The sequence below is a fragment of the Ananas comosus genome, linkage group 6 (assembly GCF_001540865.1).
Source record: "Ananas comosus cultivar F153 linkage group 6, ASM154086v1, whole genome shotgun sequence".
Lineage (NCBI taxonomy): Eukaryota > Viridiplantae > Streptophyta > Magnoliopsida > Poales > Bromeliaceae > Ananas > Ananas comosus.
The window spans coordinates 8,466,983-8,537,129 of record NC_033626.1 but is presented as its reverse complement, the minus strand read 5'-3'; the positions used below and the strand labels follow the sequence as shown (position 1 = coordinate 8,537,129).

The 70,147-nt window shown below is 37.9% G+C and overlaps 1 protein-coding gene and 1 long non-coding RNA gene across 2 annotated transcripts; one reads left to right on the top strand and one right to left on the bottom strand.

Annotated features, from left to right (window-relative positions):
* Nucleotides 9,945–27,321, bottom strand: LOC109712106 (probable nucleoredoxin 1). Its single transcript, XM_020235536.1, has 5 exons — nt 27,070–27,321; nt 12,345–12,827; nt 11,751–12,230; nt 10,660–11,058; nt 9,945–10,376 (listed from the first exon to the last, which is right to left on the bottom strand). The coding sequence occupies exons 1-5, from the start codon at nt 27,319–27,321 to the stop codon at nt 10,146–10,148; spliced, it is 1,845 nt and encodes a 614-aa protein (XP_020091125.1). The 3' UTR covers nt 9,945–10,145.
* Nucleotides 50,720–52,762, top strand: LOC109711174. Its single transcript, XR_002216527.1, has 6 exons — nt 50,720–50,897; nt 50,972–51,068; nt 51,155–51,222; nt 51,320–51,387; nt 51,507–51,568; nt 52,577–52,762. It is a non-coding gene; the product is annotated as an uncharacterized LOC109711174 (long non-coding RNA).

Here is a 70,147-nt window from a genome sequence, read left to right as displayed (position 1 = left end):
CAGCGGGATCGCCATGCTGACCATCCCCGCCACCAGGATCGCCGCCATCGTCGCCAACTTCAGCCGCAGCGCTGCCGCGTCGTCGCGGCACCCCTCCTCCTCCTCCGCCGCCGCCAGCGGGATCGCCATGCTGACCATCCCCGCCACCAGGATCGCCGCCATCGCCACCAGCTTCAGCCGCAGCGCCGCCGCGTCGTCGTGGCATCCCTCCTCCTCCTCCGTCGTGCCGCCGCAGCTCCCCACCCGTGGTCTGGGAGGCGGCGGGCGTCATCCTCGCCCGTGGTCTGGGAGGAGATGAGGCGAGGTGGAGGCAGAAGAGCCGGCGAGGTGGAGGCGGAGGAGCCGGCGATCAAGTTGGGAGAGAAAGAGGATAACTTAAGACATTAGCATAATAAGGTAGGGGTAAAATAGGTATTTTATATAGATTTTAACTCTAGTATACATTTAACCCATGTTTAACCTGCGTTAAGCTAACAGGGGATAACTGCGGGGGTATTTTGGAATAACGGTGGAACATATGAGGGGCATTTTAGAAAGAAAAAAAAATAGGGGTAGATCGAATATTTTCAGACGCATGAGGGGTATATAGGCAATTATCCCTATATCTTATATATAGGACTATCTGGGGTCTCACACAAGCTTTAATTTAATGTCAGTAAATCCTTATATATTGTTCATTATCTATACGATGTTGTGGCTACTCCTAAACATAATGAAAATACAAATAACATTATTTGACATTGAATGACTATTAAAATCAAACTAGGAATCCATATGAATTTTCGGGTTAATCATAGTTCAATATTATTTTATAAAAATACCATAAGTGATCATATACTATAACTAGGATGTTGTAGCTACTCCTAAATATAGTTAATCTCATGGATCTTTATATGATATTAAAGAGTAAATTGCACTGTTGCCCCCTGAACTTTTAGCGGAGTTTCACTTTACCCCCCCAAACTCTTAAAATTGATATTTAGCCCCCTAAACTTTAATATTGTAGTCTTGTTGCCCCTTCCGTCAGTTCCAGTTAACGAAGCTGAACGGGAGTTGATGGAAGGGTTAGGTTTTGGCAGGAAATCAATCGCCAAAACTGTCCCTTGTTCCAACCAACTCTCTTTTATTCCTTAAAAACTCCTTTTTCTCCATTTCTATCCCCTCCAACTCTTCTCCTCCAACTCTTTCCTCCAAAGCTCTCTCTTCCAAAGCTCATCTCTTTAAAATCTCTTCTTCTCCTCCAACTCCTTCAAAACTCTCATTTTCTTATAAACTACGCCATGGATGCCTCACAATTCGTGATCCCGAGATGTTTTTGCGGTGAATCTGCACAAATTAAGACATCTTGGACTGATTCAATTCCAGGGAGGTGGTTTTTGGGGTGCAACAACTATGGGATAGGCTGTTGTATTACTCTAATATGTTTTTATTTTAAATTTTTCAATTTGCTTATTTTGTTTTTTTTCTTGTATAGGATGTGTTGAATTTTTTCTATCTATTTTCTTGTAGGTAGTGGGTGCATGTAGATTTTTTCAGTGGTTTAACCCTCCAGTTGGTGATCAAGCTAAAGTAATTATTATTGGATTGCTTAAGAAAAGCAGCAGGATGGAAGATGAGTTAAAGCAAGTTAAAAAGAGAAGGATTTGTCTTTGGTTTTTTCTTGTATTATCCTGGATCCTAATATGGGTCCTATTTTGTAATTTGATGTCTAAAGAAGGTTGTAAAGGCAATTAAAAATATGGATCCTATTTTGATGTCTAAAGAAGGTTGTGAAGGCCATTAAATATATGGATCCTGTTTTGTTGTGTCTTTTTTTATCCCTCTCTCCAGGCCTAGCTGTGCCAGATTGTAGCCAAGTGTATCTCGTAAATGAATGAAGCGGTAGTATGCTACTTTGTTCTCTGAAAAAAATTTGTGTGCATAATGTCCAAACACAGTATGCTACTTTGTACAAAGGATTGCAAAATTGCTTCTACATAATCGCACATGTAATGTAATTTATACATACACACAATAACTCAGAAAACATACAGTCAAAAATTGTTCCTTTAGAATCAGTTTTCTTATCAGTAATCCATGAAGCATAAATAAGCCATGGACATCCCTTCTTACAAACTGCTCTAACTTTGTTTTCATTCTTCACCATCTTAATATTGTATCTATTCTTGATGCTATACTCTCTTATAGACTGCCTGAATTCTTTCATGAAAGCAAAGAGCATCCCAATCCCCAATTGTGGATTTTGCATATCAGTTTCAGCTCTAAACTCTGGATACCTTCTTTGCATCACAAGATCATCTTCAGAACTATCATCCACACTATGTAATTCATCTGACAGTTCATAATCAGTTTCAGAGTTGCTATGTTTAGGAACATCATCAATTGTTGTTGATGTTTAAGTTCCTACACCCACTTCTGCATGAGTATCAACATTTTTGTCAAACAATTCATCATCATCTATTAAGTCGTAGTCACTTTCATCATCAGACCTATTAGCATGGTCCTTTTCACAACCATCCATCTCTTCATCTCTATTGTCCAACTCCTCTGCAATAACATGATCATCTGGATGTTGTCGATTGCTATTATTATTCATCTCATCCAAAATAGTTTTTGTATCACAGTTTGTTGTTCGCTGCTACCAACATCTAGCTCCTTACAAATCATATTAGAAAGGGTTTGTTGTTCACCTTGTCTCCCACCATCATTCAACTCCTTGGGTAGTGTTTGTTCGGTATCATCAAACATTCTAAACATGTCATTTAATATTGTTTGACTCATTTCTGTTGTTACAATCATGGGTTCCATGTACAATGCAACTCTCTTAGTCTTGGAAGCATGTAAAGCCATCTCACACACATCTTTATCATTATTTAGCTTTTCGATTCCAAGATTAAGAGAGCTCCCAGGTTTGCACCAATAATAGTTAACTTGTTCTTCATCAGGGTATCCTAAGTCATCTTTTGCTTTATCTTTAATGTCTAACAATGACAGAAGATCAGGATCACAGAAATCATAGTAATCAATTTTACCACCCATGTAGAACCTATCCGGTATAAAAGCAAAGAATCCTCCATGATGTATTTCCATAGTAAAATATCCAGACCCATTAACTACATTGCCAAAAAAAAAAACAAAAAAAAAAACACTATGATAGGTAAAGATTGGGGCCCAGTAAAGACCCATTAAAGTTCTATATAATATTATATTTCTTAAGGGTAATAAAATAAACCAATTACAAATCTCAAGATGAAAATAACCAATATTACAATAAGATAAGATAAAATTAGGAGAAAACATACCATATTTTGGTTTTTGGTCCTCTGAAACTCTTCGAATCATTGTTCTACCCATCCTTCTATGGGAGACGAAATAAAAAGAATCAAACCCTAACCTTCCAACAATGAGGATTGTTAAGAAACCCTAATCTTATCACTGGATGTTGAAGAAGAGGAGGGATAATGGAGAAGACGAAGATGTTGAAGAACCCTAATCTTCCGACGAAAACCCTAAGTGATCCATTGTATCTTTGGTGGAGAAGAAGTTTGGTTTCCTCCGCAGCTTCGGACAAAACCGCATTTAACCCTTCCATCAACTCCCGTCCAGCTTCGTTAACTGGAACTGACGGAACGGGCAACAAGAATGCAATATTAAAGTTTAGGCGGCTAAATGTCTATTTTAAGAGTTTGGGGGGTAAAGTGAAACTCCGCCAAAAGTTTAGGGGGCAACAGTGCAATTTACCCTGATATTAAATGACCGAAAATTTCATGTTATGCGTTTAATTTCATGTTATCCCAAAACGCAGCAGAAAAAATAGAAGTCCAAAATAATTTTCTTAATAACCTTATGTGACTCAAATTTATAAATTGTATGAAGTCTATATACCCTACTTTAATTTTCATAATGACCTTATGTATGTTTAGAATAATAACACAAAAAATCATACTGTAAAATATTAAACTAAACATACTACTTTATAATCATAAATAAACTAATGAGTCATATATCTATAAACTCCTATGCAAACCCATGCCCTTTTGTCCACGTGGCGATATTAGCTTAATTCTGTGCTTTTGTGGGACCTACCTGTCATACTAAATTACCTCATTAGATGCAACTCACCCCCTAGATGCCTCTCTAATTTCTTATGCATCCTCCCTAGACAGAAAATTGGGCCAAGTTCATTGTCGGTGCTTCTTCCCGTCGTGCCTTTTTTGTTAGCAATGCTTTATTCCTGCCGATTAATCCCCTTTTGGTTGCAAAAATGGTTCGGATTCATTCTCTAGCTGCGCTCTCTTTGAGTCCTCAGATATTTGTATTTGTTGAATCGAAGGGTCATTTTACATTGAATGCGATTTTTTTTTCGTTCCTGCCGATTAATCCCCCTTTGGTTGCAAAAATGGTTCGGATTCATTCTCTGCGCTCTCTTTGACTCCTCAGATATTTGTATTTGTTGAATCGAAGGGTCATTTTACATTGAATGCGATTTTTTTTTTGCCTATATAATATGCCTCTATAAAATTTTTATTTGCGACAAAAAGTCTCTATTTCTCTGCTGGTGCTATTTTCTTCATTTGTTTGTTGAATATTTTATTTTTTCAATTGATGCGATGGTATTATTTTACTATTTCTATTTCAAATTATTTTTTTGACTATAAGTTCTGCAACTTATATATTCTAATCAATTTTGTAAGTTACTGCTTTACTTTATCTGTTGTTGCTACTATTTCTTCTACCGCATATCTAGGTTGCAAGAGGATATTGTGTTTTTGCTTCACTACTATTAATTTTTGTACTATTGCAGTCGTATATTTTTGGGACAGTCGATTAGTAACATTTTTTTAAACTTTTCCTATTAGTTCTATTTCATTCTTTCCTTCATTCTTTACTGACTATTGGTTTTTTTTTAGCCAACTTTTGCAGGTTTTTTTCAACTTCTACAATTCTAAATTTCATTATATCTATAGCTGCTCCTACTACTACTGTTGTTTCAATGATGGAGCTTTTGCATCGACGATCCACTCCGTTAAATATGATCTAGAGTATTTGAAACTTCTAGAAAATAAATATCATAATTTTTTGAAATCATAAGAAGTTCATCAAGCTGGTAAAAAATGAACGGTCAAAATTGAATGACATTTTAGAAAAGGATGATCAGATCCTTCAATTTAAAATCAGAGTTATTGATTTTTATCTATGTAGTGAATAGAATTTTCTATAAAAAATTCAACTGATTTCGATTCTTTTGCACCGTTAAACTAGTAAATATCCTATACCGGCCGTTAAAAATTGTCAATTTTGTGACATTTTAATCGTAAGGTAAATGATGTCAAAAAATTATAAAATTTGATTTCTAGACGTTTTAAATATTCTAGATAATATTTAACGGTGTGGACAGTCAATTCGGAAGCTCTATCATCAAAAATAAATTATGAGTACGAGAACGATCGTACTCATAAGGTATCGTTTGGTTCGAAGATAAGCAAAAAGTGAGTATTCCAGGGATAGATATAAATTGAGGTATAAGCGGGGATTAGATGAATTTTGCGTTTGGATGAAAATTGAGTATTTTTGAGAATAAGAAAAATAGCGTTTGGTTAGGTAAGATGGGATAAAATTAAAGTGAGTATTTATAAATAAAAAATAATGATATTATTTTTTTCTTTATATTAGAATTTAAATTTTTATATTTTATATTTATATTTTAAAATTTAAAATATAAACTTTTAAAGTTTAANCTTTTGCACTGTTAAACTAGCAAATATTCAATACCCGCCGTTAAAAATTGTCAATTTTGTGACATTTTGATCGTAAGGTAAATGATGTCGAAAAATTATAAAATTTGATTTCTAGATGTTTTAAATGCTCTAGATAATATTTAACAGTGTGGATCGTCAATTCAGAAGTTCTATCATCGAAAACAACTTATGAGTATACAAGGGCGATCGTACTCATAAAAGTCTAGTAGTCGAACTCTATATATGTCACGCCCCGAGCCCGCCTATTTGGTCGGTTTCGGGCAACGCCGACAGACCGCCGAACGGACAGGGTTTCCCCTGTATCGCGGACAAAGTCTCCCCTGTACATTCAAGGCGTCGCAATCAATACAATGTGCGAAGTTCCAACCAGGAACACATTTCAATCAAGATTGCATAATGGAAGGTATCAAATAACATAACACATCCTATATTATTACATACATTCACATTCATACATTTTACATCCCAATACTTATTACATATAACTTCCAAATATAATCCGATTTAACATGATTATTACAATCTTATTCCTTTCATTTCCTTACATCCCTAAGTAAAGCCGACTCAGGGTACCGCTATCTCTGGTCTCGGTGGTAGGGCGCTAACTATGATGCTACGCCCTCGCCTCGCGCCGCCGCGCCGCTCACGTGTGAACCTGTAACACCCCAAAACCACGTGGGGTGAGAACCAACTCCATGGTTCCCAGTGGGTACGGCTACCCAAGGGAAAAGCTCGACCAATAGGTCCAAGGGAGGCAACTGCAAGTTAGTTCAATAAACAGATAGATATATATCTTGATTATGCAACGAATAAAATCATGCATTGCCTCACGAATGCAATATGAAGATCATGCAATGATGTGACTATACAATCAACTAGTAATTCAATCGGTTACTATTTTCATCCAATTGATATTTAAGGTTTTCTGTCATTTACCATTTTAATCATAAAGTTTCATCTATCTTTACAAAGCTAACCGCCCGACTCGGTCTTGAGTCAATCATCTGCGGAGTACCGCACAAAGCCAGGCCCGAGGCGAAGGACGTCTCACTTGCACCTCGGCCTTAAATCCCCTCAACTAGGACATCACTATAGCTCATAAGTTTATTACCCAATCACTTGGCTAACCCGAAGGTTTCGCCCTCAACAAACTCACCAACCCAAAATCCCATTAATCAGGGAGATACCCGCTACAACCCGGTGGGACCGTCCTCTGGGGAGATAACCGCTACAACCCAGTGATGTCGACTCCGGAGCACATCGCCCGAGGGAGAGCTACCACAACCTCGAGTAAGGACTAAAGGTGAGTATGATCAATGATCAAATCCAAAATCTTGAGGATGTCAAGTTCAATCCATTCCTTAACTTTAGGAAGACTATGCTCAAATGACCCTAACTCTAGGGTTGAAATGTCATAATATTTTCATCATTCTTTTCTTCGCATTCTTTACTATCACTTGTGTCATATACACTACTATATTCTTGGACTCATGCCACACTTATTTTCTAAGTGTTCAACATGCCATAAGTGTTTCCACTATACTAATCATATGCCACTCGATCTAATATATATAGATTGTCCACGTCACATATCATAGTTCATATGTCATTGTTTTCCAATGTCGAGTTCTCTAATTCACCTAGAGTTTATCGACCCAAGTTCAACATGTATGTGTCATTTAACATAATCCACAATATGTCAATATACATTCATCTAGTATATTCTACAATAAATCAACATGCACTCATTCATTATATTCCACAATATGTCTACATATATATGCCAACCATTCATATGTTATCCAACATGTTCCATAATTTATCAACATGCATATTACCTCTAACATATTACTATAACATTATTTTCATGCATTCGTGACAATTAACTCATGCATTCATCTAATATTTAACACATTATATGTCATTATACATTTTATCTCAACAGTAAGTAACATCAACTATATGCATCAATTAGAAAATCATTACTCTTAGACATATAGGCGACTTAGTCACTTCGGTGAGCACAACCCACCTCATTTCGCATTCCGATTGCTTGTCGACACTTGCAATCGGCCTCCCGCGGCACCCGGCACCCGGTTTGGCCCGATCTCTCGCGCGACCATCCGAACGGTCTCCAATCCACGATCCGAAAATTAAAGGTCTTCGGTTATGTGCCACGATACTTCAAATCCATTTTCATGAATTTACGATATCGCCTCGGCCCTCCAGGCGGAAACGAAGTCTAAACGTCCATTTCTTTAATAACTTCGCAACGGCTCGACGAATCGCCGAACCGACTTCGCCAACGCGTTCGTTTACCTAGCAATTAGGTTTACAGAGGGTCAAATGAGATCAAACCCTCATATTTACAAAACTAGCATTTTTGAGCCCTAACATGCATTAACCAGCAAATAATCCAAATTAATTGGAGCAACATGCTAACAATGCTCATTAAAGACTATTAGAATACTTAAAGCTAAGGATTAAGCCAAATCTCCAAAAGCTTACCACCATGTGAACGTCGCGACGACAACACACCTTTCCAACGGCCGCACGAAAGTCCGATCCGTCGCCTCCAATACGTTCGCAAGCATCTTCTCCACCAACCCTCCAATTTTTAGAGAGAGATTTAGAGAGATAAGAGAGATATCTAGAGAGAGGTAGAGGTGTTTCTCTCTCTATCTCCATGAGTGTGCATGTGTGTGTTCGGGCTGAAGGAGAGGAAGAAGAAGCACATTGCTTCTTATATACATTAACATCCAAAACACTATTCACTCCAGGGCAGTTTAGCAATTCGGAACAATTGGGGCCTTTCTGAATGTCCGTTTGAGCTCAAATTTGACAAGCAGACTCAGTTTAACGTACTGAGTAAGAATATATTTTAAGTTTTCAGTTTTAACCCCATTTGGTCACCGAAAAATGTACCGAACTGTAATCTTTATCAGATAACTCTCGGATTTTATTTCTCACTCTACGGGTGTCAGAAAAATATGAAACTTCAAATCTACCGTCATAAAAATATTTCTGAGTTATCCTCCAATTTTCATAATTTTCTGAGACTGTGCATTTTCTGCTAATTTATCTGTCCCGTTTCCAACAGAAAATTCTAAATCTTCTGTTTCCAGTCCGATTTCAGCACAAGTCATTTCTGATTTATGTTTTACTCCTATAAATTCAATAAAAATAGTTTCTCACACTATTTTTATTTATTTTTATTTTTTTATACCAAAATCTGGTATGTTACAATATATATATATAGAGAGAGAGAGAGAGAGAGAGAGAGAGAGAGAGTAGGGCTACTATGCTCTTATGAGTATAGAGCCCATCGTACTCATAAGTTGTTTTCAATGATTGAGCTTTCGAATCGACGATCCACTCCGTTAAATATGATCTACAGTATTTGGAACTTCTAAAAATAAATTTCGTAATTTTTGAAATCATAATAAAGTTCATCAAACGGGCATAAAATGAATGGCCAAAATCGAACGATGTCCTAAAATGGATGATCGGATCCTTCACTTTAAGATCGGAGTTATTGATCTTTATCTAGGCAGTGAATAGAATTTTCTATCAAAAATTCAACCTATTCCAATTCTTTTACACCGTTAAACTAGCAAGTATCCCATACCGGCTGTTAAAAATTATCAATTTTGTGAGCTTTTGATCGTAAAGTAAATGATGTCAAAAAATTATGAAATTTGATTTCTAGAAATTTTAAATACTCTAGATAACGTTTAACGGCATGGATCGTCGATTCGAAAGCTCTATCATCGAAAACAACTTTTGAGTACGAGGGTCCACATCATCCTAACCACACATCCCTTAATCCAATGGCTCAAAACTTACAAGTACTAATGACTTGGTACTTTTAAAAGCATAGGAGCTCAATTCTTTATATATATATATATATATATATATATATATATATATATATATATATATTGAGCCGAACACGGGTGAGCCAATCCCAACTTGTGTTCGGCTCATTAAGATTTCGAACTGAAAAATTCAACTTATTTTCGACTAGTTTATTAAATAAGTGATCAATCTGGAGCTCGAACAAAGCTGGATAGCGAGTAGCCAGCGCTACTCTACACGCAGAGTTATACTCTACATAAAGAGTTACAAGAAAGATAAAGCTCATTTAACATTGGGAGCAAGTATTAATTAAATTATATTTCATGATAAAGATTGCAATATATAATCATATTTTCCTTCACATTGACGTCACCATTAATAATAATACATCCAACAATATTATTAGATCTGCAAGGTTGTTTCTCATGACTCTTCCATGGAAAACAAAGTACATATATATTTTTTACATTAAAGACCACTTATAATTCATGCAAATTCAAACCTGAAAGGAAACCAAAAAATAAGCCTTCAAGGTTTATAGCAAACATCTCCATCACAAACATAACCCTCCTTAGCTCCATCCTCGTTTAGCGCACACTTCGGATGAAGATCAAAGTCGCACTTATCACAATAAAAAGACCACCAGTTCCCTTGCTCTTCGCAAGCATCGCACACATATGCGGCCCGACGTGTCACTACGAGCTCGTGTTCCTCATGGAGGCTGTGATTCAGCTTTTCCGGCCACCCCTTTGCCATCTCCTGTATCCGTAGGCACAACTTTCAGCATTCAAGACAAATTTGGTAGGATTGAGAAGTTAGGTGTTCGACAGAACGTTCAGAAAACATCAGAGATTTCACTAACAGAAAGATAATTTTACAACGTAAGTACATCCGAAAATAAAGCTTCTTATATAAGTAACATATACCCTGCATAATCGCATTTAAATCATAGTTTCTAGTAACTTGTAGCCTGCCAACCAAAAATTCATAAATAATTTTTGATTTTTTCAGAAAAAACAATCAAAGAATATGGTTACTATACCTGTATCTGCTCCTCTAGCTCCTCAATCCGCTCCTTCGTGAAAGGGTAGGCGCCCGCCCCATGGATGCTAACGAGTTCTTTGGCTTCTTTGGTGATGGTCTTTCCTGTCGGGCCAATGGCCACGAGGGAGGGGATGCCGTAGATCTTAAAAGTGCGGCTCAACGATTTCTTCCTTTCGTCTCCAAAGGGAAGAGCTAACCACGGCATCTTTGAAAAGAAGTCGTCGAAAGAGCTCTGGTCCTGGTCGCTCGAGATGAAAATCACTTCGAATGCAGCATCCTTTTCCTTGATTTTATGGTATGCTTCGATGAGTTTTGGTAGAAAGGCTCGGCATGGAGGACACCACTGTGCGGAGAAGTAGAGTAAGATGTTCTTGCCTACGAGCTCCGAGATAGGCACCTGACTCATCATATCAAAATCAATATATTTGCAAGTTACGGTATTAGCCACTGGATGATTAAGGCAAAAGAAGTTCATGAGCTCTTTTGGGAATTGTAATCAGGACAGGCCAAGGACTGGGTACAAACTCACATTTACAGATTGAAGTAAACTATTCCCACAATTACAAAGCAGTGAAGCATTAATATGTGAATTATCTAAGATGCCACGGGCACAGACCAGCTACCGAGTTTGATACTTTGTTTGTGCATCTGTAGCTCATTCTGCTGACTGAAAATAACTTCACTAATAATTTTTCTCTGTTCCATATCAATCTGGTACTTGTGTGTGCGCGAGTGCTTGTGCTTGTGTCCATTTGTGTAGAGAAAAACATCACTTCACTATAAAATTGAAATGAAAAACTTATGCCGCTCGGTTCAGACATAACGTTATATATAGTATCAGCTCTTTGATTCATCCTCAACATATTTAGCAGCAATTGACAAATTAACATGCCAATGCCATACTCTGTTTTATACTGCACTACTAACATTACAGCTATTGTGATCTTATACTTGCGTAGAAACTCATTGACCTAAAATACACACAAATGTAGAAATAATAGCATCACCTTAGAACTACCAAGCTATCAAACTTGTGAAATCACAATGGAAATTTAATAAGCTATACAAAAAGGAGAGTAACTCGTATACCTTGATACCGTCCTTCCCAATGACATAATCTTTCTCCCCAGAAACAAGTAGTGACTCCAGAGTTTGTGCTTCCATCTTTGCCTTCTCTTTTTGCTCAATCTCCCCCAACTTCTCAGGACTAAAAGGGTATGCGTCAATCCCATACTCTTCCACAAGCTCCGCAGCATTGGCATGAAGGGTCTTCCCATCAGAGCCGATTATAACAAGAGTCGGGACTGTCTCAAGCTCGAAATATCGGACAAGCCTATCGATAATCCTGTCCTTGAAGGGTACGGCAAGCCATGGCATGGCTGAAAATCCTTGATCATAAGATGACTTGTCATCATCCAGTGAAATCAGAACAACCTCAAAGCTCTCTCCTTTTTCCTGCAGTTTCTTATACATCTCAGCGAGCTGTAGGGTGAATTCGCGGCGCGATCCAAAAGAGCTAATTGAGAAGTACAAGCCGACGATTTTCCCTTCTAGTTCAGCAACCGGCACCTGTTGTAAAGTAGGAATTTAAGCGTAAAAGGCAAGTCGAAGAATATCAAAAGACCGTGGGAACAAATGTTCAGTATTCTAAAATAGAAATAAAAAAAAAAAGGGGCTAAATACCTTGTTCCCATTATTTGAGATCACAAAGTCACGGGAGGAAGAAACCAACACACGTTGAAGAGTTTGGTTCTCCCTGGCATATTCTTCCTCTTCTTTCATTTTCTCCATTCTCTCAGGTGTGAAAGGATATGCCTCTGATCCGTAGTCCTTCACAGTACTTACACCTTTATTTGTAAGAATCCTGCCATTCTCATCAAGGATCACAAGGCAAGGTATACCAACCACATCAAATAGATCACTAAGGTTGTCTCGAGTCTGAGAGTCAGAAAAGGGGATGGCAAGCCATGGCATGTTCGAAAAATACGTGGAAAATGAGTCCTCATCCTCATCAGAGGAGATAAAGACAACCTCAAACTTGCCACCCTTAGAGGACAGCTCGTTGTAAACCTCGACCAGCTTTGGGGTGAAACGGTGGCACGGTCCACACCACGAGGCTGAAAAGTAGAGACCGACAATCTTGCCATCTAGACTACTAATGTTTACCTGTGAATTACAATAATTGAGAGTTTGGTTGTCGGCAAAAATATATTGTTTCGGTAAAATCAACAAGTGACTGAAATTAATATCTACAAATATCAGGAAAACTATATCTTTTCAGTAAAGAAGATGCCATTTAATTGCCATTAGTATATGAGAGAATCAGACAAGATGAAGTAAGCTTACACTCTCAAGAATTTTCCAAAAAATGTGTAAATAGTGACATAAAGATTTACTACATAGCATTTACAAGTAGGTTTTTCAAATATGTATGCAAATGTTAAATAAAGGAACAAGCAAATTCGGGCCTTCATTGGTAGTAATTCACAAAAACTCCTAGTATCAAGCATCCAATATACCATCTCATCGTACATAATCTCATAATAATAATATAATTTCATACTAAAAGGCTTTTTATCTAAAACTTTAAAATGTTTATATAACAACTGTCCCTAAGATAAGAGATGGACAAAATTTGTGTTGCTCACAGTTATACTCCATAAAATATATAATCCAGTAGCAAGGGATCCAACAAGCACAGGTAAGCTCATTCTCGCAAATTTTGAAATGGTTCATCAAATTCACAAGAAACCGCATTGTTCTCTTCAAGCAATTTTAGATACCTAAGACTCCTACTGATGCAGAACTGTTAGAAAGATAATCAGAATGATGATTTATCCAAGGTTTAAAGTATCCACCGTGCCGATCGGCACGGAGCGATATGTATCGTGTCACCAATTAAGGGGCACGATACAAGGAGGGTCTCTCTTAGACCCCCTATGCCTGAAGGGTTCGTGCGAGACAGCATGATACCCAAAGGATATCACGGCACAATGCCATTGCGTGCCTATATGGGCACACAACATTTGACGTTTTAACCTTTATTTCTTTTGCTTCGTGCTTCGTGCCTAGCTACTTTTGGATTTTTTTTTATTTTTTGTCCTGCATACATCCCTCTCTGTCATTCAGTTCTACCTTTTCTTTTCTCAACTTGCTCTTTTAGTCTTTTCTTTTCTTCTCACCATCTCTTCCTCTTTTGTTTCTTTCTATTTTTCCTCCTTTTTCTTATTGTTGGAGCCGAAATTCCCCGACCCTGGACCTAGTCAACGATCCTCCTCTGGGAGCGCGTCGGGATGCGAAACGGCTGCGAAGAGTGACCCTCGAAGTTTGCGCCCTTCGACAGATCAAGCGATTCGGCTGACGAGGGATCAGGTCAGCCGGGTTCGAAAACTCTTTTCACTCTCCGGTTCGGCTAGATGAGCCGAATGTGCGGGGAAAATCGGAAATTAAGCCGGGAGATGAGCCGAACGGCTAGCACAACACAAGATTTGGTCGGCCCGAATAGCCGAGCGTGACTTTCTATTGAATAGAAATGGAAAAGTACAAGAACAGGGGAGTGACGCCCGTGGGGCAGACAGACTCCAAGTATATTCTACAAGGGAGTGATGCCCATAGGGCAGACAGACTCCAAATATCTAAGTTACAAGAACTACTCCTAGGAAAAACAGTAAATGCGAGGAAGAAAGATGCAGGAAAATAAAAATGGTCTTTTGTACGCAGGGGCGAAGACCACTTTTCAAAGTATCATTGACATATTTATAGAATCGCCCCTGATTCAGTTATTACATGATCGGCCACTACCTCCTAAAATCTCGGACCACCTTCAGCCGATCGAACCGCTCACAACTGCTTGCGGTTGCTGTAACTTCCTATTGGCGCGACGGTTTTCTTCTTTAGAACTTTTTCGGTGCTCCTGGTGCACGGTCAAATTAATGCCTTTGAAAGAAATTTCGGCCTACCACCTATCCGCGCCTAATTGGCTCAACACTTATTATAATTTTTCTCTAATTTCTTCTTTCAATTCCTTCTATTTCTAATTATTTCTACTTTGATCACTTCGATCTTAAGAGAAAAGGCAAAGAAATAGCAAGTCGAAGATGTACTTATTACATAAATAAAAAATTTACAATTTTAAAATTTGTTCACATGTTTTGAATATTTCTAACTTGTAAAGTTCCTGTTTTGGAGAAATTTAAAATTATGCAAATCCTTATTTATAGTTTACAAAATTTTAAAAATAGATACTTGATTAAGTTATTATGTAGTCAGATTTTTAATTATTTTGGATAATCTAGCATTGGGTACGAGATTTATGACAATTTTTTTTTTACTTTGAGAATTCTGTTTTGGGGTTTAGAAGATGGAAAATACTAATAAAATAAAAAAAATAAATTAAACCAATTGATATTTGAATTTGCTTAATTATTATCATATAATTTATTATTAAATTTTTATGGATAGATCTCAAAACTTTTCTTAAAAATTTTAAGAAAAAAATAATTTTCTCTAATTTTGTATTTTATAATTTTTAAATTTCTGAAAAAAATGTAAAATCAAAAAATTTTCAAAGTTTATNATTGATATTTGAATTTGCTTAATTATTATCATATAATTTATTATTAAATTTTTATGGATAGATCTCAAAACTTTTCTTAAAAATTTTAATAAAAAATAAATTTTTCTTCAAAATTTTAATAAATATTTTTAATAGATTTAAAATTAAAGAAAATTATTGGAGCAATTGTAGCGCTATTCTAGTTAATCTAGTCATCATGCAGTCTCTCATCGAATCAATATTATTGAATCTTACAAATTCCATAAAAACTATTAAGAAAAAAATAATTTTCTCTAATTTTGTATTTTATAATTTTTAAATTTCTGAAAAAAATGTAAAATCAAAAAATTTTCAAAGTTTATCAATTTTTTAGTTTTATTCTCTATGAGCTACAGTTATATTTTTTATATTTTACTATCCATACATAAAATATCTACTACTATATTAATTGTTGGGTGTAATAAACTATACATAACCAATATTTATAATTATTTTTTTCTAAATCTTTCAAAATAGTATTATAAGAGCTTATCAGAAACAAGAAAAAACTAAAAAAAATCGTACCAAAGCATGCCACTAGAAGGTTATGCGTATCCATCGGCACACAACCGTATCACATGTAGGCACGGAGGCATGCCTGTGTCGTACCGTGCCAAGCGACAATCGGCACGCATCCTTGCCACAACACTTTAATCCTGCGGATATAAAAATATTTTTATAATAAATTTTAGTTTTTTTAATATTTTTATATAGTTTTATAAATCTAATTATTAATTAAATAAAAGTTATATAAAAATAATTAAATAGTTAAATCTATTTAAATAAAAGTAATTAAAATTGGTATATGCGCAAAGTAAATTTATACAATAATTTATTTTATAAAAATTTATATAAAAAGGATTTGAGATAAATCTATCAAAATNGTTGTGTTACTTGAGATAATCATGAGTACAAGAAATAACGGTGGGGTCGAGCCCTATCATTACAGGAGAGGGACTTTGTGATGCTTGATCCGGTGTGTGTTGAAACGTCTAGGGCATAGACGAATTAAGTCAGTGATATACTATGTTAGTTGGGTGGTGACTTAATATAGTACTCCTGCATGTGATTCTTTCGTCAGGTCGCACACTCCATTACCCGTATGAAGAGATGAATGAATGAGAGAGAATTGGCCAATGAGGCCAAGTGGGAGATGTTGCCATGTGGTGTGTCCACATTGGTGGGTCTTAATTTAACCCGATCCGCTTAAGTTGTGGATTGAGATTTATCCTAACAAGTTAAGAATAAGAATATAATTATATATTTCTTATCAGTTAAGAAACGTATCTACTAGTGGATATCTATTATATGTTAATAGATATCCCAATCCTTATCCTAATCTGTATGAGATTTAGGATATTTAGGGGTTCCATTATTCTATAAATAAGCCCCATTTTTCTCCCGTAAAGAGACGATCGAATACGATCAAATTCGTAAGAACCCACGAAATATCTCCCTTATTCTCTCTCTTCTTCCTCTCTGGGATTTCCACCTACGTTCCCGGGATTTTGGAGTGCGGACATAGAAGAGGACTCTGGTAGCCCTCTTCGATTAACATCCGTCGCATTAGATCCGCATCCGATCCGTGGCGTAAGGCGTACGCATGGAGATCCAGAAGCATCGAGACAAGGACGATACAAGAAGGCTTGTAAAACAGGCAATCCGATCCGATTCGAGTTCCCGGATACGTTGGCTATCCTGTTTGTACGTTTCCGCTGCCCTATTATTTTCAACAATTGGTATCAAAGCCTGCATGCTTGTTTTCGCTTTATATGATCATGCTTGTGATGCGTGTGTTTTAGATCGCATGTTTTTCGTTGATCAATCCTTGATGTAGATCGATTCTGCAATTTTTTTTGGTTTCTTTGTGAAATTGAAAAGAGGAAAGAGAAAAACTAAATTAGTTTTAGTTCTCTCATATTGATCATAAAATATGCATTTTTTTTAAGTTAGTATTTTTTTTTCTCTGCTTTGTGCATTGAAATAATTTTTTTTAAAAATTGCTGCGAGCGGCACGACGCGGCCCGCTGCGGGCGCGGGGCGCACCCGCCCGCACAGCGCGGGCCCGGCCCGCTGCGGGAGCGGGGCGCACCCGCACGCACAGCGCGGGCCAGGCCCGCTGCGGGAGCGAGCGGCACCCGCACGCATCATGCGGGCCCGACCCGCTGCGGGTCGTATTCGCAAGCAGTGCGGGGGGCTTGCGGGCCTGGCCCAGCCCGCCGCGGGCTGCGGGCAGGTTTGCAGGCCCGGCCCGGCCTGCTGCGCGCAAGAAAGCGACCCTGCGTGCCCGGCCCGGCTCGCAGCGCAAATTTTTTTTTTATAAAAAAAAAAAAAATCTTTTTTTCCTGTGTAGTTAAATTTCCTGCGTAGTAATATTTTTGGGATACATATATATTTTATGCCAGTTTTAAAACATGCATGTGTTGTTTGTTTAATCTATCTTATGTGGATGTTTTTTTTATGCTTATGTAGCATATTATACTTGTGTAATTGTATAAAATCTTTTGGCATATAAGTACTTATGTTATTTCGGTGATTTTTCAACAAAATTTAATTTTGGAAAAACGGGTTCGACATGTGCAGCATTCCTGTAGAATATTATTTTTCTGATGTACATCTTGTAGTGATGTAGTAAGTTTTAATTATGCAAAAGTGATGTAATAATTAAGGCCATGTAAAGAAATGTGTTTTGCGCAGCGTCAACATTTTTCAAATTAAATTTTGGCATAAGTAATTATTTTTTGTCTGTGTGATGATATTATGAGATAAATTCTCCTTATATAAATATTTTTCAAGAAAATGATGTGTTCTTCAAAATGGATCAGTTCCAATTTTTGGATAAGTTTCAAAATTAATAAAAAATTAATAAGATTGTAATATTTTGAACCAACACGGTGATGATTACGAGCATAGCGAAGTTTTCGATCCCGTTGTATCGAGAATAATGTTTCAATCTTGTTAATTTTTTGGGAATATGTGCCTAATGTCCAAACCTATTTTTGAATGTAGTGAAATGACTTCCAAAAATATCATAGCTGATCTCACCAGGGATGATAAGCTAGATGGAAAGAATTATGATATCTGGCATCGGAAAATACAATACCTGCTTAATGAATAAGGGGTTCTTGAAACCCTTTCTGTCAAAAGAGTCATGCCTACAAAGAGTAAAAGCAAATTATATTGCTCAATTATGCCCCGAGAGTGTAAATTTCGAACGAATCGATGTCAACGTTCACAAGAACCAAAACCGGAATGATATTAGACTACTCAGTTGCGCCCTAACAGTATAACTTTGCAACAAGTACTTTTTCTCATTCAGCCGAACAAAATGTAAAACCTAATTATATTGTTATATTATGCCCCGAGAGTGTAAATTTGGAACGAATCGATGTCAACGTTCACAAGAACCAAAACCGGAATAATATTAGACTACTCAGTTACACCCTAACAGTATAAATTTGAGACGTGTACTTTTTCTCATTCTATCGAACAAAGAGTAAAAGCAAAATGGATCAAGGAGGATCGAGCTGCTCGGTACACTATGTTGTGTGCCATGCAAGACGACCTCATTGGACAGTTTGAGATCTTTGAAACTGCCAAGGACATGTGGGACAATTTGAAGATTACTTTTGGTCAAACTTCATCTACGAGGCTACGTGCCTTAAATCTCAAGTTTCTACAGTATATTAAAGACCCGAAGCATTCAATGGCTGAGCACCTTCGTGTGATGAGCGCCATGATTCGGGACCTTAAGACTGCTGGAAACGAGCTCACTGATGAGCAACAAGTTCTAGCAGTGATTCGTTCACTGCCTGATACTGAATGGTCCCAGATGAAGCTCCTGATGACGCACAGCGAGAACATTAAAACGTTTAATGACATCTCGCGCCATCTCGAGCTCGAGGCAGAGCGCTTAGAAGTGAACCGTTCTGTCGCTCTTGTTGCACGCTCCGAGAAGCGCAGTGGGATTGCACCCAAGCGCAAAAAGCATCACAACAATGGAGCGCAGAAGAAATGGAATCAAGCTCCTCAGGGTGGAGTTGGAAAGCGCCGCAGAGGCAAGCGCGCTGGCAATAAGGATGCTACAAAGCTAAAATGCTACAATTGCAAGAAGAAGGGTCATTTCGCTCGGAATTGTCCTGAGCCGAAAAAGGTAACCCTACCACTCAACTCACACTGTTTTGTTTGCTCTCATGCTTTAGTAGCTCATTCTCTTCCTGATTGGATTGTGGATACAGGAGCAAACAAACACATAGTTCGTGATCGAGTGGGGTTCGTAGATTATCATCGAGTACCGTCTGGCACACAGTTTGTCACCCTTGGGAATGGCACGAAGGAAGAAGTCTTTGGAGTCGGTTCGTACCAACTCAAGTTGCGTGGTGGCCGCACTTTACTTTTTCAGGACGTGCTATATGCACCCGGAATTCGATGTAATCTATGTTCAGTTTTAGCTTTGTTGCATCTAGGATATTCATTTCATTTTGACAGAGACCGCCTTGATATTTCCTTTCATGGTACTTTATTTGGATATGGTACATTAGTTGATGGTTTCTTTAAATTAGATTTGGAGGATGATTCGTTTGCATTTGCTTCTTCTTCTTCTTCATCTATTCTCTGTGATGAATCCGTTAAATGGCATGCCAGATTTGGCCATATAAGTCAAGAAAGAATGAATAGACTAGCTCGAGAAGGCCTTTTGGGGTCTCTCGCCAAAGTTGACCTATCTATGTGCGAGCCTTGTCTGGCTGGGAAGGCATGTAGAAAGCCTTTCGGTAAGGCTACTCGTGTCTCTCATCCTTTAGAACTAATCTACTTAGACATTTGTGGGCCAATGAATGTGAGGACCCGGCATGCTGCTTGCTATTTTCTCATATTCATTGATGATTATTCCCGTTATGGATATGTGTATTTGCTTTCTTGCCGATCTGAAGCTTTAGATTGCTTCAAGCGCTTCGTTGCGGAGGCTGAGAATCAAATAGAAAGAAGTGTAAAGGTACTTCACACTGACCGAGGTCGTGAGTACTTGTCTGATCAGTTCAAGACTTATTGTGAGCAAACGGGCATTAGTAGACAGCTCACTATTCCTGGTACTCCGCAACAAAATGGTGTTGCAGAGCGAAGGATCCGTACTCTATTAGACATGGTTAGGTCGATGATGGCCAAAGCGCAACTACGCATAAATTTTTTGGGAGATACTCTTTTGACTACAGCCTACATCCTTAATCGAGTCCCTAGCAAATCAGTGCCTACTACCCCATATGAGTTGTGGAGCGGTAGAAAGCCAAGTTTACATTATTTACGCCCTTGGGGTTCAGCTGGATATGTTCACAGCCTCTCACATAGATTCGGAAAACTCGGCCCTAGAGCGAGCAAACATGTGTTCATCAGATACCCTGAAATTCGAAGGGCTATGTGATGTATGGTGAACACCCAGATGGTGGTATGACCGAGATTGAGTCTCGTGATGTGGAATTCCTAGAAAGGGATTTTTCAAGCATTCGTGAAATGCGAAGAGACGTCGGATTGTATGAGTTACAGGACGACGCTACCCCATCTGCTATTGAGGGTGATCGATCACTTCCCGAAGTCGCTGAAGGAAGTGGTAGCTATCCTCTGGCTAGTGGGAGTGATTCGTTGAATGAGAGCATACCCTTGGAAGTCGGCAGTTCGGACCTTCTATTGCGTAGAAATGAACGTGGACATATTCCCCGTCGACATTTTGAAATCGAAGGGGATATTTTCATGTGCACTCCGCTCGATGATGATGAACCTTCTTCTTATAAAGAAGCACTACAGACGTCAGCTTGCAGTGAGTGAATGACTGCTATGAAAGATGAGATGGACTCTATGAGCAAGAACCAAGTATGGGAATTGGTTGACCTTCCGCCTGGGCGCAAGTCTATTGGAAATAAATGGATTTTAAAAATTAAGCGCAAGGCGGATGGATCAATCGATAAATATAAGGCTCAACTTGTGGCCAAGGACTACACTCAGAGGCAAGGGGTAGATTACAACGAGACATTTGCTCCCATTGTGAGATTTGCTTTCATTCGTTTGATTCTAGCCTTAGTGGCACACCTAGATTTGGAATTGTTCCAAATGGATGTCAAGACAGCTTTCCTCAATGGAGAATTAGTGGAGGAGATCTATATGGATCAACCTGAGGATGTTGTACTCAAAGGTCAAGAAGACAAAGTTTGTCGTCTTAAAAGATCCATCTATGGTCTCAAGCAGTCGTCGAGACAGTGGTATTTCAGATTTCATGAAGCCATTACCTCTATCGGTATGTCCATGATAGAGGAGGATCACTGTGTATACGTCAAGAAGACAGAGAAAGGGATTGTGTTCCTCTCCCTATACGTCGATGACATATTATTGGCTGGAAATGACATGGAGTTAATCAATACCACTAAGGAGTGGTTGTCTCTCAACTTTGAAATGAAAGACATGGGTGAGGCGAGCTATGTGCTCGGAGTGAAGGTCATCCATGATCGCTCTAGAAAGCTTCTTGGTTTGTCTAAAGAAACTTATATTAAAAAGATTTTAGAGCGTTTTAGGATGCATCATTGTAAACCCGTTGACACTCCAATGGAGAAGAATCACACTCTGAATCTTGATCAGTGCCCTAAAACGGATAAAGAAAAGGAGCAAATGAGTAGGGTTCCTTATGCGAGTGCAATTGGCAGTTTGATATACGCTATGATGTGTACTCGACCTGACATTTGCTTCGCTGTTGGTTTGGTAAGTCGTTACCAAAGCAACCCGGGGCCCATTTATTGGCAAGCGGTCAAGAGAATCCTTTGATATTTAAAAGGAATCAGTGATCTCATTCTCTGCTTTCAAGCTGGGGACTTGAGATTGAAAGGGTATAATGATGCTGATTGGGGCGGTGATAGAGATGAGTGCAGGCCCACTTCAGGCTCTGTGTTTATGGTTAGAGATGGGGCAATTTCCTGGTGCAGTAAGAAGCAGAGCTGTATTGCCTTGTCAACCATGGAAGCGGAGTACGTTGCTTGTTCAACGGCCATTCAGGAGGCTGTTTGGCTAAGGAGATTTCTCTAGCACCTCGACATCGTGACTCGAGCTAATGAACCTGTTGAGATGTTCTCTGACAGTATGGCTGCCCTGGAGTATGTGAAAGATCCAAAGTATCATTGCAGGACCAAGCATATTGATATCCGTTTTCACTACATTCGAGAGATGATTAGGCTAGGCGAGGTCGTTCTCAGACATATCTCCACCACTAGGATGGTGGCTGATCCGTTGACCAAGCCGCTAGCTAGGGATATGTTCCAGACCCACGTTAGGAGTTTGGGTCTTCCTAGGTTTTGATATATGGACATTATTTTGTATCTTACGCTTTATTATGAAAATATGCTTTTCTCCTTTTAATGTGATTGCGTAATTGACGCTAGTAGGCACATATTCGTTGAGTCACCAGGCTCAGATCAGCCCACTCACACGGGTGATCGCCCTGGCACCTAGGTGGTGAGCAGGATGAGACTAGATAATCATATTAAACTTGAGTAGTTGTAATATGATTACTTTGTTCATATATGTTATAAATGAAGTGTTGATATAATTTAAAGTCGCCTTAATTAGTTTAAGATGAGACTCTCAAGAGTCAGATATAAGAGTTTGTTTTTGTAAAATTTCATATCGAGGCTATATAGTAGCCGAACCTAAGTGCTCAGGTTAGAGAGATGACTTGAGTTGTCGTGGTTAGATATATACCTTAGTGGTACCTAGACCAAGGTTCGTATGGCGTTTTAGAGCGTGACATGACCCATTAAATGGGAGCTCCGCCATAGTATATATATCATACTGTATGTACTTGTCGACCAGTTAGTAGAGTGACATAAGTTCTTCCCTCCATGTCACTGTGTGAGCACTAACCCTTTTATGCCCTCGACTTAGAACTACGTTATCAAGTGGAGGTCCAAAGTAACTAACTTAGCGTGTAACTCGGGGTCATGAGAAAATACGATCTCGCGGAGCACGTCTAGTAAAGTGCTTGAACCAATATGGATTAACGTGAGGGGCTGAGGAAGATGTTTCGATAACATACCACGTAAGTCTTGTGACTCATTGCCCGGACGGTTATCTCAGTTGTGTTACTTGAGATAATCATGAGTACAAGAAATAACGGTGGGGTCGAGCCCTATCATTACAGGAGAGGGACTTTGTGATGCTTGATCCGGTGTGTGTTGAAACGTCTAGGGCATAGACGAATTAAGTCAGTGATATACTATGTTAGTTGGGTGGTGACTTAATATAGTACTCCTGCATGTGATTCTTTCGTCAGGTCGCACACTCCATTACCCGTATGAAGAGATGAATGAATGAGAGAGAATTGGCCAATGAGGCCAAGTGGGAGATTGTAACCATGTGGTGTGTCCACATTGGTGGGTCTTAATTGAACCCAATCCACTTAAGTTGTGGATTGAGATTTATCCTAACAAGTTTAGGATAAGAATATAATTATATGTTTCTTATCAGTTAAGAAACGTATCTGCTAGTGAATATCTATTATATGTTAATAGATATCCCGATCCTTATCCTAATATGTATGAGATTTAGGATATTTAGGGGTTCCGTTATTCTATAAATAAGGCCCATTTTTCTCCCGTCAAGAGATGATCGAATACGATCAAATTCGTAAGAACCTACAAAATATCTCCCTTATTCTCTTTCTTCTTCCTCTCTAGGATTTCCACCTATGTTCCCGGGGTTTTGGAGTGTGGACTCTGATAGCCCTCTTCGATTGACATCCGTCACATCAGATCTGCATCCGATCTGTGGCGTAAGGCATATGCGTGGGAGATCCAGAAGTATCGAGACAAGGACGATCCAAAAAGGCTTGTAAAACAGGCAATCCGATCCGATTCGGGTTCCCGGATACGTTGGCTATCCGGTTTGTAAGTTTCCGCTGCCATATTATTTCCAACGATATATAACTAATTATTAATAAATTTAATTAATTAATTAATTTTATAGAGTTTAGAGATTTAAAATTTTAAACTTTGAAACTTAAAATTGAAATATATATTTCAAAATAACATTAAAATTTAAAAGTTAAAAATAAAATATAAGTAGAGAGGAATAAAAAAAATTTGAAGATTGAAGCGCGATTTACTATATGTATTATTAATAAATTAATTAATTATATAATATATAACTAATTATTAATAAATTTAATTAATTAATTAATTTTATAGAGTTTAGAGATTTAAAATTTTAAACTTTGAAACTTTAAATTGNTCTATATATATATATATATATATATATATATATATATATATATATACAGAGGGAGAGAGAGAAGGGAAATTTGGGGAGACACGTGTCACCCTATAGTCCCCCCAAATCCTCCTTTAATGTAGTTAGATTAGATTAGATAGATGTTGGTACTTGTGCATTCCTCCGTTGAACAAACAAGAACAAACAAGAACAAACAAGAAAGTAATAATATGAAATAAAAACATAAATATTAAAAAAATTAAAATTTTACTTCAACCTTATAATATCTAATTCTAGTTACAGATTGGCACGAATAACATAGCTGATGCTGTAACCTTATCATGTAGGACAATTGGTTGCAGGGATAAGGGAGGTTGCCTTATCCTTTAAGAAATATTAAAAAATGATATCCCTACAACTACTAACTGATGTAGCATATTAATGTAAAATTGTTGTGCTAATCATTAATTCCAAAAAGTCGAGTTGTTAGAAAGGTGCAATGAATTCATTTAAAGTATACACACACATCGTCCACGGATCTCGATTGTGATTCAATCAATCCTTCCTCCCGCCTCCTCAAATGTGACTCGGCCCTACCCGGCCTCCTACCATAAGGTAGGATGTTGACCACTTTAAGGTAGTAATTAACATACAACATAAAGGTACGAAAATATATGATAACTAGGTTTTTGTGACCGACCGTCCCTAAAGCAAGTGGCAAAGGACTTGGTGGTTGGTACCCGAGACCCAAGTTCGAATCCTAGTTGATTCATATTTCCAGCTAAGTTTATTTCTAAATGAAGTAAACGAAGCGGGTAGCGTGCTACCTATCTCTCAAAAAAAAAAAAAAAAAAAAAAAAACTAGGATTTTGTGCTTCTAATGAAACATTTTAGTCGCCGAAACTTTCATATATATAGCACTTTTGTTCCCTGACTATTCAAAAAACATTACATTTTTATGCACAATGATATTTAACCATGTTTGAAATAAACTGAAATAAGTGAATCATTTAGTAGAAGAATAAAATGATCATTTTATAAGAAAAATTAGGTCTATTATTGACATCCAAGGACTAACATATTCACATGAAAAGAACACTGATCAAGTTGTAATATTGCTATAGCACAGGGATTATCAATACATTTTAACCTTTATTAAAGAAAATATAAACTCTCACAGTTTATAAACTCAACACGTGTAATCTTTTCTTAAGATGGGCTTGCATGTCGCTTGCATTACATTAATTATAGTTTAAAACTTTGAATACTGTCTTTTAAATAATAACTAAATTTGAATTAAATATAATTTCCCAGGTCTAATGTTAATAGATTCATAAAGTTTTACAAGTACCCTAAACTCACATTGGACGTGAAGATTTGCCCCATTATTAAATTCAATTTTCATCATTAATGCTATTTATCAACTGAATACAATAATTAGGCAAAAGGAACTGAAAATTGCAAACACAAGAGGGAATTCCCACTAAAAGGTGATGCTTTAAATATTGCAATTCCCTTATGTAAAAGCTAAAACAAAATTGTAAAAACATACATAACTTATATGAACTATGGACCATTTTGATTTAATTATGTAACCTTTCAAAAGATTGATTTTTACTACCCAACCTTTCAATTTACTTGATTTAAGTCAGTCAACAGTAATTTGAATTGAAAATTTGAATGCATTTTTTATCTTTATAGATTTAGTTAGTATATTTTATATAATTATTGCAACTATAACTTTATTAAAAGTAATTAGTTTAAATTTTGAAGTCAAAGTATTGTTGACTAACACAAATCAAACAAATTTAAAAGTTTTGTAGTAAAATTAAAATTTTGAAAGTTCAGATAATCGATTCAAAATGATCCACAGTTCATGAAGTTTTTTATGCTTTTACCAAACTGAATAAAGAAACTTTAGGGTGATTCCTACTAGTAGCCCCAAAATTTTACTAAAATTTCACTTTGGCCCCTGTTCTTTCGAACTGAATTTAATTTAGAAATAACTTGAACCAGGATTTAAACAAGAAAAACATAAAATATCAACGCCAAATATAGAGAAACAAATAAAACTTGAGGGCAATTTTCAAATGCCCTATAATCGAGGGGGCCCCCTTACATTTTTCACCTAATTATATCATAAGTGTGTCGTGGAACAACGGTACCCAAGACGACGAAGTACGAAAAAAAATATCGTAACGGAGTGGAAGCTAAACAAAATAATCGAACACGACGAACAGAGAAATAGAAAAATATATATCGATCAAATGTTAGATAGAAAAAAAAAAAAAAAAAGTTTTCTTTTTAACGACTCGAAATATAAAATTTGCACGGTAATATGCAATTTGACAAAAATTTAGATACTAATTCAGTAACTCGTCGTTGACTTACCGACACTCTTCAGAAAACTATTTGAAAAAGTCGTAAAAATTTAATTTGAACTTTCAAAACATGGACGGAAAATTTGAATCGGATCGAATTGAGGATATTTTCTTAAAAATAAATAAAATAAAAAAGGGGGAAATTGAAAAGGAAAGGAGAGTTTAAGGGGAACTGGGGAAAAAGGATGGGGACCTGATCGCCGTTGTTGCGGACGAGGAAGTCTCGTCCGTCGGCGGCGAGAAGCGACTTCAGGTCGTGAGTCGCAACGCCGCCGTCGCCGTCGCCTCCTTTGTCCGCATTATCCTCCGGCCACATGGCGTTCCCGTACCCGTACGTCCCCTTCGTCTCGAACAGCCACCGGTTATGGTGCAGGGAAATGACGAAGGGAAAGGGGAAGGGTTTTATAGACGGTGGATGTTCGCCGTTTGTAAACGCCGTTGGCATCCGGGGTTACTTACCTACTTCGGTTTAATATTGTGGAATGTACGAGTGGTCCCCTACTGGAAGTGTTGGCGCCGAACTTTAGTTTTACCATGCATTTCAAGGTAGAGTTTGGTTCGAGAGCAAGGGAGGGCCTTATTCCCCATTTTGTTTTCAAACAGTACGTTCGATTTTTGTGAACAGTAATTTTCAAATTTCTGAAACAAATTGGTATAAGGTTGAAACTGATGTTCTATCCGTTTTCTGGAACTAGCTTGTTCCTTGATGAGAACTAGGTTAATTAAAATCTAAATTTAATTTTAAAGGTAGTAAATTATTAATTAATCTAATTAATATATTTAAATCATTATTTATTATTTTAATAATTAAATAATTAATTTATTTATTATTTATAATTAATTATTAATAATTAGATAATTATTATTATTAATTTATTACTTATAATTAATTGTTAATAATTAGATAATTATTATTAATTTATTATTTATANTAATAATTATTATTATTTATTAATAAATATTAATATTAATTATTATTAATAATTAGATAATCAATATTATTATTAATTTATTATTTATAATTAATTAATAAGAATAATTAATAATTATTATTATTTATAAATAATTAATTATTATTATTATTATTATTATTATTAGATAATCGATATTTTTAATTTATTATTTATAATTAATTACTAATAATTATTATTATTTATAATTAATTATTAATAATTAATTTATTATTTATTTTTAAATAATATTTTGGTGTTAATTAATTACATAATATAATTCTAATTTCAAATTATAATTCTTATTCCTCTTGTTCCAATCTAACCATCCAAATACTATTTATCTTATTCCTAGGAACAACCCAATTTTCATCCAAACGTAAAATTGGTCTAGTTCCTGCTAATACCTGAACTTGTACCTATTCCTGGAACTAGCAGTTCTTACTTATACCCAAACCAAACGCAGCCTAAGTGTTTGTTTTGATATAACAGATTGGATCGATCGAAATGGAAGCACCAAAAGTGACATCTTTAAAAAATAAAATTTTATCAGTTGCTTGATTTGTAAATTTAAATATAAAAATTATTTTACAAAACTAGATTAATAAAATGAGTTATAATTAAATCTTTTTTCTTTACTCCAACTTAAAAAAATTGGGAAGTCACCAAAAGTGAAAATTTTAGGTAAATTAAGAAGTACTTATAGCTGGTCGTAACTTAATTTAATGTTTGAATTTATTTTTAAAGTTAAATTTTACTTTAATTGGATTAAAATCATAATCACATCCTGAATTTTATTTGTAAATTCAATTTCAACATAAAATTTTTAAATTCAAATTTGTTACTTTATATTTACATTTAATTGTTTATTATTTTAATTTTATTTTAATTTGAATTCTAGAATTTAAATTTAAATTTAAATTTTAAATTTTAAATTTTAATCAAATTATCTTAGCTAAGAACTTCAATTTGAACTTTGAATTCAAATAGCTCCAATTATAAATTCAAATTATGGACTGAAATTTGAATTTAAAATTTAAATTTTTAAGTTGAAATTCAAATTCAATTTTATTTGCTATTTACATTTAATTTCAATAAAGAATTTCAGTTTGAACTTTAGACTCGAATTATAAATTCAAATATTCAATTTGAATTGCGATTTAAACTCAAATTTTTAATTACATTAAATATTAATTCAAATTCTGAATCCATATTTGAATTCACAATTTAAGAACTAAGAGTAAATTAAATATAATTCAAATTATGAATTCAAATTTAAATAAATTTTTTAATTTCTATGTTGAACTTTTATTTTAGAATTTAATTTTAGTTATGAGTTATAAATTAGACTTTAAATTCAAATTGTAAATATAATTTTTATCTTAAATTTTAATTATAAATTCAATTCAGATTTAAATTTAAATTTAAATTTTAAAATATAATTTTGCATTCTAAATATAAATATAAATATAAAATTTTAATTTAAATTGTGAGTATAAGTCGTTTGTTTATAATTTTACCTCCTTATATATAATTTAGTAATTAAAATTACAAAACTATAGTTTTAATGTTTTACTCTACAGTCAACCAAACAATCGAACTAAAATGTTACTTTTGTAAAAGTTATTTTTGCAAAAATAATTTTTTTCATTTCACCAAATTATTTAGCTTCAGAACAACTCAACTACTGTACACTGCAATGAGTTGTGTTGAATCTATCTATCCATTAATTCAAATGTCCCATTTTAGTTTTTTTTTCCTTATAAATATGGTCAACTTATTCCTATGGATAAAAATTTAATATAGACTTTCCCTACTGTGGAACCTTCACTGAAATCGCTTTAAAAGTCGTGAAATTTCATGTAATGATCGGTGGATACAATAATCTTATGGCCAATTGTGTGAGTTAAAAATTTAAAAGCGTTTGCCTAAGACGAGGGGATTATATGTTGAAAAATCGAGATTAAAGGTTCTATAGTCCTTAAAAATCATAAAGATTTCTAATTAATTACGCCTATTCATATTTAGACAACCTCCGATTAAGCTGGTCAATTATGATAATTAGCAAAATAGAATGCATTTCTTTTATTACTCTTGTACATCGGTATACAAAAATTAATACAACTGAAAAAGAGGAAAAGCGACAATTATCATTTCTCTACTTCTCTCATTTTCAAGGTATTTCTCCAAACAATGTCGGCCATGCATCATTCATAAGCTTTCTTTGGTATTTCATCAAGCATTTGACACGCACACAAGTAATGTGCAAATTGCCTTTGACATTTTATTGAATACTTGGCATGCGTACATGAACAATGCAGGATGCTCAAGTTTCCTTTGACATTCTGTTATATGCACACCAATTTTGGCATTTCATCGAACGCTTAGCACGCGTGCATGAACAATGCGCTATGCACAAATTTTTTTTGGCATTTTGTTTAACACTTGGCATGTGCACATAAATCATCCATCATGCACAACTTGTTTTTGACAAAAGCCAATTCAAAAATAGCAGCAATCAATAATTTGATTGGAGCTTTCCGTCGACGGCTAAGCGTCAAACGAATTGTAACGTATCGAAACCCGAAAACGATAATCGAACTTTAATCAAATTGGTTAAAGTGTCGAGAGAAGTGGATTTGTAAAGTTCCATTTTGCATTCCAAAAAGGTTGGAAGAGCAAAAATGAGTTTACGAAGTGTTGGAGTGGTTTTGGCATCGAACGGCGCGAAGTAGAGTCGAAACGATGCAAAAACAGCATTCTGGAGCATTGTGTACCGGTATGCCATGATGGCTGTACCAGTACAGCAAGCGACCCGAGCACTGGTTGCTCTCGGGTTTGAGTCTGCGCGAAGGTGTACCGGTACGGGACCCGTGTACCGGTACACAAACTGCGCAACCGAGAGGGTCTGCTCTCGGGTTTGGGCTTCTGCGCAGGCCCGTACCGGTACACAAATCCGTGTACCGGTACACAGGGGCTCTGGCAGCAGGGATAGGTCTGCTGCAGGATTAAAGTTGAGGGGCCTATTTGCAAATATCGCAACATGATATTTGGCCCACCCCTCTCCCATTTTCACAGCAAAACCCCTCTCCTCTCCTCTCCCTCTCATTTCCTCTCTTTCTCTCTCTAAAAGCTTGGGCTAGGGTTTGGGAAAGAAGAAGAAGAAGCAAGGAGGAGAAGAAGAAGAGCTTGGAGAGGATCTTGTGGCTCTCCAACAAGGTGGACTTGGGTGAGCTCGTGGCAAGGGTGAGTTCTTTTGCTCATAGAACTCTAGGGTTTGGTTTTAGACCATGGATTTTGGGATTTTGATCCTCTAATTATCCTAGAAACCCTCTAAAGGCATTGGAACACATGGAAACTTGGGTTCTTCATGGTGCTCCCATGGTGGATCACTAGGGCACCAAGTGGATGCCCTAGGGATGAGTAGAAAGGCTTTGTGATGGTATTAGAGAACTTCTTGGTGGATTCTAAGCCATTTTTAGCTTAGGAATGAGATCAATCCAAGAGCAAACCATATAGGGCTTGGTTAGGGTTCAAATTTGGGGCTTTTGCCCTAGAATTTTTCGGGGACAAATTGAACCCGTAGAAACCTAATTGGGGGTGTCCTAAACGCGTGGGACAACTCCGTTTGAGGATACGAAAATGTTTAAGTATAGTTCGTGTATAAAGGGGCTAATTTAGCACTATTTGGGTTTTAGGGCGCAAAGTTCGGCGTTCCTAACCTTCGGGAGACATCGTATTCTTCATCCACTACTTCATTAAGATGGGTGGTGCATTCCAAGGATACCGGAAATCTCTTTATGTCTAAGTGTCATTTTTTTTTGAGCATATGAGTATAATTGAGCATTATGCACAATAGGGTTAAATTGTAAGCTTCTTGTAGCATGATGTGAATTCAAATGCATGTTAAATGTTTGTAAGTTCGTGCGAATGATACTCCCTATGTATGCATGATCGTGACAAGAACCTAGAAGGGTTAGTAAACAAAAGTGACATTGACGAGTCTAGAGGACTTAGAAAACAAGTATGGTATCAATGACAAAGAACAAGAACAAGAACAAGCAGTGTACATGATACTAGTAGAGGTTAGAGAATGCAAGTAAATTGGGTTAGTAACATTATGACATAAACACCTTAGAATTAAGGGTCACATGTACATGGTTCTCCTTGAAGTCAAGGAATGGATTGAACTTGGAATCCTTAAAGTTAAGGATTGATTGTACTCACCTAATAGTCCTTGCTCGAGGGCGGTAGCTCCCCCTCGGGCGATGTGCTCCGGAGTTGTCATCACTGGGTCGTAGCGGTTATCTCCCCAGAGGGCGGTCCCGTCGGGTCGTAGCGGTTATCTCCCCGACAATAGGGATTTGGGTTGGTGAGTTTGTGAGGGCGAAACCTACGGGCTAGCCATGAGATTGGGTAATTAAAAGTTAATCTTGCATTCATCATGAGCATTCTATCGAGCATAGTTTTATTTATCGTTCAGGCATATTAGCTGCATTTGTTAGTTGGTTATTATCTATTCTTTCTTCTATTATGCCTGATTAGACCTAGTGGGATAGTCGGCGTGGTTGGTTGCCAAACCCACTGGAAACTTTGTTGTAGTTCTCACCCCACTATTTCCACAGAGCCGGGACCGAGCGAGCCGGCAGATGATCGCGGTAAGGGCATCGCGCCCTAGATAGAGACCGCATGAGATGGATTTCATTTTGTAGCTGCATACCCTTTACTATCGTCTTTTGTATTTGATGATTTTAGTATTATGAACTTGCCTTAATGAATGAAAGGATATTTATGTTAAAGGTCAAAAGGTATATTTTGGGAGAAATGAGATGTAAAAAAAAATGATGCGAGAATGTGACAGAACTTGATTATAGTTGGATACATGTATGTGATTTAAATTTAGTCATATTACTTGTATATCGAATTGCTAATTCTTTCACCTTGGCTATTGCTTGCCCTCGTGCAAGCCATTGTGTATGCTTCCGCTTATGCAAATTTGTACTCTATTGATACTTGTGTTAGGCCTTGGGCGGACGGGGGAAGCTCTGTCCGTTCGGCGTCTGTTTGACGCTCTCGAACCGGCCAAAAGGGATCGGGCTCGGGGCGTGACACGAATAGTCGTCGTCATTGTCGTCGTCTACCGCTGACGGCTAAGCGTCAAGCAGATGATCATCGTCGTCGTTGTCGTCGTCTACCGCTGACGGCTAAGCGTCAAGCGGATCGTCGTCGTCGTTGTTGTCGTCTACCGCCGACGGCCAAGCGTCAAGCGGATTGTCGTCGTCGTTGTTGTCGTATACCGCCGACGGCTAAGCGTCAAGCGGATGATCATCGTCGTCGTTGTCGTCGTCTACCGCTTACGGCTAAGCGTCAAGCGGATGATCATCGTCGTCGTTGTTGTCGTCGCCGCCTTTACCGCCGACGGCGAAGCGTCAAACGGTTCGTTGTCATTGTCGTCGCCGCCTTTACTACCGACGGCGAAGCGTCAAGCGGATCGTTGTCGTTGTCGTCGCTGCCTTTACTGCCGACGGCGAAGCGTCAAGCGGATCATTGTTGTTGCTGTCGCCGCCTTTACCGCCGACGGCGAAGCGTCAAGCGGATCATCGTCGTCGTTGTCGTCAGCGCAGCAACAGCAGGCGGATGGCCACCTCCTTGGTCGATGATGACACCATACTAGCAAAAGAGAACGTGTACCACTCCGGGATCAACGACAACGGGGCAACGACAGTCAGCAAAGGTGTAGGAATAGCGACGAGTGGTCGTCTTTTATTGGTTGACGATGACCCGGCGTAGTAGAGGTTGATGACAGCATGTATAGCCCAGTGTGCATAGAAAGCTCGATGTATGGAGTGCCTTGACTAGGAGAGAAGAGGGAGAAAAAAAAATAAAAGTGAGAGAATCTAAACCCACTTTTCTATTTGGCTCTTTTTTTTATCCAAGTTTCTTTTCTCTTTTTTTTGTGAGTAGAATCCTCTCTTTTTTTCTTTGTTCACTTCTCTTTATATAAATAGAGGGTGGTGGAGGTTTATGGTGAAGAGAAAAGTAAATGGTGGAGAAGTGGAGGGAGTGATTGAGAAGTGGAGAAAGTGGAGAGAATGGTGGAGAAAGTAGTGGGAATGGTGAGAAAGTGGAGGGAATGGTGGAGAAAGTAGTAGGAATGGTGAGAAAGTGGAAAAAATGGTGGAGAAAGTGGTAGAAATGGAGGGAATGGTAGGAGATAGTGGAGGAGTGAATTTAGGGAAGTGATCATCATTTTTTTTTTTTTAACAAATGCCCCCACCGGAGTGTATATGAGCGCAAAGCTTGAATGTACATCTCCGGTGCTGATGTTTTCTTTCAATGCGCTCATTATCGTGTTATAGCTAGGCTCAGCAACGTCAAGGTCGAATAGTTGGTGAAGCTGGTATTCGGCAGCGTTGGAGTTCAGGTCGAGTAGTTGGTGAAGCTGGTACTCGGCAGCGTTGGAATTGAGGTCGAGTAGTTGGTGAAGCTGGTACTCGGCAGCGTTAGAATTGAGGTCGAGTAGTTGGTAAAGCTGGTACCCGGCAGCGTCGGAATTGAGGTCGAGTAGTTGGTGAAACTGGTACCCGGCAGCGTCGGAGTTAGTTGGTGAAACTAGTACTCGGCAGCGTCGGAGTTGAGGTCGAGTAGTTGGTGAAGCTGGTACTCGGCAGCATCGGAATTGAGGTCGAGTAGTTGTCTGATACTTGACAGCGTCAGAGTTGAGGTCGAGCAGTTGGTGAAGCTGGTACTCGGTAGCGTTCGAGTTGGCGTCGAGTAGTTGGTAAAGCTGATACTCGGCAGCGTTGGGATTAACTGGGGATGAAGAAGGTCAACAGTAGTATGTCTTCAGAAATCGACCATTAATTGGAGGCAAAGGATGTCTCCCTTCACAATCAATAAGTTGATAGGCCCTGCCATCAAAAACTTTTTCGACGATATAAGGTCCTTCCCACTTAGGCTCGAATTTTCCTTTAAGGCACTGGCGTGCCATGATAGGCCTTTTCTGGACCAGCACTAAATCTCCTGGCTTAAAAACTCGTCCTCTAACCACTTTGTTATAGGATTGTGCCATTTGAGCTCGATAAAGTTCAAGATTTTGTTTGGCTACTAGCCTTTGACCTTCTAACGATTCTAGCTCGGCCGGTCTAAGTTTTATCTGTTCCTCTTCTGTAAGCTTCTCGTGCACTACAATTCTTAAAGAGGAGAGCTCTACTTCGAGAGGTAACACCGCTTCCCCCCTGAATACTAATGTATAAGGAGTCATTTGTGTTGGAGTACGAACTGTTGTGCGATAGGCCCATAAAGCTTCTTGTATTTTCTCATGCCAATCGCGTTTGTTCTTAGAGACTGTTCGTTTAAGAATTTCTCCAAGCGTTTTGTTAAAGGCTTCTGCAAGGCCATTTGCTTGTGGATAATATATGCTAGAGGAACGCCAATCAATCTTGTATTTGGCCGGAAGTCGATAAACTTTCTGAGATTTGAATGCCGGCCCATTATCTGAGATCACACGATTAGGAATTTCGAACCTGTAAATTGTATCCTTGTTGCACCTGGGACGAGTCGTTGTACCCGACCATTCTTTGGACATTCGGGAGTTTTGCCCCAGCTGCCCTATTCGGGTTGGAGATTGGATCATGCCCATTGATTTGCTAGCCTTGCATAAACTCGGGGAGTTTGAGGTTGTGTTGGGCATGAATTGGTTGACTAAGTACTACGCCACTATCGATTGCAAAGATCGAACGGTGATTTTTAGAGAGCCAGGGCAGGCGGAGGTTGTGTACCGAGGATGTTAGAGTTCGCTGTTTACGATGACGATTAGCTCCTCTCGAGCTAGGCAGTTGATTAGTAGAGGCTGCGTAGCCTATTTGGCTACTGTCGTGTTGCGGGGTGATGCGGACGCCCCTAGGATTGAGGATATCCCCGTAGTGCGAGAGTTTGGAGATGTCTTTCCAGCGGAGCTTCCAGGCATGCCCCCTGATAGGGAGATTGAGTTTGTGGTAGATCTCGTCCCCGGGACTACCCCGATCTCAAAGGCACCCTACAGNATGTCTAAGTGTCATAAAGGGGCATTAGACCTAGAGAATGTTGGAACTTCATTTGTGACTTAGAACTAGATCTTCGAGATGCTAGTGACTATATCATGTTAGAGACATGAGGGTTGGATACTTGAGACTTGGACTATGCTTGCTTGCCATTTGTGCTCATTCGCACATACTTGTGAGGGTTGCTCCCTACAAGCCGGCACTCCGGAGTTAGCCTTCGCGACCTATGTTCGCTCGTGCGATATTGAGAAGCCTACGGGGTCGAGTGGGACAGACACATTCCAAGAGTAGGGATGTTGGGCTACCACAGGCACTTAGGCGGCACAAGCTGGACTACCTTTGGTAGGTCCTTGATTGGAAATGGAAATCGACACGGTGTTGAGAATGAATAATCGCTACTAGATAGGCTTAGTAGTTGGATTAGGTGACATGCTCATGACATAGCAATGGGGTGTATAGTACACTTGCCGGTTTCATACATTGCATCATAGTATATTGGGTTATCTTTGATAGAGCGTACTCCTTATATTTTTGGCATATGGTACTGCGAGGTTTACTTGTTCATTATGTTGAGGCATATTAGCATGTATTGGATATGTTACTTTATGATAGCGTAGATGTACACCACCATGACATCATGCTTATTGGAGACATAGTAGTATAGCATTTCATTCATGCTTTCTTTCAGCAGTTTTTGTGTTCGCTATTTATTGCATATTACTATATGTCGTTACTTACCCTTTTCTTTTGGGGCCTAGTGGTGCATTGAGCTGAGGTCAGTAATTGCCCACTGGGAACTATAAATTATAGTTCTCACGCCCTCTTTTTCTCGATGTTTTTCAGAGCCTTCCACGCAGGGTGAGGCCAGGGATCGCGGGAAGGGAGTTGCTTCGAGCTAGCTTCCTTCGAGGACGAGTTGCTAGGTGGTCTACCTCTCGATGTTTACTTTTTGGCGAGAGGGTGAGGGTTGTACCAGTGTACTAGAGACCACCATTTTTGTACTAGAGACAGATATTGTACTACTTATGGTTTCTTTTATTGTCTAGCTTTATTTCTATACTTTGGTGTAGATGATAGAACTTTACTCGCTCTGATATCATTAGTTGCTAGTTATTTCACTTCTTTTATTTGTTCTATCTCGTGCTTTACTTCCGCTTTTGTTGTAGACGCCTTATATGTGTAGACATATGGCGAGTCTGGGCACGCTACCGGGAGGGCCTTCGCCGGTCCCGGGGCGTGACAGATTAATTGTAAGGGTTGTACCAGTGTACTAGAGACCACCATTTTTGTACTAGAGACAGATATTGTACTACTTATGGTTTCTTTTATTGTCTAGCTTTATTTCTATACTTTGGTGTAGATGATAGAACTTTACTCGCTCTGATATCATTAGTTGCTAGTTATTTCACTTCTTTTATTTGTTCTATCTCGTGCTTTACTTCCGCTTTTGTTGTAGACGCCTTATATGTGTAGACATATGGCGAGTCTGGGCACGCTACCGGGAGGGCCTTCGCCGGTCCCGGGGCGTGACAGATTAATTGTAAGGGTTGTACCAGTGTACTAGAGACCACCATTTTTGTACTAGAGACAGATATTGTACTACTTATGGTTTCTTTTATTGTCTAGCTTTATTTCTATACTTTGGTGTAGATGATAGAACTTTACTCGCTCTGATATCATTAGTTGCTAGTTATTTCACTTCTTTTATTTGTTCTATCTCGTGCTTTACTTCCACTTTTGTTGTAGACGCCTTATATGTGTAGACATATGGTGGGTCTGGGTACGCTACCGGGAGGGCCTTCGCCGGTCCCGGGGCGTGACAGATGTGATGTTCAAAGAAGCTAACAATATTATCAGCTTTGACTTCTCTTAACGGTATAGCTTCTGCCCACCGTGAGAAGTAGTCGGTTGCCGCCAAAATAAACCTGTGGCCTCGTCTTGAGGGCGGCTCAATTGGTCCAATCACATTTGTTCCCCAAGCTGCAAATGGCCATGCAGGGATTGTGGGATGTAATGATGCTGGAGGGCGATGAGGTATTTCATAATGAATTTGGCACTGATGACATTTTTTCGCATATTCGATACAATCGCCAGCCATCCTAGGCCAAAAATAGCCTACAATTCTTAGCTTGTGATACATTTTTGGGCCAGATTGATGTGCACCACAAATCCCAGCATGAACCTCTTCCATGGCCTTTCGTGCTTCTTCATGTGACAAACAGCGAAGCCACATATTTTCATATGACCTTCTATACAGAACGTTATTGTGAAAAAGATATTGCGGTATGCGCTTTTGAAGCCCAATTCTTTCTGTAGAATTATCGGAAAGTTTTCCATGTTTAAAATATTCAACAAAAGGTAGTCTCCAATTTGCATGATCAGTGGATGAATAGACGACTTGGCCAATCTGAGTCCATTCAGGGAGAATGTCAAGCATCGACGGCAATAGAAATCTTTACTCGATGTGAATGTCTGCATCGCCTCCAAGTGGTAAAGTAAGAGCGGCCGCTAGTTTAGCTAAAGCATCAGCCTCAACATTTTCTCGTCGTGGGATTTGTTTGATTTCGATAAATGCAAACTTTTCCATCAAATTACAGACCATTTTGTGATAAGGCATGAGTTCTGGCTTTCGAACTTCATAAACACCCAGAACTTGTTGGATGACGAGCTGCGAGTCACCGTATACGTGTAGATAGAATATCTCCGTATTAAGGGCTGTGATCAAACCAAAAATAAGCGCTTCATATTCAGCTTCATTGTTTGAGCACTCCTGCTTAAGAAGTAAAAATGTGTGGTATATGACCCCATTTGTAGGTGTAACGAATACAATTCCAGCACCCGCCTTCCTTCTTGGTGGGTCACAGCCAACTACTGGAATGGTACGTGATGCGCCATCAAAATACATCTGCCAATGTTGCTCTACATGTTCAGTGGTCATTACTTTTTTATCTAGCAGATCAGTTATGAGAGGTGAGTCATCAGGGGGTGGATAAGCAGCTAGAAAATCTGCAAGAGCCTGTCCTTTTACTGCTTTTTGTGGCACATAGGTAATATCAAATTCCATCATTAATACTGCCCATTTAGCAATTCGGCCCATCAAAGTAGGTCTATTTAGGATATATTTGATTGGATCAGCTCTAGCAACGAGTCTAATCTCATAGGACAGCATATAGTGCCTTAGTTTTTTCAATGCAAAGATCAAAGCAAGACAAAGCTTTTCAATAGGGGAGTATTTATGTTCAGCTCCTACCATCATTCTGCTTAGATAGTAGCATGCAACTTCTTTTTCGTTAGCATTATTTTGAGCAAGAAGTGCTCCTAAAGAAGCTGGCATTGCTGTGATATACAAAACAAGTGGTTTGCCTTTAATTGGGGCCGCTACCACTGGAGGACTGAGCAAATATCGCTTTATACTGTCAAAAGCTTTTTGACAAGAATCATCCAATTCAAACTCAGCTCCTTCTTTCATTAATTTTGTGAATGGATGGATGCGTCCTGAAAGATTGGATATGAAACGCCTAATATAAGCAAGTCTTCCTTCTAATGACCTTAGCTCCCTCAAATTCTTCGGAGGTGGCATTTCTATGATGGCTTTTATTTTGTCAGGGTCAATTTCAATGCCTCGATACCGAACTATAAATCCAAGAAATTTCCCCGATGTGACGCCGAAGGCACCTTTGAGTGGATTCATTTTTAACTGATGCTTTCTTAGGCGTTGGAAGACAACCCGAAGATCTTCTATATGATTGCTCCTTTCTCGAGATTTGACCACGAGATCGTCAACATAACATTCGACTTTATGGTGTAGTAGGTCGTCAAAAATGACAGTCATTGCTTGCTGGTATGTTGCCCCTGCATTTTTTATGCCAAATGGCATAACTTTGTAATAGAAAATTCCTTTCGGTGTACGAAAAACTGTGTGAGGAGCATCCTCCGGTGACATCTTTTTTTGATTGTATCCCGATGAGTCATCCATAAATGACAGTGCATCATGTCCTGTAGTTGAATCTATCATAATTTTAGTAATTGGCACTCAAAATTCATCTTTAGGACACGCCTTGTTCAAGTCATGAAAGTCCATGCATATGCGAATTTGGCCATTCTTCTTTCTTACTGGCACTATATTTGCCAACCAGGTAGGGTAGTGGACTTCTTCTATAAATTCGGCACTGATCAATTTATCAACTTCAATGATAATTTGATCCTGTAAGTCTGGGCGAAATCGTCATTGTGATTGCTTGACAGGACTGGCCTTTGGATCAATCGACAATCGATGCATAGCTACATCAGGGTTAAGCCCAGGCATCTCCTTATAACTCCAAGCAGAGCAATCCCGGTGCTCTATCAGAAAATTCTTGTATTGTTCCTTTTCCTCATCAGATAATGACGCACTAACAAAAATAGGCCGGGGGTCATCCTCAGTACCAAGATTAAGTTCAGTTAACTCATCGACTGTTGCTTGTCCTCCATCTTCAAGCTCTTTAGGCGCGGGAGTACCGTCGACAATCTCTCCAATGCACGTCTCTAGAGGGCTATCAAAAGGCCTTGCGAATATATCTAGAGAAGATGTCGAAGGTGAATTGTTCTGCCTCATTATTAAATTGTCAATAGGCTAGAGTAAAAGCTCTTCATCATCAAATTCAGAAGAATCGACAAGAACTACAATAGTGTGATTACAAGAACGACATGGCCATTTAAGCAAAGGCTCAACATACACAAGTCCTTGTCGGCGACGACGTGCTTCTACATCTTGCATGTTGTTAGAGGGAACCCATAACTTCTCAAATATAGAGGGAGTGGGGGTCAATCGTCCTTCATCTGTAACTTGCATGCCTACCCGACGCAGTAAATGTTTAAGTCGATCATCCTTCACCATGGCGACTGTTGACATTTCCTCATCCTCTTTTAGTGGAAAAGGTTCAGAATACCTCACAGCTTCAGAAGTTTTGTAAAGCAATATAGGTTTGCGCCCCGGTATAGTTGAACGGATAACTCGAACACAAACATCTTCTATGGTTGTCGACATTTGACTTGAAAGAGGAAAGAAAAAATTTTGTAGCTCATCAGGGACTTTTGACACAAAAATGGCCATTGTTTGAAAATGTGTACTACTCTCATCCTCGGAGTCACTTCCCAATAAAATGGGATCATTAAGATTTTGGTGACAGTCACGTTTAACATTTTTCTCTTGCTGAAGGGTTCGAAATGAGCTAGCATTGATCATATTATATGCTAGAGGTGGAATGTTTGCATATTTCTTTTTGTTTAGATTAAAAGCTAACCTTGAAGAGGATGGAGCAGCTTCTAAAAAGAATTGAGCATCAGCATAATGGGAAAGTTTCCAAGAGAAAGGGTTAGGATTTCTATAAATTCTCTTTTGTCGGCCGTGCTCATCTTTGTACTTGAGGCATTGATGAAGAGTCGAGGGCACAATTTGAAATTCATGGATCCAGGGTCGCCCTAGTAACATCGTGTAAGAGGTGTCGGCATCAATAACATAGAATCTCACCAATGTTTTTAGCTCTTGTAAAGAGAGCATTAACTAGATTGAACCCAAGGTATGTTCATCAGACTTATTAAACCCTGAAATAACGACATTTTCTGGTTCAAGATCATCAACCGAATGCCCTAATACTCGTAATGTTTGAAGAGGAAGTATGTTAACTGCAGATCTTGGATCAACCAATATGCGTTTGAGAGCGACTCCTTTAACGTGTCCTTGTACATATAAGGGACGATTGTGTTTATGGTTTGGGGTCATAAATTCTTCCTCAGAAAATGTGATTTGATTCACCTCTTCGTCAACTTGATTCATGAGATGAATTTCAGCCATCACCGTCGCATAAGGTTCAGGGTTAAGAAGAGCTTCCACCAATGCTTCTCTTAATTCCTTAGCCATCATTAAGGTATCAAAAACACTAAGAAGAGCAGGAATTCTTTTCGAATGTGTGATAACATTATAATCCACATTACTCTTCTTGCCATGAGGTGCAGAGATGTGTTTTTAAGGTGGCTTCAATGTACTCTCAGATTGTTTTTCTTTATCTTGGCACATAGGTGGATCTGAGAGCTGCTTGAATTTTCAAAGTTCCGTACCATCGGCTTCAAAGTTTCGCAGGTAAATAAGAGCATCTTTATTTAGAGCTGTTGCTTCTTGTGGAAAAAGCAACACTTCATCATCGGAGTCTGATAAAGATAGTGTTTGAATTGATGAAATATTGCAAAAGACCCGTAAAGGCGAAATAGAGACAGAATTCACTTCTCGCTTTTCAGGTGTGTTCAGGACTTTAGGGGAAGTGCAAATACCCCATTTTTGACAGCCTTTTCCAACCAATCCTTAAATGTGATACAATCTTCAATTGTGTGCCCAACAAATCTATGACAAGGGCAATAATGAGGGTCGTCAATTTTATTGACTTGCTCTGGTCTAGCTGGATTTGGTAGAGTGAGCCTTTGAGACTTAAGAGCTTGTCGAAACAGTTTCGGAATGGCTTCTCGTCGGAAAGAGTAGACCCTATTCAATCTTTGCTCAAAAGTTGGCCTAACCTATTTAGCTGAAACATCATCCCCTCCGATTATTATGGCTTTTTCTTTATCAGTGGAGGGTTGGTTAGAACAGTTGGTTGCGTTATTATTGTCGAACCCTTTAGCAGGAGGATTATTTGCTCTTCGTAGGCACTTCTAGTTGACTGGGGCTTTTTAGTTTTATCTCCAGAAAAAAACCCTTTATATATGGCTAGAAGTTCAGGACTTTTTCTATACTAAGCTTCCAACTTAGCTGCCGTTTGAGATAGGCTTTGGAAGGACCTTGGGGTTTTCAAAATAATTTGCACCCCTAACAAAGGATGCATCCCCCCTATACAAAGTCGAACTGCTTCCTCAGCGCGAATTTCTTGCGAACAATTAATGCTGGTATTTTTCCACCGAGTAATGTATTCTTCGACCTTCTCTTCTCTTTCTTGTCTAAGATCGGCCAACTCTCTAAGAGTAATTTCTCTCTTTGTAGAAATAAAGTGAGACTTGAATTGAGCCTTCATCATTGGCCAATCCTGAATAGAGCTGGGTGGTAACTTTGAATACCATTGGAAAGCCTCTCCCTTTAAAGATAGTGGAAATTGGCGCAATAAAAGTGAACCATTTGTGACTGTGTCTCCACAAGCCGCCTCAAAATGGGTGAGGTGTTCTCGAGGGTCTCCCGTTCCATCAAACATTTGGAACTGAGGTCTGGTATATCCTGGAGGGAAGGGGACTAAGTCATGCCAAGCTTGGTATGGCTTGTTACTCTCGCTCAAAAGTGGTTCGTTATCTTGTGCTAGCTGTTTGAATTTCGCAACTACTGCTGAATCAATAAATTTTTGTAGAGCTTCAGGGTCCATAGGATTTGCCGTTGCAATTTGGGGCTCCCTTGTATCCACTCTATCATGCCCTTGTACTTCAACAGCCGGAGTTGCTGAAATTCCAATTTGTTCGATGTGGGATGGTTCAGGTCTGGATTGTTGAACTAGGCGCTGAACCATGTCGCACAACATTTGTACTCGCCCTTTAAGTTGTTCAAGTTCCTCATCTCGTTGAGCAACTTGCATCTCATTATTAGTAGTATTTGCTTCTTCAGCCATATTAGTAGCAAATACTACATCAGCTCGGCGAGAGGAAGACAACGTTGTTGCTACTTCCTCTGTATTGATATTTTGATGTTCTATTCCTTCTGTTTCTTCTTGCGATGCTAGCCTATCAGGGTTGTCGACAGCTATCCTTTCACAAGCAGCTGTTTGAAGACGAGTTCTAAGACCTGGCCTTGTAGCTATACGCCTCAACTCTTCAGGATCTTGAGGTAGTTCAAATAGCCTTCTAAGGTTTTCAACGTTCTCATTGGCATCAGAGTCTTGCCCCTGGTCAGAGTCGGCTCCAGTAGTGAAACAAGAGAACCTCAAAGGAGTTGGACGAATATTGGTTTGTTGTCGACAGTATTGTCGCATCCGAGCTCTTCGTTCATTTCACACTTGTGCTGCAGACTTGTTAAGCCAATTGCTTCTTTGAACATCTGATGCTTGCCGAGCATGAAGTTGAATGAAGTTGGAAATATGCGGTGCTGGAGTATTTCTTGAAAGACCGGCAAATCTATTGCTTGTTTTCTTCACATCATAAAGCATGTTAATTGAAGGGCTTGAGTTTTCATTTGAGTTTGGCATGTAGATTGATTGTCTTGATGCATCGTTTGTTTCTTTTGGGATGAGTAATTACCCTTAGAATATGAGGCCCCCAATGTAGAGACACATTATCAATCATGGGTCCCTTTGCCTTTCTTATATAGGAAGCTTGCCGAATTTTGTCAACTCTAGAAACTTGCCCCCAGCACCTAGCATTGGTGTTTGAAGTGGCCGTTTTTGTTGATACCCCAAGCTTTATGTTCTTAGGATACGATTTTGTTGGGGCTTTCATTGTTTGTTTTCGAATCATGACAAAATGATTTGAGCCACTCGAGTTCGACTTTTGCATATCAGTCTGTTGCTTAAAACCATGAGTCTTTTCTTACTTAACTGATTGCTTAGCATGTTCAAAAGTCTTCACGTTGACATCCCCGTACCATACGACGACAACGGGCGGAAATGATCCAAATTGGATTTGAAAGCTTGTAATAGCTGCCATTTCGAATTGTGCTTTTGCTTTTCCTCCTGCACAAAAATGTTACAATAATTAGTAATAGTACGAAGCAGAAGAATAAATTATCATATGACCAGCAAAGATGGGAGGAGGAGTATGTCCCCAATGAAGTCGCCATTTTTGTAAGAGTTAAAAATTTAAAAGCGTTTGCATTAGATGAGAGGATTATATGTTGAAAAACCGAGATTAAAGGTTCTATACTCCTTAGGAATCATAAAGATTTCTAATTAATTACGCCTATTCATATTTAGACAACCTCCGATTAAGCTGGTCAATTATGATACTTAGCAAAACAGAATGCATTTCTTTTATTACTCTTGTACATCGGTGTACAAAAATTAAAACAACTGAAAAAGAGGAAAAGCGACAATTATCATCTCTCTACTTCTCTCCTTTTCAAGGTATTTCTCCAAACAATGTCGGTCATGCATCATGCATAAGCTTTCTTTGGTATTTCATCGAGCATTTGACACGCACACAAGTAATGTGCAAATTGCCTTTGACATTTCATTGAATACTTGGCACGCGTACATGAACAATGCAGCATGCTCAAGTTTCCTTTGACATTCTGTTATATGCACACCATTTTTGGTGTTTCATCGAACGCTTAGCACGCGTACATGAACAATGCGCTATGCACAAATTCTTTTTGGCATTTTGTCTAACACTTGGCATGTGCACATAAATTATCCATCATGCACAGCTTGTTTTTGACAAAGCCAATTCAAAAATAGCGACAATCAATAATTTGATTGGAGCTTTCCGTCGACGGCTAAGCGTCAAACGGATAGTCGTTCGTCTACCGCTGGCAGCTAAGCGTCAAGCAGATGATCATCGTCGTCGTTGTCGTCGTCTACCGCCGACGGCTAAGTGTCAAGCGGATCGTCGTCGTCGTTGTTGTCGTCTACCGCCGATGGCTAAGCGTCAAGCAGATGATCATCGTCGTCGTTGTCGTCGTCTACCGCTGACAGCTAAGGGTCAAGCGGATGATCATCGTCGTCGTTGTCGTCGTCTACCGCTTACGGCTAAGCGTCAAGCGGATGATCATCGTCGTCGTTGTTGTCGTCGCCGCCTTTACCGCCGACGGCGAAGCGCCAAATGGATCGTTGTCATTGTCATCGCTGCCTTTACTGCCAACGGCGAAGCGTCAATTGGATCATTGTCGTTGTCGTCAACGCCTTTACAACCGACGGCGAAGAGTCAAGTAGATCGCCGCCATCGTTGCCGTCGCCGCCTTTACCGCCGACGACGAAGCGTCAAGCGGATCATCACCGTCGTTGTCGTCGGCGCAGCAACAACAGGCGGATGGCCACCTCCTTGGTCGATGATGACGCCACACTAGCAAAAGGGAACGTGCACCACTCCGGGATCAACGACGACGGGGCAACGGCAGTCAGCAAAGGTGTAGGAATGGCGACGAGCGGTCGTCTTTTATTGGTTGACGATGACCCGGCGTAGTAGAGGTTGATGACGGCATGTATAGCCCGGTGTGCGTAGAAAGCTCAATGTATGGAGTGCCTTGACTAGGAGAGTAGAGGGAGAAAAAAAAAATGAAAGTGAGAGAATCTAAACCCACCTTTCTATTTGGCTCATTTTTTTTATCCAAGTTTCTTTTCTCTCTTTTTTTTTGTGAGTAGAATTCTCTCTTTTTTTCTTTGTTCACTTCTCTTTATATAGATAGAGGGTGGTGGAGGTTTATGGTGCAGAGAAAAGTAAATGGTGGAGAAGTGGAGGGAGTGATAGAGAAGTGGAGGAAGTGGAGGAAAAGTGGAAGGAATGGTGGAGAAACTTGAGGGAGTGATGGAGAAGTGGAGTAAATGATGGAGAAAGTGGAGGGAGTGATGGAGAAGTTGAGGGAATGGTGAGAAAGTAGAGGGAATGGTGGAGAAAGTGGTGGGAATGGTGAGAAAGTGGAGGGAATGGTGGAGAAAGTGGTAGAAATAGAGGGAATAGTAGGAGATAGTGAAGGAGTGAATTTAGGGAAGTGATCATCAATTTTTTTTTAACACCAATTTGCATAAAAAATCTATTAGTTTTGCGCTTTTGCAAAAGTAGGCTGCATTTTTGGATTTCGTAGATTCGGGCCGAATTTTCAGAAGGATGACCAAACTATCCCTCTTTCAAAATGCATAAAAATTATATGCTTTAAATGCCTAAAAAAATACAACTGCTAAGCCATTAAGTGTAAATTTTTTTGAAAATAACAACTGCTAAACCATAATTACATGTACCTTTTTCGTGAAACGAGAATCCTCATTCAAGACAAAATAAAAAGAATAAAGTATAATTAATAAAATTAAAGAGTGCAACATTGTAGTATCCCGGGAAGGCAGCATCTGCGGCTTGTCGACACGTTGGGAGAGTGTCGGGACAAGTCCGAGTCGCGTTGACGCGAAATAGACGCAAAGCAGACTCAGTGCGACGCGCAAGCAGGAGGTTAACCTGAAAACCTACAAATGTAGGATTTTCTGCTTGCTGTACCGGTACAACATCAGAGGTGTACCGGTACACTACACCTGTTTCCGCGCAGCTGCTCTTGGGTTGCCATTTGTATCGGTACAACCGCACGTGTACCGGTACAACCGCACGTAGATAAGGGGCTTTTTGGTCTTTTCATGTCTCGATCGTGTCACTCTCACCTACTCTTCTTCTTATACCTTCAGAGAGGCAGAGAGAGAGTATTCTTGCTGGCTTTTCTCTCTCTCTCTTGCTCTTGAGCCGTGCGTGGATGGAGGAGCTCGGGTGGACTTGGATCGTCGCCGACGTCGCGCCGCGGTGCCGTTCGAGCGTGCGTTCGTCGTGGTAGCGTCGTGGGGAGGCCGGGCGAGCGTGTGGTTCCGCCGTTCTCGACTTCGCGCCGGATTGGGAGTAGCTTTTGAGGTGGGTTAATTATCGATTACCTTCTAAGTGTATATGTAGTTGACATGTGTTCATTGTGTTGTTGTGCATATGGATATTGCTCGATTCATGGATTTAATATATTTATCTACAAAATCTGAATTGGTGCCTAATACTGGACTATATATACTTGCACATGTTAGACTTGGATATGACTTAGGAGAAAATCCGCGATTCTACCATGTCATATACTTAAACTACCTGATTTAGCTCTAGGAGCCGTGATTTGTTTGTATCACCGCAGTATTCGAGCAGTGGATACCCAGGGTAGCTTAGAATGTATTTACGCTCGTGCTGAAGTGCCGAGTGTAATTTTACAGCAGTGATTAGGCTGTTCGAGATTGTCGGGTGCCGTTGGGGTTGACGGTGGACCCAGATTGTTGTTGTTGCATCAGATTGTGCCGAGGGCACGTGAGTTCAATTGTGAGACCCTGTTTACTTGACTATAGCCTGTGAGAGCCTGATTGAGCTCAACAGAGACACGTTTGCATACTCGGTTGGGTAGCGCCCACGAGTGCCACTCCGGAGTTGGGCTTTGTGCTGTTGCGTTGGTGTCGTTTGGTCCTGGTTGGACTTGCTCTCCATTGACGACCTGGTTTGGTGTCAGATTTTATAGCTTCGACAGGCGAGACGAGTGTGTTCACAGTCCCTAGTGAGATTGGGTCAGGCTTTACTATTCCTACAGAGTGTTGGTGTTCGACCGAGATAGTATAGGTGCATATAGCCGTAAATTTATTCAGCTTTCTTACTATACTTGTTTACTTCTGTAGACTTAGTGGGTGGGCCGATGATTTTGAGGGCGGCACCCACTGAAGACTACTTGTTTTTACAGTAGTTCTCACGCTCAGTTGTTTCCTTTCATTTTGCAGAGCCGTCGTCTTCGGCTGCTGCTGCTGCTACTGATCTTGATCGTGGCAAGGGCGTCACGAGTTAGAGCCCTACCAGACGAGCCATAGCTAGTGGAGTACCAGCTACAGGTAGTTGTAATTTTTGGTTCATTACATACTGATGTTATACCTCGCTGGTGCAAGAGTTTTGTACCTGGATATTGTGTATGTACTGATCCATTATTATTATATACTTGTTTATTCTTTTTCCTAGCAGCTCTATACTACTGCTTGTAGTATTGTTGGATTACAGGTACAGCTGTCGCTTCGTATACAGGAGAAATTCCTATGTATACGGCGGATTTGTCGGCACGTCCGGGGAATCGAGTAATCCGGGGCGTGACAAACATTCTCTCAAATAATGCAACATACTCTTCCAAATAGTACAATATCTGTATAAATAGTGCAACATATGTATTGTTAATACACATTTTGCATAATTTTTACACTAAATTACGTACAGTTTAATATATTGCGCGAAAATAATATAATATATTACAACATACTATAAAAATTATACAATACATGTACAAACGGTGCATATTTTATACTATTTGTATATATATTTACACCATTTATGTAAATACTAGTTAAGTACCCGTGCTTCGCGGCGGACGGCAAAATTTACAGTGAATACACAACAATAAATGTTAAACAACAGAAGAAAATAATATTTGTGCTACATTGTTAGAAATGTTAATGAATCATATTCAAATCTATAGAGGAGACAATACTTTCTTTGACTCCCTTATAGATTCATGTGCAATATAAAAAGTGTACAATATCCAAGTCAATATAATTCATCAAGTGCGCTTTAATTTGATGAATTATATTGACTCAAACGCCCAATTCATATTGGGTCTTATGTGTCATGTTTGGATTTAATATAATAGATTCTCGAAGGGATTATGTGAATTGTGCATGAGGCTTACAAACAAATAAAAAAAACAATCAAATATAAAATAAATGATCAGCAACTCACTTCGATGTTTTCAAACATGTTAAGATAATAGTAAATCTGAAAAAAGCAAGAAAATAAGAAAGACTGTTTATTGAACAAATAGTACATAAACCAATGAGTGGCAAGGTAAAAAACAATCAATTCTTACTTGATCATAAACAGAATCGGCAATATATAGTTCACCATGAACCTTCGTATCCTGTAATTTCAAGAAAATTTAACTAAAGGTATAATGAATTAGAAAAGGTGAAAATGAAATGGGTTGAAATTTCTACCACTCTCTATAAAACTTCATGTAGATAGCATGATTGCAGTTCATCCCACATTCATCCTCTCTCTCAACATCGACCTCCGAAATACCCCTCGATACACAGGGCGCAACTCAGCGTAGATGATAATACTCAACCATATATAACAAAACTTATTTACGAAAAAAAAGGAAAAATAGCAGATAACAGAGGAGAGGTAACAGCCTGAGAACTTCATTTAGTCAAAGGACTATGGGCAAGAAAGCCAAATGAGCAGTTGTCCCAACTTCGATCAATCTCATATGAAAATAAATTAAAAGCTTAACAAAGAAATCAACAAAGAAACAAATTTCTATAGAAACCTCAATTTTAACAAAGAAACAAATGCGGCAACTCAACAAAGAAACAAAGGTGGCAACTTAACAAAGAAACAAATGTCTACTTAACAAAGAAACTAAATTTCAGTACTTCGCTTCTTTGTTTCTGGCAAGAAACTCAATTTTATAGAAAGCTTAACAAAGAAACAAATTTCACTATATTCCCGTAACGTGCTTACACTTGTTGTACTTTTTTGGATTTCACATTTATATGGCACACTCAATTTCGTAGAAAGCTTAATAAAGAAACAAATTTCACTTGCAAGTAGAATACCAGGTATAAGTATGCCTAGCAGTAGAAGACGGAGCAAGTGATCTTGCAAGGAGTACCTAGCAAGTAAAATTAGATAGCTCATCAATGAAATTATTCAAGCTTAGCTAAGTAGTTTACAGACCACTAACACTATGCTGCGGCTATATTTGACAAAATAGTTTCTCAAAGGACAAACTATTAAAATCTAGAGACCACTAACTGTAATATACTGAACTTACGCAAATTGCGAAGTTCAAGTGTGTGGAAGGATATTTGTAGCTAACCTACATCTTCTAAAGGGTTTAGAGAAGATATTGGACAAGTTTGAGAGTGATTGGAAGGCCAGAAGCATGAAAGTGCATTGTTCTGGCGAAATTCAGCATTTTCTGTATTGTGTACCGGTACAGCCATCATTGTGTACCGGTACACATTGGCAGATACGTGACAGTAAGGCTAGTTTTGTAATTTCACTCCTTGTCCCTATCTATTTGACCCCAGCACGACCTCTGGAGCTCCTTAGATGATGCTAGAGCTCAGAGAAGTGTTCTTGCACCTCTCTCATTTTCTCTCTCTAGGGTTTCTCTCTTTTCGAGTAGAAGTCGCCGATTCGAGCCGATTCCGCGTTCCGCTCGATGTTCGTTGGTTTGGAGACTCAAGGAAAGTCTTTGGCACGTGGGGAGAAGGATTCTTACTAAATTTCTGAGGTCCTATCACCAGGGGAAGCTGAGTTGCAGCTTTTGATAGGTATTTCGCTTAAGACTTCTCTAATTTGAAGTTTAGTATCGGAATTTGAGTTGTTTTAGTTTCTTTGCTCCCAGCTGAATTAGAAGGAGTTTCCAGCAGCTAGAGAGGAGTTAGTTAGCTCTGATTTATCCACTTTAGACCAAGGATAAGCTGCTTTGAAGCTTGATAAAGGTAATTAGTTATCTATGACTCTAGTTCGGCTATACGAGGTTTAAGCGAGTAAATTGATGCAGTTTGGAATTGTTTCTTCACAGCAGGTTTCCAAACCACCTTGAGCTAAATTGGTGACCTTGGGGGACTGGTTTGAAAGGTGTTTCAACCAAGGGTAAGCAGAAATTTCAGTTAGAAAACTGATTACGTAAGATTCCGACTATATTAACTAGTATACAAGTGTTTTGATGCCGTTTGGTGATTACTCGCAGCAAGGTTGCAATCGACCGTTGGATTATCTTCGACTAACTTGTGAGAGCTTTTGGAGGTTAAACTTGAGGTACTAAAGTGAACCAAAACAGGGATTTAAGTTACTACTATGTACTAAGTGAGAATTTTGCCGATTTCGGACATTTTGGCCATCGCTTCAATGCGATTTTGATACTCAGTTTTCAGCAGGTTTGAGACCTAGCGAGCTGACTTTTGGGAATCAGTTGGGGCTGGATCGAGCTTAGTGCTAGGTGGGTTTGACCTAACCAGAGCAAGTGAAGCTCCCCTATGTTCTATATGTAACTATAGATTTGGTACATAGGTGCATTTTATGATTATGTGATTGATAAGGATTTGAAACATCGTCGCCGCATCGGTTGAAATATTGTAATGAAACCTCTATGAAATAGAGAGAACTCATGCATAAAAGTATTCATGCATAAAGTATTCATGCATTAAAGTATTCTTGTTTAGTTCAATTGAATAACCAAGAGATAAGTTTATTATGCTTCTATAAAGTAGAGAACAATGACATTCTCTTGACCCTATTGATAGTATATGAATAGTGAGAAGTTTCTAATGCAATATGTAAAATTGGCATTACTTTTATATATTACTAATCTAGTGGATATTAGCAAGTTTTATTGTTTATCATATTGAGAATTCCGATCAATAGATCGAGAGTGAGAACAAAGTGTACTATGACATGATGATTGAGACATATTGGGCTATGGACTTTGCTTGCTTGCCATCGTGCTCATTCGCACACGCTTGTGAGGGTAGCTCCCTACAAGCCGGCGCTCCGGAGTTGGCCTACGTGACAGATGCTCGCCCGTGCGGGATTCGGTGCCGAAGTGGATTGCCGTGGGGAGTGCATACTACCACGGGGCCATTAGGCGCGGCGCAAGCTGGACTACCTTGTGTAGATCCTTATGAATGCAATTAAAGTTCGAAATGACAGTAATGAATGATTACCAGTTATAGCGTACAGTATTTACTTACACGTTCATGTTATGTTCATGCTTACAGCAGTTGCTATGCTTTTATTATTCAGTCGATTCATTACTTCAGAAAGTATGATTACATGTTGATTACATGTTCATTACCCATTAACAGTATAGATATATCATGCAATTACTGCTTTTATTTTTATTCAATACCTCATGAGCCTAGTGGTGTAATTCGCCGAGGCTGGCGGCTTATCCACCGGGAACTATTGGATAATAGTTCTCACGCCCTTTTTATTATTGTTTTTACAGAGCCACTTACATGAGAGGCTAGGGATCGCGGCAAGGGAGTCGTGTCTAGCTAGATCTAGCATTGGAGCTTGACTAGATGATCACCTTGCTTTTCGGGCTACGGCCGAGGGTGATGTCCCCGTGTATAGAGAGACCACCACTGTACCTATATTTTTGTGTACCTTGTGATGTATATGTGGTTGGGAACCAGAGATTATAGTTTTGATATTTCTCTACGATGTTGAGATTTTGGGTTGTGTACTCCTTGTTCCTCTGATGATGGTCTTATTGACTTATACTTTGCTCTGATATCAGGATTGGATTTTTTCTATGTTTTCTTCCTATCGATTTGCTTCTTTGTAGACGCCTTATATACTGCAAGTGTATGGCGGGTCTGTGCACGTACCGGATATGCTTCTGCTGGTAACCGGGCGTGACACTAACACTTGAAGAAAAAACGCCACTGTGTAAATAACATTCTCTGTCAACTTAACCATAAAAATTAGTTTTCGTAAACAATAGTATACATCAAAACATAGGAGAGCTAATCAAAGAATAATAGCTTTATACAGTATGAAAGCGTTCTTCCCTTCGACAGTTCTTTGTATCTAAATAATATATAGCACAGCATCCTAGTACCAAAACACACATCACATAGATACATTTCCGCTAGTAATTCCCCTTTTCTTTTTCCCTTTTCTTTGTCACACCTGCTCACCTCGAATCTGGGCTGGTATGGTGAACTCTATCTCCACTGTGAACACCTCCTTCTTGTTTCCCACCTAGAGAAGGGGTGAACAGAATAGAGTTAGCATAAAATATTACGGACAATTTCTTGCGGTAGAGAAATAAGAACCAATCAGAAAACCATGCCAGCTGAATTTCTTAAAAGTTATCTCAAAAACAATAAACAACAAATCCATAATTCCACTCCGAAGCAACAAAATGCAAGCTGCTAGGCAAAGGACCAATCAACCAACAAAAATAGGACATTTTCTTCAAATTTAGAGCAAATTTCAAAGCCCAGGAAAAAATATTGTATACAGGTATGATGACTTCTAGAAAACACTCCAAACTCCTATCTAATCCTTTTTATCCATCTGATATGTGAAATCTACGCCCCAAAAAGCAACCCTAGCAACTCCAGATCCTGGGTATGCGACGGCGAAAGCGAGGTTTCTCGCGGGATTTTTGGGATCGGCCGTCGTGGGTGACGGTGGCAGCGCGATCTCTGGGATTTGCGTACGGGGCGATGGATCGGCCTGAGTTGACGGCCGGCGGCGCGGGATTTCCGGGATCGGCCGACCGATCTGAAGCGACGGGTGCAAGATCTCCGTGATCCATGCACGGCGCGGATCTCGGATGATGGGATCGCCGGGATCTGGCGGAGAAGAAGGAGGGGCGATCCTATAGGAAAAGTAGGGGTTCGTAGAGAGAGAGAGAGAAAGGCTGTGTCGGGACTTGGGAGAGATGTAGGGGACCTACTGCTCAGATGGTTGAGAAAGGGTTGATGGGGCCTACTTCCGAAATAAAGGGAGGCGCCAGGAAAAAGGGGCCCACGGGTCAGATGGTAAAGCGAAGAGTAAAAAGGGCCACAGGCCGAAAAGGCGAAGAGGAGAGGGGGGAAAGAGAAAGAGATGAACCAAAAAGGTGGACAGGAGCGACCCACAGGCCGAAAATAGTGGGACCCAGACCGAAAACGCGGAGCAACTGTAGAAGCAGTTTTCGGTTCGCCCTTTAATGTATTGGTATTGATTGCACTATTATGATAGGATGTTGCACCATTTAGATGTGTATTGCACACTTTCTTTTTGAAAATTAAATTTCATTGCATATTAAATAAAGTGCCAAATTTTTTGGAAATGACAACTGCTAAGCCATAATTATATGTACCTTTCTCGTGAAATGAGAATTCTCATTCAAGACAAAATAAAAAAATAAAAAATAATTAATAAGATAAAGAGTATAATATCCTCTCAAATAGTGCAACATACTCTTCTAAATAGTGCAATATTTGTATAAGTAGTGCAATATATACATTTTTAATACATATTTTGCATGATTTTTACACTAAATTACGTACAGTTTAGTATTTTACACTATTTGTACAGATATTTACACCATTTGTGTAAACGTTGCATTATTATGAGAGAATGTTGCACCATTTAGATGTATGTTGCACTATTTCTTGTTGAAAATTAAATTTCATTGTATATTAAATAAAGTGTCAAATTTTTTAGAAATAACAACTGTTAAGCCATAATTACATGTACCTTTCTTGTGAAACGAGAATCCTTATTCAAGACAAAATAAAAAGAATAAAAAATAGTTAATAAGATGAAAGAGTGTAAGATTCTCTCAAATAGTGCAACATGCTCTTCCAAATAATAATAAGATAAAAGAGTGTAAGATTCTCTCATATGAAATGTGTATTAACAATAGATATGTTGCAATATTTATACAGATATTGCACTACTTGGAAAAACATGTTGCACTATTTTAGAGGATGTTGCACTCTTTTATCTTATTAATTATTTTTTATTCTTTTTATTTTGTCTTGAATGAGGATTCTCGTTTCACGAGAAAGGTATATGTAATTATGGCTTAGCAGTTGTCATTTCCAAAAAATTTGACACTTCATTTAATATGTAATGACATTTAATTTTCAAAAAGAAAAAGTGCAATACACATCTAAGTGGTGTAATATCCTCTTATAATAGTGCAACGTTTACACAAATGGTGTAAATATCTGTACAAATAGTGTAATATATGCACTGTTTATGCATATATTATATTATTTTTATAGTATATTCTAATATATTATATTATTTTCACGTAATATACTAAACTATACATAATTTAGTATAAAAATCATACAAAATGTGCATTAACAATAAATATGTTGCACTATTTATATAGATATTGCACTACTTGGAAGAACATGTTGTACTATTTTAGAGAATGCTGCACTCTTTCATCTTATTAATTAAACTTTATTCCTTTTTTTTTGTCTTGAATGAGAATTCTCGTTTCACGAGGAAGATCTATATAATTATGGCTTAGCAGTTGTAATTTCCAAGAAATTTGATATTTAGTGGTTTAACAGTTGTATTTTTCTATGCATTTAAAGCATGTAATTTTTATGTATTTTGAAAGAGTGGTAGTTTGGTCATCCTTCTGAAAATTCGGTCCGAATCTACAAAATCCAAAAAGACAGCTCATTTTTGTAAAAACTCAAAACTAATAGATTTTTTATGCAAATTGGCCTAGTCTTATTGAAAGGACACTTCTTTTCTCATTAAATTTTGACTAAATTATAAAAACCTCCTTATAAATACTTATTTTTGCTTTTTTTTTCTTAACTTTTAAAAATCTATATTTTACCTCACTATTATACTCTTATGAGTATAGAGCTCTAAGCACTTCGTACTCATAAGTTGTTTTCAATTATTGAGCTTCCAAATCGACGATCCATTCTGTTAAATACGATTCAGAGTATTTGAAACTTCTAAAAAATAAATTTCGTGATTTTTCAAAGTCATAATAAAATCAATAAAGCAGGCATAAAATAAACAATTAAAATCGAATGATGTCCTAAAAATAGATGATCTGATCCTTCAATTTAAGATCGGAGTTATTAATCTTTATCTAGGTAGTGAATAGAATTTTCTATAAAAAATTCAACATATTCCAATTCTTTTACACTGTTAAACTAATAAATATCCCATAGTACCGGTCATTAAAAATTGTCAATTTTTTTACCTTTTGATCGTAAGATAAATGATGTCAAATAATTATAAAATTTAATTTCTAGAAGTTTTAAATACTTCAAATAATGTTTAACGATATAGATCGTCGATTCGGAAGCTCTATCATCGAAAACGATTTATGAGTACGAAGACGATCGTACTCATAATAAGAGTTTAGTAGCTGGACTCATTTTACCTCGCTCTTCAACATATTAAGTTATTGCATTTAGCTCCTCTCCGTAATCCCTATTCCATTCATTTTTTATAATTTATACTGAAAATATCCTTCAAAATAAAAGAAATATATTAAAAACTTACTTTTACTTTTTGTAGAAAAATAAAAATAATTGATCATTTTGCCCTCTTTATTAAGGTTGTACTTCTCTGAAATTATATCTAAAATTTTAATAAGCCAAAAAATAGATATTTAAAAGAAAATTTTCTATAATTTAATCTTAAATTTTTGTCCAACCCAATCTAAAGTCTCATAGTACTTAACCGACGACTTCAAGCCAAATTAAATCCCAACATCCTGATCTCGGTGGTGTACTTTCCGGATAAATATAATTCAATTTCTTAGTTTTTGTTTGTGTTGCACTTTAATTTCTGATATATGTTGGTAAATAATTTTGCAAATTATATTTTAATTTTATTTGAAATAAACCAAAGTTCTCAAGTCATTTTTATTGTTGAGGGATATATTGAGTATTATTTTATGTGAAGAAAATAGTCTTTCTTTTTTCTTTTTTTTTTGAGATAGTTAAGGGGTAAAATGCAATACAGACAAGCACACGCAGGCATGCACACACATGCATGCAAATATTTGAGAATTAATTGCATATGTATTCCTAAATTATAATAAAATTGCATACAGTTTTAGTTAATTAAATATATTCCGTCAAAATTGCACTAGTTGCAAGTACATCCCTAGTAATTAATTGACAGGTTAAAATTAATTTTTTCTTTGATAAAATAATCATTCATTTTTTAAATAAATATTTTTAAATTATACTTAATATTAGTTATTATTTTTGCTATTTTATTATGATGTTCATATCATTCCACGTAAATTATAAATTCTAAGAAAAAAATTATAAATACTATTTATTTTTAACAAGGACATAATATATGATACAATCCGTGAAAATTTAACAGTCGCATCATTTGTCAACCACTAAGAACAAACTTAAAAATATTAGAGTATTAAAAAAATTTATTTGATAGCTAAAATATTTATAGTGATAAATATGTAATTTTAAAAGTATATATCGGGTCCGGCTACTATACTCTTATTAGTATGATTGTCTTTATATTTATAAGTCGTTTTCGATGAGAAAAGTTTCGAATATTTATATCGTTAAATATTATTTAGAGCATTTGAAATTTTAGAAATTAAATTTTATAATAATTTTTTGACATCATGTACCTTACAATCAAAACATCTCAAAGTTGCCAACTTTTGACAGCAGTATGGAGTAGTTGCTAGTTTAACGCTGTACAAAAATTGAAATTAGTTAAATTTTTGATAAAAAATTTTATTCATTATTTAGATAGAGATTAATAACTTCGATTTTAAATTGAAAAATTCGATTCTCTAATTTTAGAAGGTCGTTCAGTTTTAATCATTCATTTTATGCCTGCTTAATGGACTTTATAATAATTTTAAAAAATTATGAAATTTAATTTTTAGAAATTTTAAATTCTCTAGATAATATTTAACGGTATGGATCGTCGATTCGGAAGCTTTATCATCGAAAATGACTTATGAGTACGAATGTGATCATATAAGAGTGTAGTAGTTCTATATATATATATATATATATATATATATATATATATATATATATATAGGATAAATTACACTGTTACCCCCTGAACTTTTGGCGAACTTTTACTTTACCCCTCGAACTTCTAAAATGAACATCTAACCTCCTAACTCTAATATTTCGTTCATATTACCCCTTCCGTCAGTTTTCCGTCAAGCTCCGTTAACCGGAAACTGACAGAAGGGGTAAAACGAATGAAATATTAGAGTTTAAGGTGTTAGATGTCTATTTTAAGAGTTTGAGGGGTTAAGTGAAACTCGCCAAAAGTTCAGGAGGAAGTAGTGTAATTTACTTCGTAGGGAACTCTTGACTATAAATTATTTTATTATAATATGTTACTTATGGATTGACTACTAATTCTCAAGTTAGTAATCATACTTGATTTTGAATTTATATATATTTTTTATCCTAAAATAAATTATATCATACTTTATCCTACATTTTATTGTAATAAAATAAAAATGAAAGAAATGAATTAAAGTGGTTTAAAGATAAAAAAAAGAGCGATACAAACTATCTACGATGCTCGAACACTCCTGGTGTACTAGCTAATATGGTTGATTTACAATAGGTGTCCTCACTCGGATATAGAGATTTTAATTCTCAGTTAATTTTCTGTAGTACTCATTGTCCATTTTATCTTTAGAAGTATTGTTCTATAAAATACACTTAAATAAAATTTTTGTACTTCATTTCAGCCAATTAGAAATTTTTAATATAAAAATATAAAAATAATTTATAGTAAAAATTTGGGTAAATTGTATTGTTACCCCCTGAACTTTTGGCGAGTTTCACTTCACCCCCCAGACTCCTAAAATAGACATCTACCACCCTAAATTCTAATATTTCATTCGTTTTACCCCTTCCGTCAGTTTTCGGTTAACGGAGCTTGACGGAAAACTGACGGAAGGGGTAACATGAACGAAATATTAGAGTTTAGGGCGTTCGATGTCCATTTTAGAAGTTCGAGGGGTAAAGTGAAACTTCGCCAAAAGTTCAGGGGATAACAATGTAATTTACCATATATATATATATATATATATATATATATATATATATATAGAGTAAGTCTTCTGTACTTTCGAAAGTACGGAGATCTCCGTGCTTGTAAGTTGTTTTCGATGATAGGAAATCTGATTCGACGATCGGCTCCGTTAAGTATAATCTACTCTATTGGAACTATTTAGAAACCAAATTTTATAATTTTTTGACACCATTTAACAAGCGATCAAAAGGTCTCAAAAATGACTATTTTAATGGCCGATGTGGCACGTTTTTAAGTTCAACGGTGTAGAAGTATCCAAATTAGATGAAAATTTAATAGAAAATTCTACTTAACATCAATAGTAAGACCAATACTTTCGATTTGAAATTTGAGTCCTTTATCACTGTTTTTTTATGAGATTTTTATTTTCAGCCGTTCATTTTGAGGCTACTCGTTTACTAGACAAACGAAATTAAAAAATTATGAAATTTGGTTTCTAGGTAGTTCCAACAGCGTAGATCATATCTAACGAAACCGATCGCCGAATCGGATGCCCCATTATTGAAAACAACTTACAAGTACAGAGGCTCCCGTACTTTCGAAAACATAGGAGCCTAGCACTATATATATATATGAGTCCGGCTGGAATTCTATCGATAGCACGAAGCATTTGGTGCTATCAAATTTTCTACCGTTAGATTTACCTCTTTTATCATTTTTATTAATTCGATTATACTATTCAACCAACTACCCACTCAACCCTAATGGGATCACATCATCATCCTAACCACACATCTTTTAATCTAAAGGCAGAAAACTTAATAGCACCAAGTCACTGGTGCTATTAATAGTATTCCAGCCTAGTTCTATATATATATATATATATATATATAGAGTGCGTCTGGTATGCTTATGGAAGCACGGAGCGCTCCGTGCTTCCACTTTGTTTTCGATGTTCGGACTTTCGAATTCAATGATCGGCTCGCGTTATGGACTTGATCTGGGATTTTGAAGTTATCTAGAAAATAAATTTGTAATTTTTGATATCATTTGCCTAGTAATCGAATAGCTCAAAATCAACGCTGAAAATAAAATTTACAAAATATGATGATATGAATTAAAATTTTAGATTAAAGTTATTGATTTGTTTTATATGGTATAAAGAATTTTCTATCAATTTCATGTGATTTGGATTTTCTACACGTTAAATTTGCAACCGGGCTCACCACGGCGTTAAACATTTTGATTTTGAGCCCTTCATCACTAGGCAAATGATATCGAAAAATCACAAATTTATTTCTAGATACTTAAATACTCTAGATCAACTCTAACGGAGCCTGATCTCGATGTCGAAAGTCCGACATCGAAAACAAGTGAAGCACGAAGGGTCGTGCTTCCATAAGCATACTAGCCTATCTTATATTAATATATTAATATTATATATATATATATATATATATATATAATTAAAATTAAGAATTTGGCTACTATATTATTACTAGTACGATCGCCTTTGTATTCATAAGTCATTTTTGATAATAGAGTTTTCGAATCGACGATCCATACCGTTAAACGTTATCTAAAGTATTTAAAACTTTTAGAAATCAAATTTCATAATTTTTTCAACATCATTTACCTTATGATTAAAAGGTCACAAAATTGACAATTTTTAACAACTGTTATGGAATACTTGATAGTTTAACAGTGTAAAAGAATTGGAATAGATTGAATTTTTCATAAAAAATTCTATTCACTATCTAGATAACGATCAATAACTCTAATCTTAAATTGAAGGATCTTATCATCCATTTTTAGAACATTGTTCGATTTTGACCGTTCATTTTATGCCCGTTTAACAGACTTTATTATGATTTCGAAATTACTATGAGCCGAATTTCTCAACCCTTGACCTGGTCAAAGGCTTTTCTAGGGAAACACACAGGAATTAAATACGGCTTCACGTGATGACCCTCGAAGTTTGCGCTTTTCGACAGATCAAACGATTCGGCTGATGAGAGATTGGATCAGCTGAGTTCAAAAACCCTTTACTGTAGAACAGATTCGGCTGAATGAGCCGAACGAATGAAATGCACAATAGTTTGGGTCGACTGAATAGTCGAAAGCCTGTTTGTAATAACATAGGGTATGTTATGTTGTTTGATATCTTCCTTATGCAATCTTGCTTGAATACTATTCCTGGTTGGAACTTCTTGTACTTGTATTGATTGCGAAGCCTAGAACGTACAGGGAAAACTCTGTCCGTTGGGCGGTCTGTCGGCGGCGCCGCGACCTCGTCCAAATAGGCGGGTGGTCGCAGGTCGTGACACTTTATATATTGAAATTAAGTTTGGAAACTTGTATAAAGGAGAGTGTATCTTTGGGACATACAGACTCTGGAGATTTAACCTAGAACTACTCCTAAGGAAAACAGTAGATGCGGAAAAGGGAAGACTACAAGTATACTACTCATAGAAATGCAAAGAAAATGTAGAGAAAATAAAAAGTGGTATTCTGTTCTCGGAAAAAAGACCCCTCTTTCAGGCGTTATTTGCCTATTTATATTCCGCTGTTATTATTCAGTTATTGCTCACGATTGGTCACTTTCCTATTTTTGCGGGTCACTACGAGCCAATCCAAACTGTCCATAACCGTTTGCAGTTATGCCCTGCAGTTATGCTATTAATTCCTTTATTACTCCCGGTGCACCAAAAACCCATTTAATTCCAACTTCTGAGAGTCCTAATTGATCGGTGCACCAACTTACCATTTCGCGTTTTATTATTGGCCCTGACAATTACGAAATTTAGTTTTTAGAAGTTTCAAATATTCTAGATAATATTTAACAGAATGGATCGTCAATTCAAAAACTTCATCATCGAAAATAACTTATGAGTACGAAAGGCCTAATACGCATAAGAGTATAGTAGCCCTACTTTTAAAATTAGTAGTTTTTAGGGACCAATTTTGTAAGTCAGAATTATAGAGGGATTATCCTTACGTTTCAACCCAGTTGCTTGGCCGTCAAGGCTTGACTTGACGGAATTGGAAATAGTATTATAAAAGGATTGTCTTTGTAATTTATTTACGAAGATGCCACGCTACGCGTAGGCGTTTTGCACGGGAATCCACGTGTGAACGCGCCGCAGATCAAAAGGACTAAGAAATACTCATTAAAAAAAGATGGAAAAATTCCGCGAGGGTAATATTGGTATTTAAACAGCAAAAGTAAGCACCGGCTTTGATTAGTGGATTTACGTGGATGACATATCCAACAATTGGTCAGATTCGGTAACGGTAAAGTGGGATTCGGTAACGAAGAAGGGTTTAGATTCCTCTTAAAAGTGTTTGGCGCGTGACACAAAATATTTTCCAAGAAGAGAATAAGAAACTTTCCCATGGCTCACGTTTGGTTGACTAAAAAATAAAGGGTAAATTACACTGTTATCTCTTGAACTTTTGGCGAAATTTTACTTTGCTCCTCGAATTTCTAAAATAGACATCTAACCTCCTAAACTCTAATATTTCGTTCATATTATCTCTTCCGTCAGTTTTCCGTCATGCTCCGTTAACCGGAAACTGACGGAAGAGGTAAAACGAATGAAATATTATAGTTTAGGGTGTTAGATGTCTATTTTAAGAGTTTTGGGACTTAAGTGAAACTCGCCAAAAGTTCAGAAAGTAGTAATGCAATTTACTCCATAGGGGACTCTTGACTATAAATTATTTTATTATGATATGTTACTTATGGATTGACTACTAATCCTCAAGTTAGTGATCATGCTTGATTTTAAATTTATATATATTTTTTATCATAAAATAAATCATATCATAATTTATCCTACATTTTATTGTAATAAAATAAAAGTGAAAGAAATGAATTAGAGTGGCTTAAAGATAAAAAAAGAGTGATACTAACTACCTACGATACTCGAACACATCATAACGACCTGGTGTAACTAATCTAATATGTGTATTTACGAATAGGGTACTAGCGAATTATGGTTGATTTACAATAGTGTCCTCATTCGCATAATAGAGATTATTTAATTCTCTCAGAAATTTCTGTAGATACTCGTTTTCCCCTTTTTATCTTTAAAAGTATATGTATATACTCACCAACCAACACCATAAATACACTTAAATAAAAATTTTTGTATTTATTTCACCAATTGACACATCAAATACAATAAATACACAAATATAACACACACCACAAATTTATACGTAAAATTTGGTAAATTGTATTGTTACTACAACAAACACAACCCTGAACTTTGACGAGTTTCACATTACCCCCAACAAACAACATCTTAACATAGGAACGCTAATATTTCATTCGTTTTACCCCTAATCCGCTTAGTTTCCAGTTAACGACCTTGACAAAACCTCGCACGGAATGGTAACATGAATCGAAATAAATATATTAAAAGTTAAGTATTTTTAGAAGTTCGAGGGGAAATGAAATTTCACCAAAAGTTCAGGTAACAAACTGCAATTTACACGCAAAAATAAATAAGTATTCTTGTTAAGCCATATTGTCTGGCTGGAAGAGAGAGAAAATAAAAGAGTGTTTTTATTTTTTTTTGTTTTTTCTTTTTTATTTCCTTTGATATGCTCTGGAAAAGTATAAGGATTAGTATATATATCTTCTGAATAGAAATGAAAATTATCAACCATAAACGTCAATAACAACCTTATAATTAATATAATAATATATAGGATGTCTTGGTCTAGTTGTTATTAAGAGCACAGCACGCCCTGTGCTATAAGCATACACCATCCACTATCTAAATATGGTTGAGATGATTCTTCCTTTAATAGAAACAACTGTTAGTATGTTTAAAAAGTTTAACGAAATTTTTCCTCTCTCTTTTTGTCTTTTCTTTTTTCTTTTCCTTTATCTCCTTCCCAGCTTCTCCCCCCATGCCCGCCCCTCCTCTCTCTATCGTCTGGTCCGTCCTATTCTACTTGCATGAGTAGCGTCTCCTCCGTGGTGACTTGTCCGTCACGCACTGAGCGCGGGATGTGACTACCACGGGTCGGGCAGGTTCGTTGCACACAGGGTCATTGTTCTCTCCTTCTCTAAATAAAATAACAATACATTCTCCGTCCAAATCTCCTCTCCCTCCCCTAGACATAAAATCGAAACTTCTTACCGTTCTGAGAGAATTATAGGCAAATAAGTGGGACCCTGCCGACAAATGCAGGTCACTCATTCCCTAAATACCCCCCGCGAACAGTGCGTACTCCCCGCGCGGCGGACCCCTGACGGCGCGACCGACCCATGGAGTCCACCCCGCCCGCCCTCCCCCCCCGCGAATACGCGACCCCTTGATGACCATCCTAGCCCCCTTGTTGCGCCCTGCAGGACCACCCAAGCCGCGCGAGGAGGCCCACCTTCGCTACCTTTCACTCCGAGGCGCGGCCCTGGCGCAGGGCGCTGGACTCTCTCCGGACCGACCCCCGCTGCAGCTCCCTTGCCTGTCTGCATTGTTCAAAGTTCTACGAGCGGAAAAAATTCTACGAACAGAAATGTCCAGCTATTCCAGGAACGGAGAGGGAGAGGAGAGGGAGATAGATTGGGAGAAAAACGAAGGGGAGTATTTAACGTGGTCAAGTAGAGAGTGCGAGAGAGAGAGAACAAGAAAAGAGAGAAAAAGGGGAAGAGGAACGCTGGGAAGTAGACAAGGAAAAGGAAAAAAAAAAAAAAGACCAAAAACAAGAAGAGAAAAAGTCCGGTTAACTTTTATACATTGGCATCTAGACGCGGTTGGTTTTCCTCTAAAAGCAGATAATATATAATATATTATAGTAGTATATATAATATATATATAATATTAAATATACGCTAGTTTATGATACAATTTAAAGAATGCTATGGGTTAGTTAAGCAGGTAAATAATTAACTAGAGTTAGAAATCTTCCATGGGCCATTTCACAATGGGGCATGTGGGAGTGGGGAGTTAACAATTAAACGCGGTCTTGTGATTATTTCAAGCCTTTTGCATTTGCAAATTTATAATTTAGTGTTAAATTATATTTACGTGGCAATTGTAAGTGTTTAAATTGGACAAATTTTAATAATTAAAATAAAATAAAATGTGACTGCCACTTGAATGATTAAAAAATTGATATCATTAAAACTAAAATTTGACTTGCTAAAAAGTGGCCAAATAGCCTAGAGGATGTCTGGTGGAGGGAGAAAAATAGTCAGATTCTTCATTTGATAAGTTACGCGGCTACCTGAAAAAGGAGCTACTGATGAGTATAGAGCCGACAAAGAGACGTACGCAAAAGAGTACTAGCCGGAAGAGTTTGCCAACTTGACTTTCCGACGTCACATGCCTGAACACATCGGCACTTGGGATTGAGAAATGAGCCTTACTGCTGATCAATCTGATTCCAAATTCAAAAGGCGTGATCTTAAGTTGGGCGGAGTTAATGGGTCATTGAGGAAAGATAAGTTGGTGCAGTCAAAGGTAATCACAATCGTGACGCATAGTCTATAGAACTATAGAAGAGGGAATTTGAACATCACGCCCACAACAGGAGTCCGAATGTCTGCTAGCACATTGGATCGAGAAATGGAGTAGTTGTGCGATAGTGCCTAAAAGTACGCTAAGAAGAAGAGTCTATCGGGTAAGCGTAATAGTGTAGATGGCTTCCGCCCTAGCTGTGCATGCTTCGCTCACAATATTGCTTTCGAGCGATTAACTACCACGTCATCCTCTCAACAATATACTCCCGATCATTCACCATTAATCACTGTCGACTAGCTCATCTGTTGCTGCCGACGAACATACTTCCCATGTGCGCCACTCTTCATGCTTGTCTGTCTATCACTGTTGAGAACCACTATTATGGCCGTTCTGTGCATCCATTTCTTAGAACCAATAACAATGGAGCATGCAAGCAAACGATGGATTTGGCTCTTCGCTGCGACCAGACGCTCGACTGGCCGGTTCCTCGAGCGTCCCAGAACCCATGACCATATTGGCTCCTCTCTGTCCTCAATCTTGATACCAAGTCAATTCAACCTACATAAACACATCATGGTACAACAGGCACTAATGGACACCGTAGAACACGACATGTTTAGTCCCATCGATCTGTGCCTCCCGCTATATTTTCGGTTGACACCCGACGCCGCGGACTCAAGTAGTCCCACATCGATGGGAAGGCGTTGTCATTGGGTTTAATAACAGACTTAGACACTAGTAATAATTATCGGTCTAAGCATTTTGGCTTGACTGCGCCCTAACGATTATTATTACTATTGGGTACTGGGTCGTTTACATTGGTGGTTCAGAGCTGGTTCACGCGCATTGAACATGTTGCTGAGTCTCTTGGCTAGAGCAGGGTCTGGATGACGGCTAGCGATATTCGAGTCTGCAACATAGCGCTGGTGATCCGCTTGGGCTGGTGTGATTTGGCACTGACGAGGACCTCAGTGACTTAGAGGAGGGAGTCTGTGACAGCCCCAATTCCCCACATCTGATGATGGGGTTTGTCTATTGGTTTTTAAAAGAAATTCAGACCTAGTAATAATAAATGGGCTAAGCTATTTTGGGTCTTTGTTGACTGGGGCCTAACAATTATTTTCTATGGGTTTCGTTATCAATTTAAACTCGTTCAATAACCCGGTCGCCATTTTCACCTTCTTGACAAAGTTATTTGGCCAGCAATGATGCCATAGTTGAATTTTGCTGTCCTACAAACCAAACACTTTCTTAAATTGAATTATGCGGATTTGGCCACAGGTTGGTGTTTTCTTTAAAACCGAATAGTTGACCATTCACCCGTAATCCATATCAAACATCGCTTCGTAGTCGTTCTTTACTTGGTTATCATAATTGATGGATTATGCGACATCGTTCAAGAACACATAAACAGAGTATCATTTCAAAAAAATGCTCGATCAAATCAGTAACGATTCTGGGAGTCCTAGAAAAATGCTCATAAGTGAATCGAAATGTCCTAGTAGGCAATGGAGCTGGCTAAGGCTATTTGGGGTGCACATTCCCCTAAGGTGCGTTCTGTTCGAGTTATCTGGCAGGAATTAACAGGCAATCCTGCAGGTAACTATGATTTGTTAAATCCGCTTTATTTGTATTTATTTTTATGTCGTTAATTGTTATGATTACCAATCGAGCAGTGTGATTATCTATGTCGAAAATATTAACGGGAGGGTGCCCCCCTCGTGTATATGCTAATAGCTGAATCCTTAATAATACAATTATGTAAAAGACAAATTTACCCTCCAACGAGCCCGAAATCTAATTAAACTTATTTCACATACTCTATTCCGCCTTACCCCCCGCCTGCATCTCTCGCAGTCCGCGCTTTCTCTCGCTCTCTCCCTCTGGACGTCTCCCGTCTCTCTCTCTCTTCTATCTCCGGTGATCTGTCTCTCCATCTCAGCGCCCGAAGAACATCCTATCATCTTCTATCCGTCGTCCCGTCTTAACATTCTTTGGGTTCATGTAAAATTAAAACTCTGACATTTAATAAAGTATAGTTTTTTTCCAAAATTGGCCCTTTGTATGTGGTTCCACTTTCAAGTAATATCATTATTTTTGAACGAAAATGGACTGTAATCGGGATCTACTCCCTCCATCTCTCTCATCTTCTCGCAACCAATAATATCTCAAAATGACTCACAACAAAGGGCAATTCTTGGGAAAAAAAAGCTATACATTTATAGTCAGATCTACTAATTTCTAATGACACCAAAACATATTTATGTATAACGTAAACTATATTACATTACTATTAAACCACAACGCTCTAATTAGCAATTATCAGTCAATCCTCACGCCGAAATCCAAATACCTGGACTATCTCAGATACTTGTAAATATACTAACTCGACCAAAGGGCCCTAACATTAAGGGGCCAGCCTGTCCATCTCATGGCTACATCGCTAAAATGCTTCGAGAGCACCACCAGTGCCCCTTCAAACCATGGTATGAGATGAGCCCAGAAATACTCTTGAGTTGCGTTGCACGAACATAGTGTCTGGCCATCACCACACATTACCCATGGCTATAACAAACCATCGAACTGCTGTGCATATTCAGCCTAAGCATCTCGTCGCCAAAGCTAGGTTGCAAATTGGTAGGTGTTCATATTCCTATGATGTATGGGCAATTGATACCATCCTGATAATTATAGACCTGTTTGTAATTACGGACAGCTGGTGGTGATTTGCACATGTGGCCCGCCATCAAGTCACCTGCCAATCGAAATGAATGCCTATACTTAGTTCACAACGTACGACCAGGCCAATCGCATAAATGATAAGGGATCCAATACATCGAATTCACTATAACCCTATAAATTAACTATAGGAATATAATCATTTTTGATTATGAACACCCTGCATCAATAACGCCAAACACAACCACGTCTTATTGCCTGCTAAGCGATGCGTTCATCGTCGAATGCCTAGTCAAACTAATAGCGATCTCTGATAGCAAGAGATTGACAACCTAGGCCACCATATTTTAAACTAAATTAACACGCGAGGTGTCAGATCGCTTCTTTCACAGCCTTTATTAGCATATGTTTAGATACCTAAATCCTAAACTTACACATTCATGAGAGGATAACCAATCTATTTTGGAGCAATTGCTTGTCTCGTTGGCAAAATATGATAAATCGCAGCCCATCCGCCTTCACAAGTTGTAGTTTTCTTAATACATCAAAACGTTTATATGCGAAGTTTAAATTCGATATACCAGTAAAAAAAGTGCGCTGCTTAAATACAACACTTTTGAAAAGTGTTGCTAATGTTAGGGTCACTTAGCTATATATGACATTAATGAGTGTCGCTATAACTTAACAAGATGCTTGCAAATTTACCACACTATTTAACGCATTTAGCACCGCGAACCATATCGTTGGCTTGCGTGCGGAGGAGGACGAGAGGAAGGCTCTTCGTCTAAAATTTTAGTGATTGAGTGAGAGAAAGAGGATATGTAATCCCGATTTTCTAAATTTTTTTCTTTTCTTCACTTTTTTAATGGGTCGAATGTGCGGGTGGAGTGTTTGAGTAAGTAACCTTTTATTTTGGTTAGATTAGGCTTTATATTTTAAGATGTTATACATTTTTTTATATTAGGTATAATTCCACTTACACAAAATTGTCAACCAGTGACCCATAACCATAATTCTGTGTAGTATAAAGTCTTTCTAAACAAACCATATTCCATGGTATGCTAATCTGTCTACAAACTTGATTCAACATTGGTCAAAGCACTCAGAATTAATTCCTACACTACAATTTTACAGAGTGAATTCGAGTCTCCATATATAGTTGACCCTTCACAATATAAACAGTAGTCGAATGAGTCCATCGAAACCTACATCGCACGGTTCCAAAGCAGCCCAGGGACAACGCTACCTCCTCCACCGAATATCGAGTTAATTATACAAAGTTCGCCTCAAACAGGACTCAGTTTGGTTGCTAGATATTTGAAGGGATTGAATTCCCAAACTTATTAATCGGCGTTACAGGTTTCTAATATAACAATTATATACCAAGTAAGAAAAATCGAGATAAATCAAGACTCGAAGATTACGAGGAATGATGTCTCATATCTGACTAGAAAGAGGCTAACGTATAGGAAGATCCTAGACATTCCGAAAGAGGCCGATTGAGATGTTGATAGTCCATTAATTGACAAGCCATCTTACATATTTTTGGCCCTAAAGCTGAGATCCAAAAAGATAAAATCTCGAAAGAAAACAAACATTATCTTTCGACTATCAATTACTGAGCAGATATTTGATACCTACCAAGGACAAACATCGAATGACAATATTCAAACTGCCGAAGGACATGCCCTTGGCCTACAAAAAAGAGATAAGGATGAAAAAAAAATAAATAGTGGCACAGGGTGGACCTTGAGGCACAGTGGCAATGCCCCCCATAAACTTTTTAACTTACATACGAAGTCCTTTATAAATAACTAAAATATTATAATTTTAATTTTAGGGGCAAATTAATTTTTTTAATAAAAAACTTGTGT

What these genes read in the sequence shown, in the direction of transcription:
- LOC109712106 (XM_020235536.1), bottom strand. Translation starts at nt 27,321, where the DNA reads ATGCCAACGGCGTTTACAAACGGCGAACATCCACCGTCTATAAAACCC. An exon ending in TTGGGAAGGACGGTATCAAG is followed by an intron (nt 11,059 to 11,750) that starts GTATACGAGTTA and finishes ATGATGAGTCAG; the next exon opens with GTGCCTATCTCGGAGCTCGT. An exon ending in AGCTAGAGGAGCAGATACAG is followed by an intron (nt 10,377 to 10,659) that starts GTATAGTAACCA and finishes CTACGGATACAG; the next exon opens with GAGATGGCAAAGGGGTGGCC.